The sequence below is a fragment of the Pleurodeles waltl genome, chromosome 8, assembly GCF_031143425.1.
Source record: "Pleurodeles waltl isolate 20211129_DDA chromosome 8, aPleWal1.hap1.20221129, whole genome shotgun sequence".
NCBI lineage: Eukaryota > Metazoa > Chordata > Amphibia > Caudata > Salamandridae > Pleurodeles > Pleurodeles waltl.
In genome coordinates this window covers 90746488-90818576 of record NC_090447.1, presented here as the reverse complement: position 1 = coordinate 90818576, position 72089 = coordinate 90746488, and the positions used below count along the sequence as shown (strand labels likewise).

The window sequence follows — 72089 nt, the reverse complement described above, 5'->3', positions numbered from 1 at the left end:
TTCTGAAAAGTAGACAAAATTCTGAATTCAGCAAGGGGTAATTTGTGTAGCTCCTACAAGGGTTTCCTACAGAAAATAACAACTGAAATAGAAAAATATTGAAATTGAGGTGAAAAAAACATCAATTGTTTTTTCTACGTTTTACTCTGTAACTTTTTCCTGCAATGTCAGATTTTCGAAAGCAATATACCGTTACGTCTACTGGACTCTTCTGGTTGCGGGGATATATAGGGCTTGTAGGTTCATCAAGAACTCTAGGTACCCAGAGCCAATAAATGACCTGCACCCTGCAGTGGGTTTTCATTCTATGCCGGGTATACAGCAATTCATTTGCTGAAATATAAAGAGTAAAAAATAGCTATCAAGAAAACCTTTGAATTTCCAAAATGGGCACAAGATAAGGGCCCATATTTATACTTTTTGACGCTAAACTGCGCTAACGCAGTTTAGCGTCAAAAAGTTTTGCGCCGGCTAACGCCATTCTGAAGCACCATGCGGGCGCCGTATTTATTGAATGGCGTTAGCCGGCGCAAGCAGACCGGCGCTGCCTGGTGTGCGCGAGAAAAACCACGTACACCAGGCAGCGCCGGCGTAGGGGGAAAATGGCGCATGGGCGTCTTAAAATGGGGCAAGTCAGGTTACGTCGAAAAAATCATCGTAACCCGACTTGCGCCATTTATTTTCGACGCCCATCCCCCATCAACATGACTCCTATCATTGTAAAGATAGGAGTCATGCCCCCTTGCAGGGTGGCAGGGGGGGTCCCTGGGGGCAGGGGAGGGCACTCTGGGCTCATTTTGAGCCCACTTGTCCCTTAACGCCATGCCTGACCCAGGCGTTAAAAAGCGGCGCAAATGCGCCGTTTTTGGCCACGCCCACTCCCGGGCGTCATTTTTGCCCGGGAGTATAAATACCACGTAAAGGCCTGGGAGTCATTTTTTAAGACGGGAACGCCTCCCTTGCATATCATTAACGCAAGGAAGGGGTTCACGCTAAAAAATGACGCACACTCCGGGCACTTTGGCGCCCGAAGCGTCTAACGCCATAGTATAAATATGGCGTTAGTTGGCGTTAGTTTAGCGTCGAATTTGCGTCAAAAAAAACGACGCAAATTCGGCGCAAGGTGTTGAGAAGCAGTGGTTATTTGCACATCTCTGAATTCCGGGGTGCCCATACTAGCATGTGAATTACAGGGCATTTCTCAAATAGACGTCTTTTTTACACACTGTCTTACATTTGGAAGGGGAAAATGTAGAGAAAGACAAGGGGCAATAACACTTGTTTTGCTATTCTATGTTCCCCCAAGTCTCCCGATAAAAATTTTACCTCACTTGTGTGGGTAGGCCTAGCGCCCGCGACAGGATATGCCCCAAAACACAACGTGGACGCATCACAGAAAACAGAGCTGTTTTTAGCAAAGTGCCTACCTGTAGATTTTGGCCTCTAGCTCACCTGGCACCTAGGGAAACCTACCAAACCTGTGCATTTGTGAAAACTAGAGACCTAGGGGAATCCAAGATGTGGTGACTTGTGGGGCTCTGACCAGGTTCTGTTACCCAGAATCCTTTGCAAACCTCAAATTTTGGCTAAAAAAACACATTTTCCTCACATTTCGGTGACAGAAAGTTCTGGAATCTGGGGGAAGCCACAAATTTCCTTCCACCCAGCGTTCCCCCAAGTCTCCCGATAAAAATGATACCTCAGTTGTGTGGGTAGGCCTAGGCCCCGCGACAGGAAACGCCCCAAAGCGCAACGTGGACACATCCAAATTTTTGAAAGAAAACAGAGGTGTTTTTTGCAAAGTGCCTACCTGTAGATTTTGGCCTCTAGCTCAGCCGGCACCTAGGGAAACCTACCAAACCTGTGCATTTCTGAAAACTAGAGACCTAGGGGAATCCAAGATGGGGTGTCTTGTGGGGCTCTGACCAGGTTCTGTTACCCAGAATCCTGTGCAAACCTCAAAATTTGGCTAAAAAAACACATGTTCCTCACATTTCTGTGGCAGAAAGTTCTGGAATCTGAGAGGAGCCACAAATTTCCTTCCACCCAGCGTTCCCCCAAGTCTCCCGATAAAAATGATACCTCACTTGTGTGGGTAGACCTAGCGCCCATGACAGGAAACGCCCCAAAGCGCAATGTGGACACATCCAAATTTATGAAAGAAAACAGAGGTGTTTTTTGCAAAGTGCCTACCTGTAGATTTTGGCCTCTAGCTCAGCCGGCACCTAGGGAAACCTACCAAACCTGTGCATTTCTGAAAACTAGAGACCTAGGGGAATCCAAGATGGGGTGACTTGTGTAGCTCGGACCAGGTTCCGTTACCCAGAATCCTTTGCAAACCTCAAAAGTTGGCTAAAAAAAACACATGTTCCTCACATTTCTGTGGCAGAAAGTTCTGGAATCTGAGAGGAGCCACAAATTTCCTTCCACCCAGCGTTCCCCCAAGTCTCCCGATAAAAATGATACCTCACTTGTGTGGGTAGGCCTAGTGGCCGCGACAGGAAACACCCCAAAGCGCAACGTGGACACATCCAAATTTTTTAAAGAAAACAGAGCTGTTTTTTGCAAAGTGCCTACCTGTAGATTTTGGCCTCTAACTCAGCCGGCACCTAGGGAAACCTACCAAACCTGTGCATTTCTGAAAACTAGAGACCCAGGGGAATCCAAGATGGGGTGACTTGTGTGGCTCGGGCCAGGTTCTGTTACCCAGAATCCTTTGCAAACCTCAAAATTTGGCTAAAAAAACACATGTTCCTCACATTTCTGTGGCAGAAAGTTCTGGAATCTGAGAGGAGCCACAAATTTCCTTCCACCCAGCGTTCCCCCAAGTCTCCCGATAAAAATGATACCTCAGTTGTGTGGGTAGGCCTAGCGCCCGCGACAGGAAACGCCCCAAAGCGCAACGTGGACACATCCAAATTTTTGAAAGAAAACAGAGGTGTTTTTTGCAAAGTGCCTACCTGTAGATTTTGGCCTCTAGCTCAGCCGGCACCTAGGGAAACCTACCAAACCTGTGCATTTCTGAAAACTAGAGACCCAGGGGAATCCAAGATGGGGTGACTTGTGTGGCTCGGACCAGGTTCTATTACCCAGAATCCTTTGCAAACCTCAAAATTTGGCTAAAAAAACACATGTTCCTCACATTTCTGTGGCAGAAAGTTCTGGAATCTGAGAGGAGCCACACATTTTCTTCCACCCAGCGTTCCCCCAAGTCTCCCGATAAAAATTATACCTCACTTCTGTGGGTAGGCCTAGCGCCCGCGACAGGAAACGCCCCAAAGCGCAACATGGACACATCCAAATTTTTGAAAGAAAACAGAGGTGTTATTTGCAAAGTGCCTACCTGTAGATTTTGGCCTCTAGCTCAGCCGGCACCTAGAGATACCTACCAAACCTGTGCATTTCTGAAAGCTAGAGACCTAGGGGAATCCACGATGGGGTGACTTGTGTGGCTCGGACCAGGTTCTGTTACCCAGAATCCTTTGCAAACCTCAAAATTTGGCTAAAAAAACACATGTTCCTCACATATCTGTGGCAGAAAGTTCTGGAATCTGAGAGGAGCCACAAATTTCCTTCCACCCAGCGTTCCCCCAAGTCTCCCGATAAAAATGATACCTCACTTGTGTGGGTAGGCCTAGCGGCCGCGACAGGAAACACCCCAAAGCGCAACGTGGACACATCCAAATTTTTGAAAGAAAACAGAGCTGTTTTTTGCAAAGTGCCTACCTGTAGATTTTGGCCTCTAACTCAGCCGGCACCTAGGGAAACCTACCAAACCTGTGCATTTCTGAAAACTAGAGACCTAGGGGAATCCAAGATGGGGTGACTTGTATGGCTCGGACCAGGTTCTGTTACCCAGAATCCTTTGCAAACCTCAAAATTTGGCTAAAAAAACCACATGTTCCTCACATTTCTGTGGCAGAAAGTTCTGGAATCTGAGAGGAGCCACAAATTTCCTTCCACCCAGCGTTCCCCCAAGTCTCCCGATAAAAATGATACCTCACTTGTGTGGGTAGGCCTAGCGGCCGCGACAGGAGACGCCCCAAAACTCAACGTGGACACATCACATTTTTTCATTGAAAACAGTGCCTACCTGTAGATTTTGGCCTCTAGCTCAGCCGGCACCTAGGGAAACCTACCAAACCTGTGCATTTTTGAAAACTAGAGACCTAGGGGAATCCAAGATGGGGTGACTTGCGGGGCTCTGACCAGGTTCTGTTACCCAGAATCCTTTGCAAACCTAAAATTTTGGCTAAAAAAACGCATTTTCCACACATTTCGGTGACAGAAAGTTCTGGAATCTGAGAGGAGCCACAAATTTCCTTCCACCCAGCGTTCCCCCAAGTCTCCCGATAAAAATGATACCTCACTTGTGTGGGTGGTCCAGGTGCCTGCAACAGAATAAGGCCCAAAACTTGTAGAGATAGAGGGGATAGCACAGCGAGTTTATAAGGACATATTCTTTTATACATCTTTAGACTGACTCTGCTTTGGGGACCCACATAAGTGAGGTGTCATTTTACTTGGGAGACTGAGGGGAACACTGGGGAGTAGGAATTTTGTGCTGGAGTGGTGACCCTACGAAGAAAAGTCAGGAAAATATGCTATTTTAAGCAAATTTTGAGGTTTACAGAGGAATCTGGGTAAGAAAATGTTGGGGGATCCACGCAAGCCACACCTCCCTGGACTCCTTGGGGTGTCTAGTTTAAAAAAATGTCTGGGTTTGGTAGGTTTCACTAGATGAAGGCCGCACACAGGACCAAAAACATAGGTGCCCTCTCCCCCCCAAACACAGGTAGTTTTGTAATATATCGTTTTGATGTGTGCACATACGTCCGTGATGTGCCAAACACTAAAATTTTGAAAAGAAACGCACTTAGGTTATGTGAAAAAGACCCCTCACCCACCAACCAAGTTGGTGGCATGCTTCATCATCGGGGTCCCACCTGAGGCACCTAGCGTGTCACAGGTGTGCTGTGACACCTGATTACAGCAGAGCAGGTTTTGTCATTTTTACCACACATACTGGTTGGATTTGGCACGAGGGTGAGTGATGGTTCAGTGGATCAAATTTTACTAACAAGAGCTTTCACAAAAATTAAATGCACTGTTAATAACTGAAAGGCAAAAAACTGAACCAATGACTCACAGCTCGTGAGCTGTAAAGCCGCGACAAGGCACCAACCGCTTTACAGTCCATTCACACAACTTTCATACATGACACACACAAGACCATTCACATCGCCAGCCATGGGCCCAGCACATTACAACACTCACATCGACAGACAGCGCCACTCAAGGGCCCATCACTTACATACGCCCACATGCCTGATACAACAATCACACCAGCTGATGGGAGAGTGTGGACTGGTGTTTGGCTGGCAGTGTGTTGCAGTAGCCAACAGCAAGTCCATATGTACACTCTCAGCCAAGCCCCACTCCACACACAATGGCATCATTTGTTTGTTTTTTTTAAACAGAGGAACCCCTAACTAAGTAGAAAGAATTACAAAACTACAAACACAAAAGCTCTAACTAAGTACATGACAGAAATGCTAACCATGAAACTGAACACATGAAAATACAAAACAGACATGAGTTTACACTCATGGTTGTTCCCAGAAATTCTTCTGGGTGTGGTAATAATTAAAACAACCACCCACACACAGACCAGGCTTTGAAGGACAATCTGGGCAGTACATTTGAGTCTCCCTCCGGATACCTCTTCAAAAACACACTCTACATTTCTTAGCTGGAAAGTCTTTTTTGGGTGTGGGAGGAATGTGCTCAGCAAAGTGGTGATCTTTCAATCTAGCCACATCCTCCATCACTGCTTCTCTAGGAACTCTGGCCTGTTCCACCACAATAAGGCTCTCTATCACTGACTCCTGAAATTTCACAAATGTCATCTTTGACTCTGGAGACCTATCCCTAAACACAACAAAAGCATTGAAGGTTGCTAAGTGGAAGAGGTGAAGTGCTAACTTCTTATACCAAACGTAAGACTTACGAATAGCAGTATAAGGTTCCAACCTCTGGTCAACTCTATCTACACCTCCCATGTGCTTATTATAATCTAAAATGCACACAGGTTTGCGCACTTCAGCAACCTGGCCCCAAACAGTCACGGGGGAAGTACTCTCATCATGGATGGTACTTAGCATGTAGACATCCCTCTTGTCTGAAAATTTCAAAGCTAGCAGCTCCTCGTTCTGCAAGGCACAGCACTGTCCCCTCTCAAGTTTTTTACAGACAAGCTCCCTTGGATAGCCTTTCCGGTTAGAACGGATTGTGCCACAAGCAACTGTGTCCACTCTAAACAATTCCTTGAACAACTGCACACCAGTGTAGAAGTTATCTACATACAAATGGTGACCTTTGTTGAACAGTCGTCTACCAAGATCCCACACAATTTTCTCAGTAACTCCAAAAGTGGGAGGACAACCAGGGGGGTCAATATTGGAATCCCTACCAGTGTACACACGGAAACTATACACATATCCTGTCCTACTTTCAGACAGCATATACAATTTAATTCCATATCGTGCCCTTTTGCTAGGAATGTACTGCCTAAAAACCAAACGACCCTTGAAGAGGACCAAAGACTCGTCCACACTTATCTCTTTGCCTGGAACATAGACCTCCGAAAACCGATCTACAAAATGATCAAGGACAGGCCTAATCTTAAAAAGACGGTCAGAATCTGGGTGATCTCGTGGCAAGGCTAATGCATTGTCAACAAAATGCAGCATCCTAAGAAGAAGCAAATACCGATGACGACTCATGGTCGCAGGAAATATAGCTGTTGCCATCAAGGGACTAGTAGACCAATAAGAAGCCAGTGACGGCTTCCTTATCAACCCCATCAAAAAAGTCAAACCCCAAAACTTTTTTATCTCCTCCAAATTTGTGGGAATCCACTGGGCAGCTCTAGAGTGTGGGCTAAGTCTAGCAGCGTTGTCCCTCAAATGCTGCTCCGCATACAAATTAGTCTGCTCAACAATCTTTTCCAAAAACATATCATCCATGAATAACTCGAAGAAATTGATAGGCAAAAAGTTCTCTGTATTGGCGTTACACCCCGGGAGACCAGTAAAGGCAGGCAACTCTGGCTGCTCCATGTTTGGGGCAACCCAGACATCAGGTCTTATAACGGGAAACCTTTCAGCCCCAGGTTGCTGCACTATTGGCACATCAGTGTCCTCCTCTAAAACAGGCCCTTCATCTGCACTGAGTGTGGCTTCATCATCAGAAGATTCCCCTCCAACAGAAACATCACTGCCAGAATCTCTGACTTCCTCCTCTGCCTCAGATGCAGAGTCTGTCTCATAATCATGATCAGACTGTGACTCAAAAAGCATACCAACCACCTGCTGAGCGGTCATCCTGCGGCTCGCCATGATCTCTCCTGCTAAAATTAACTGGACAATTTCACCACCAACAACCAGCACTGTGTAAGACAAGTAACAAAGTGTAGCTTTGTTAGTAAGAGTTATAAACTCAAAAACTATACCGCTCACTTGCCTGAAAAAGCTTGATTCACCAGCAACTACTCTGCACAGACACAGCAATCACCAATGATATCCCACTAAAAAGAAAGAAAGAAAGTCAAATTAGAAATAAGACAAAACAAATATCATTGTGCACAAACCTAAGGACAATTTCACACACAATCCTGCATTTAGTACACCCCCTACAAACATGTCATTCATGCATGGCAACAATAATCCTTTGGAGTAAATTGTTTTTACTTACCTAAAACATGCAACTGTGCAAACTGCAGGTCAACCACCGCCAAAACCGCAAGGAGCCTCAGCAAATAAAGCAAAAGCTTTGAACTAGAACAAAAAGGAGGAAAACATTTTTTATCACAAATGCAAATACTTCATCAGTTGACAAACACCCCACCATCAAACATTTAGAAATTGGTGCCTAAGTGGATTCTGCCATAGGGGCAGATGGGCCTACTAAAAAAATAGGCCTGTCTGCCCCAAGGAGGCCAGAAAATACCTTTAGTAGTGTGTCCCCATGGAGAGCGACCCTTGCCAAAGGGGACAGCCCTCAAACAAAAAAAACACACACAACACTATCCCTGGTGCCTAAGTGGCTTCTGCCCCCCTTGGGGGCAGATCAGCCTAAAAATAATAGGCTGATCTGTCTCCAAGGGGGGCAGAAATGGCCTGGGTACATGTGCCCCCAAAGTGGGGGGCGACCCTTGCCCAAGGCCCCCCCATCCACTAACACACACACACACACACTATCCCTGGTGATTAAGTGGCTTCTGCCCCCCTTGGGGGCAGGTGGGCCTAAAACAATAGGCCCATCTGCCCCCAGGGGGGGCAGAAATTACCAACAGGTCAATGCCCCCCTTGGGGGGGCGCCCCGTGACCAAGGGGACGCCCCCCCCACAAAAATAAACAAACAAAAAAAATACCTGCCGTTCTAGTGGTTTCTGCCCCCCTTAGGGGCAGATCAGCCTAGAAATAATAGGCTGATCTGTCTCCAAGGGGTGCAGAAATGGCCTCGGTACATGTGCCCCCAAAGTGGGGGGCGACCCTTGCCCAAGGCCCCCCCCATCCACTAACACACACACACACACACTGTCCCTGGTGTCTAAGTGGCTTCTGCCCCCCTTGGGGGCAGGTGGGCCTAAAAAAATAGGCCCATCTGCCCCCAGGGGGGGCAGAAATGGCCAACAGGTCAATGCCCCCCTTGGGGGGGCGCCCCGTGCCCAAGGGGACGCCTCCCCACAAAAATAAACACATAAAAAAAAATCCCTGGCGTTCTAGTGGTTTCTGCCCCCCTTGGGGCAGATCAGCCTAAAAATAATAGGCTGATCTGCCCCCAAGGGGGGCAGAAATGGCCCTAAAAGACATGTCCCCCAAAGGGGAGCGACCCTTGCCCAAGGGGCCGCCCCCCCATCCACTACACACACAATCCCTGGTGCCTAAGTGGCTTCTGCCCCCCTTGGGGGAAGATGGACCTAAACAAAATAGGCCGATCTGCCCCCAAAGGGGGCAGAAAAGGCCAATAGTTCTATGCCCCCTTTGGGGGGGCGCCCCTTGCCCAAGGGCCCCCCGCCCCCACATAAATACACATATAAATAAAAATCCCTGGTGATCTAGTGTTTTCTGCCCCCCTTGGGGGCGGATCTGCCTAAAAAGTAGGCCAATCTGCCCCCAAGGGGGGCAGAAATGTCCGTAAATAATTGCCCCCTAAAGGGGAGCGACCCTTACCCAAGGGGCCGCTCCACGCGTGCCAGAAACAGTAGGGAAATACAAAAAAAAATAATCCCTGTTGTCTAGTGGGCATTCCTGCTGCCCGATTGCAATGCGATCGGGCAACAGGAATGCTCAAAGAGACACCGGGGGAAAGGAAAAGCCTTTCCTTTCCCCCGGTGCCTCTTTGGCCCAAACCCCCCACCCACCGGGAAGAGGAACTCACCTCTTCTCCGCTCACCGCACAGGAAGCAAATGGCTTCCTGTGCAGCGAGATCCCCATAATGAAGTCAGCGCGCAATCGCGCGCTGACGTCATTATGTGGGGGTGGGGGGGTCGGGGTGGAAGGGGAAGGGCTTCCCCTTCCATCCCTGACTTTGGGGGGTGGGGGGAAGCACACAGAGGGAGCGAGAGCGCTCCCTCTGGGCTGTGTGCCGAGGACGTAATGGTTATGTCCTCGGCACAGCAGCACTGTGCCGCAGGACGTAACCATTACGTCTGCGGCACAGAACGGGTTAAAGTTGTCAATCCTAAATATTTAAAACACATCATTAATATACTGTTAATTAAATGCATCTCACTAATATTTAATATCTATAAATTTATACTTATATAAACATATATATGTATGTATGTTTAAATGTATATATACATACATGTGTAATATAAAACAGTAATTCAATATATGTCATATAGTATATATATATTTTTTTAATGTACTACTATAAAAGCACATTTTATATAGACATATAACTATATTGTTTTACATGAAACATAACAAATATTGACAATTCAATCCCAAAACATTATATAAATTACTACACAAATGCAATAAGGAAACAAAATAACAAAAAAGACATTTGCAAAAAATAGTATTAAAATTTATAAACAAATAAAAATATAAACAAATACTATAAAATTAAAAATATAAACAAACATTAATAATACATATATTTAAACAATATTAAGAAATGCATTTGAGTCTGGGAATAATACATACACTAGTCCAACTCCAGTTTATGCAACAGCTGAAAAATTGTGAACTTCAGAGGGGTTAAATATATTAATCAAGCTTCAAACAGTACAACAGTAGGGAAAGTGTTAAACGTCTTCAGAGGGGATACATTTACTATTCCCTCTCCAGTTTGTGCAACAGTAGGCAAAGCATTGGACTTTGGAGAGGAAAGTTACCATTCCCACTCCAGTCTAGGCAACATTAAGTAAACTACGTAACTTTAAACACAATATATATTTGCATAACCATTTTAATATAGTAACAATGTAAAGCTCTTAATATAAATAACACTACTTAACATTATATATATATATTACATATATATATATGTATATAACTATTAAAAATAAAATACAATTAATCAATTTACAAAGAATATAATAATTAATTTTCAATTTAAAAATAATGGTTATTGTTTACTTAACTTACCACCCTATACCCCTACAAACCTTGCAACCCACACCTAAACTATAACTAATACAAATAAGTATAAAACAATGTATGTAGTTAATAATCAATTAAATAACTAATTAACAATTTTTAGATAATTGTTCATTAATAATTATTTAATTAACTTCCCACCCAACAACCATACAAACCCAGCAGCCCACACCTAAAATATAACACATATATATAACTACACAATTTACATAATTATTAATAGATTAGATATTTAATTATCCATTAATAATTATTATTTTTAAAATATTACTCAACTTCCCACTCTATACCACTACAACTAGCAACCCAAAATACAAAGTGAACATCAACATATCCTCTAAAAAAACATGACCTGATTTGGCAATATGGGTTACAGCGATATTTGGGCCCAGGCTCGGCAGCCATCCAGGGAAACCTAACACACCAAGACTCCCACTGACTCAGTCGGAATGGAGCACAGGCCCATGCCCGGGCATTGCTCCTCCGCTCCCCAAAAAAATACTATACTCTAAAAAAAATAAACTGGTGTCTAGTGGGCTTTCTGCCACTGCCTCTAGAATTGGTTTGAACGCCATCATCCACCCCCGAGGGGGGCAGAAAGACCTATGAAATCCGAGGTTGGCAGAGGGGGAGACAGGCCCAGGCTTAGGGAGGCCACTCCCTCTCACACCCAAACCTATCCCTAGTGTCTAGTGGATGTATTCCTGCTTAGGGATTGCTCCTGCAGTGACCCACAGCAGGATCCACTAGGGAGAGTATCAATGGGAAGAGGAGAGTCTCCCTTTTCCAGTGATACTTGTTCCATGCAAACTGGTGGTTAGGGGGCTGAGATATGTCCCTTATCACTGATCCAGTAAAAATTAAATGAGCAGATTGACTAACTTCACTTTCACTTTCAGAGACGCTGATGTAATTTCCTCAAATAAAAGTCTGGGGCTGCCTGGAAAGCTCTTCCTTTACAGCCCTCCCCGGTGTTGGCCAATGGCCGACAGACACACTTGGGGGAGTGTGTGGCTGTCAGACACACTAGGCAGGGAGTGTGTGGCCGAGGCCCGCACTTATAATGTTAAGCATGACCTTAAAAACATTCCAGCTCTGATGACAATACTATTAGTTAACTAGGAGCAAGTCAGCTGCCATATGCATCATATATGTGGCTTAGACTCCTAATAGATGGAGCAACACTATAGTGTATTAAACGTAACACAAGGTTTTTGTATAGAGCAAATCCTGATCTCACATATTTGAAGTTCCTCTCATATGAGATAATGAAGGAAAAAGGAGGCCTGGTATAGAAATTTACCATTTCTTCATGGTCACCCCAGAATTTTCACCTTTTTATGAACACTATTTTTGCTAACTTTATAACTCTGTGCCATTTACTCCTACTAACTAGGAGTAAAGTGACTGTTATCCACTTTAAATATGGTTAAACTGGCCTATTCACAACTGGCTCATTTAACTTGCCTGCAGGTTCATAGTATATGGTGTAGAAAATGCACCGAGTCTGGAAGGTAAATTCCACTTGTGGACCACAGCACCTATTGTGTCATCCACTACAGTGACAGGGTGAACATGGCTACAGACCTATGCCTAGCCTGTGCAGACTGACTGCTGCAGTGTAAAAAATGCAGTATGACATGTTAAAATACCCATGTTTGACCAGTAAAGGCCCCCCCTTTAAATATCAGTAGCCCATAATGCATGGTGCATTGTACTTAAAAATGGGGCAAGCAGAAAATTAATATTACTTTTGTCCCTACAGAGACACACCCCAAAAGGTGATTTTCACAGTGGCTGGCCTAGGTGTCCTATGTAGAGTCAGATTAAAATAAAAATGCTGTGTCTCTGGAATTGGACCAGCTAGAAAATTATTATACCACTACTTTTATTAGTTATTAAAATTACAATTCACTGATGAAATCAGATTTTAATAAATATAAAGGAAAAGTAATGTATACAATGTTGCCTTTACCCTGCCTGAAACTCCTGATGGTTAATTTGCATTAACTCTCCAGCAACTCCCACCATGTAGTTGGCAGGAATTAAGTGTTAACAAGATGTGAGATTCCACCCAGGAGCTGCACAAAAAAGCAGATTGATTGACAGTTCAACCTGCATAGTTGGGATTTTCAGGAGTGTTTCTGGTCAAGGGAATCGGGGCTCGGTCACCTATATTTTACCCACCCGAGGGCAGGTAAAAATACAACCAATCTGTTTATGATACTACAGTGCTTAATATTGTTTTCCAAATAAAGCATGTTCCCACCACACACTTGATCTTGCTGGTGGACCGTTGGGGGGCAGCTGCATTCTGCCACACACCCAAGTCATACTTGTTATGGACTTCTGCAGGCTGGTGCTGCCAAAATTACAGATTCTCAACTACTGTGTAGAGTATTTTCTGAGCTGATGATCTCGCAGCCCTGAGGCCTTTGAGGTCAGCAAAGACATAGCCTCAATGACTGATCTTTACCCCTTGATATAATGGAGGTATAGTTAGCCCTGGGTCTTTCAGACTGATGCCCTGAAGACAGTTAGGACATTCTCGAGAATTGTGGACGCAGCCCAAGTCTTCACCCTGGACCGCACCTCACAGCTCCCACATGAGCCCTCCTTCATTTGCAAAATTAGCAATTCCCTCCCACGCACTTAAGCAAGCGCCTGGGAACTCTATGCTCAAGCAAGCATCATTGTGCTAAAACTACTGTATTTCAGAGTTTAACTCAGCAGATGCATTGGTACATACCCTTGCCCGGTTCTGAAGACGCCCAGAATCATAAGGCTGGAACACCCAGTGGAACTATATGCTCAAGCAAGCATCATTGTGCTAATACTACAGAGTCGAAAGCTTACCTTGGTGGATGTATTAGTACATTCCCTTGCCCAGTCCTGAAGAGGCCCAGAATCATAAAGGCTAAAACGCATCGATCATCAACCCCAGGAGCCTGCCTTACAAGACATGCAAGATAAAGTTATAATTCTACTGAAGAGCACTGCTCTAATTCTCTAGAGACACTTGACAGATAACACACTAAGAGCCAGTCCTCCCTTCCTTTTTTTCCTCCTATACGGTCTACTTGATGATGGTACCCAAATCCTAATTAATGGATTCGACTCCTATTGTACATTCTATATTCAGCAAGGACTGTGCTTTATATATATATATATATATATATATATATATATATGTATATGATAGAATAAAGCTATGTGACTGTGAAATCGCCTCTGACTACACAAAAATCCTTATTTATCTTATTTGACTTTTTCTAATTAAATTCAAGACAAAAGTATATAATTTGTTTACATCTATGACTCGTTCTGCATAACAATGATGCGTTGGTTAATATAGAAAAATATCGATGTGTGCAGAAAAGTTTAAGAAATCTCCTCTATCAATAACAATAAGTTATCTTCGTATAGTCTTTCTCTTCATTTATCTTGCTACAGCTATTCTTCTTTGTATACTGTTGTTGTGTAGCCTAGGCTCTAGTGGGTTATATAGGCTCCACCCTTTGTTTTTGCTGTTAGAGTATTTGCCGAGCTGATAATCTCACAGCCCTGAGGCCTTTATGGTCATCGGCTCAGCCAAGATATAGCCTCAAGGACTGATCTCAACCCCCCTGATGAAATGGAGGTAAAATTAGCCGTGGGCCTTTGAGCCTGAAGCCATGTAGCGCTGGGGCTTCAAGTCAATCAGGGAGAGGGAAGCATTTTCACCACACCCTTTCCAAACTCATCACAGGGTGCAGGTGTCCGGGTGACGACTTGCGAAAGGGTGCGGTAGAGGCTGCAAGCGAGAAGCAGAGAAATGGAGTCTGCGCAGTTTATCATCAGGGCTTTTGAACACACACTGCGCAGACTCGAGGTGTCTGCTTACCACGCTGCACTTTGAGAGAAATGCCACTTTAGGTCTAGTGTTACACTGCCAGAAGACCCCTAGAGCGAAGGGGTGCACTGCAGGTGTCATATGTGTTGCACTGCCCATCTCAACAGAGGAGCCTAGCTTCCCTCCACACTGTGCCTAAGGGCCCCCAACTCTGTGAGAGGACCAGGTTAGTAAAATAAAAAACTAGCAGCTGGGGAAGCAGGAAAGTAACTCACTTGGCCCATTTGAGACTGATGACCCTGACTGTCCTTTCATGATGAACTAATCTTACAACTACTATCCGAATGCAGTGTTGCTATACAAAAACACTCACACACATTCAGGTCATTCATCGTCTATTCAAGCATCTCAGCTTTCCCCTGTGTCTCCTCCCAACACACAAAAGGCCTTGTTTCCCTTGCTGTTCATGTGGAAACAGCAGACAACACAAGGTTTGTGAAGGAGGGACTCTCTGCACAACCAGTCCAGGGTTATCACCGAATCAACCACACACGGGGCCGACAAACAATGCATGATGTCCTTGTAACTGGTGCTTGTATAAAGCGCTCCAGTACCTTCTGGTCAAGTTTGCACTATATAAAAACGGCACAAAAGTACACAGAGAGATAAAAACAAAGCCTTATCATAAAGAAAGACAAATAGATACCCACTTACTGGCTGATCAGTACAAAGTGACACCACAAATCCTGGAACATTTACAGATTATGGTTTTAGTATGACCTATGTGGAAAAAGTTGGAAAGCCTTGACAAGCAGTCTGGTCCTGTGTGGTGAAATTGATGCTCCGGGTATGTTGTCCAATGTTGATAGAGGTATGTGAGAATAATAGTGTACTCCATGCAGCATTTAAGTATGTACCTGAAGGAAGAATAGTCAAGTTGTTTGTGTGTTAGCACCTCTACATTAGGGTGGCGGTGCACTGTGAGGGACTATACTTGTACAACAGCAGGTGGGTTTAGTGGGTCTAAACAAGAAGTGGTGTAGGCACAAACCTGGAAATCCACAAATACCTCAATAAAGGATCTATCAGGGCTGGGCTTTGCTTGGGTACTGCCCAGGGCAAAAATACATTTGACTCCCTTACTATATTAACATTTTCGATCCTACGTGCAGAGAGGTGTTGTCAAACTTGGAGGAAGACCTGTCCAAATTTGTCCCCCAAAAAGTGACCAATTACACGCTCCTTTGGGTTGGCAATTTCAATATTCCTTAGGGCAACCAAACTACTCACATGGTGAGGATCCTCTATGCACAACATCAGACATAAAGTTATACACAAGTTCAACAAAATGTATCAAAATATAAAAATTACATCAATAGTTGCAATGCAAGGGCACGTTCCTCTGTGGCAGACAATAACTGAATATAGTGAGATCAAACAATTGTAGAATTTGTAGCATTTGCTGGTTGTGCAGGTCATACTCATTTTAATTTCAATATTTCAAAATGTTCACTACCCTCTAAGGATGTGTGTGACATCACTGACTTTTTGGGACAAACCAGTCAAATTTTTTACATAATACACATGGCAATGCACCGAACAGTATGTTGTTTAGGCTTAGTCTAAGCTTAGTCTAAGCCTTTTGGATGCAGGTGCTATTCCCCTTGGTGAACACTACAGGTTTATAGGCAAGAGAGCCGAGTCTAACTTAGGTCATATTTTGACATCTTCAAACTGCATCCCTAACTTGGTTAGTCTTGTCATTACTTCTTATTCGGTTAGTGACCATAATCCCTTGGTCCTCACACTACATGTTCCCATTAGTAAACAAATTGCCCCTACCATTGTAGGTAACATTAGCATATCAGGTTCACATGGGCCACGCCTGGAATGGATGGGCATTATACCTTCCCAGGCCATCAAGAAACTGTTTGACAATAACAAACAGGACTTTAAGTCCAGTTTATCCGGGTCAGAAAATTATGGAGCTGTCCTCACATCTTTTGGAAGTATTAGTTCTTCTGTTAATGCCCTACTCTCCTGAGGACCTAGGCATGTAAGCAAGTCAAGTCAGGTTGGTTTGACCAAGCCTGTTGTAGAGCATCAAAACAACTTATGTCTCGCTCTCAGTGCATCTCCCAGAGATCGTCCTTTGATAGCGGTGTATACAAAACAATATAAAGAGGCTCTATTAGCTAGGACAAAGGGGCTTCAGGAGGAGGCTTGGTCTAAGCTGGAAGAAGCTACCGCCCCCAGTAACTGCATTTTGTTTTGGAAGACGATGAACTCTCCTTTTTTGAGAGACAATACAGCCCCTGATCTTGAGTCACATGTACCATTGCAGGCATGGGTCAATCACTTTTCTAGCATCTTTAGTTCTCAATCTATATTAGAAATAGTGGTTAAGGATCTAACTCATCTTGGCAAATCTAATTCCGATTGTACGCCTGTATTGTTTATGCTAAATGAAGTTACAAGGGACATTGCAAAGAGTGCCAACAGGAAAGTGCAGGACCAGATGGTGTACAAATATCTGCCTGACTTATGGGCACCAATTCTGACTCACGTATTGTACAAGGCAGCCAATGACCATATTCCTAAAACCTGGGCAGAAACACTGTTTATCCCTGTCTTTAAAAAGGGTTCAAAAGGTTACCCTAAATACTGCCACCCCATTTGCCTCCAGGACTCCTCTGACAAGAGTTTGGACAGAGTAATCTTGAAAAGTTTAGAAGACTGGGATGAGGCCAACAGCGTGCTTACAGGATCTCAATACGGATTTAGGAGGGGATTGGGGACGGTTGAAAAATGTGTCAACCCGGACCTCCTCATAGAGAAAATACAGGAGGGCCAAAGCTGGCAACCTACATTTATGTTTTGTTGATCTGTCAAGTGCCTTTGACCTGGTCAATCACACAATTTTGTTCCAGACTCTGTAATCCATGGGCACACTTTCAGAAATTGTGGCATTACTATCCCACTTTACCGGAATTTATCAGCGAGAGTGCGCTATGGGTCTAACAAGTAATGTTCCTCACCGCTAAATATTCGGAGAGGTGTTAGGCAGGGGTACGTGTTTGGCATCCTTCCTGTTCTCCCTGAATATAAGGTGGTGTAAATTACAAAGCCACTATATTAATGATACACAGATCATGAGGGTTACATCGTTCTCCTACTTAGACATTCTCTTTACTACCAGCGGTTCTAGGTCTAAGCACATTGAAAATAACAGGCTCAAGATGGCGCAGTCCTGTGCGGATATCTTCAGGTTTGCCTCCAAATTAGGTTATAAACCAATCAGGAAAATGATAACCTACAGAGCCAAATGCACATCATCAGCCTCCTATGGTAGGGGACTGTGGGGCTATGCTGAACACACTAGCCTACAAACTTAAGAAAATATCTTTCTACGCTGATGACTCACTGTTCCACAATCCAAGCCAGCTGAGATAGTACATACAGAGTTTAGTTTGCCAAATTGGGAAGACGTAATTTTTTCGAAACCCGTACAGCTGTCTATCTAGTACAACGAGGAAACTGGGTTCACAAAAACAATCATATTCAATTGTTTAAGTTTGGACTGAGTAATGAGAATTCCATGGTTCTTGTATATTTCCAGTCAGTTGGCCCAGCTTCACAACTTCCTGTCCCTAGATTGTCCAGACAATATATCACGCTACAACAACAGATATTTGATGCTTTTGCTTCTTACCCAAAATCTCCTGTCAGACGTGCTCATGTCCTCCTAAAGCCATTTGTGGTCTCACATCTTTCCGTAACACCATACGAGGTGCTACAGCAATATTTGCTGTCTACAACTAATATCCAATATTGCTTTGTCTTGATTCGTCTATGCTTGGGCATAGCGTGTCTTGGTGGCTTTCCCCAAAATGAAGCAATGGCCAGTGGAGTTGACAAAATGCCAGTGAAATGATAGATTGCGTCAATTAAATTTGCATTTTATTTTATAGTAATTATACTGGCACTAGGAAATCTTATTTAAAGCCTTTAATTATAGCACATAATATTAGGGTGTATCAGGATGTCTTCTTGTTTTTATTTTCTTTAGGGGATCCAAATGTGTGTTTACAGAACGCCTCCGCCTGTCTCATCAAGAACGCCCCACGACACAGCCACACCTACGCAATCCTAAGAGACCTACACTGGCTACCTATCAACAAGAGAATCACCTTCAAGTTCCTGACCCATGCCTACAAGGCCCTACACAACGCCGGACCAGCCTACCTCAACCACAGACTCGCCTGCTACACTTCCGCCAGACTACTCCGCTCTGCCGACCAGGCCCTCGCCAAGGTCCCCCGCATCCGGAAAACCACAGCCGGAGAAAGATCCTTCTACCACATCGCTGCCAAGACCTGGAACACCCTCCCGATCCACCTCAGACAATCTCCCACCCCGTCTCAGTTCAGGAAGGACCTCAAGACCTGGCTCTTCGACTGATCCTCACCCCCCCCCCTTCATCCACCAGCACCTTGAGACCCTCAAGGCTGAATAGCTACGCTCTACAAAACCCTGATTGATTGATTGATTGATTATAAGCTGCATCCTTAATCTGAAGAGCAATCCAAATTAGGAAACTCATCAGCCCTACATGATGACATTTTTAGTCGTGGGTGGCCTATGGAGTTTCACAGACTTACTGTTCACTTTAGGGCACTGTAATCAGAGGTTAAGCCACATGTTTCACTTCAATACAGTAGACACTTTCTACAGGTTAGGGAATTTTGAGGTTTTCCTGGCTATATTCAGGAAAGCTACGTAGCATGTCATCTGCCACACCAGTTCTTAATACACTTTATACTTATTGGGGTCCCATCTGACATGGCCGGAACACAATCAACTGTGTTGTGCACCCACGAGCTGACCCGTTGCACATTCCATCCTGCACCTGCGTCATTTTATATACTATTTTTAAGGATTAGGCATATCATTATTTTATCACCGTTAAGGCAAGCAGCCTTGAGTTGATATAGCTAGCCGTGATGCCCATATATTAGTTCTTAGTCATTGTATGTCTATTAAGGGCTACCAATGCAGATAATGATACATTGGCTGGTATGGCGTTTATGGAAATTCTTCAGTTTGATTGTTCACTTTGCTGATTATTATTGTTGTACCTTTTATGGTGTTTTCGTCTGTTTTATAATTCTCTTTCAACTTTTTGTGTTTTGGTGACTTTGTTATATGCAATTGTATAATACTTTGTTATATGCACATGCTCTTATGGCCTCTTGGTGGAATACAGTTATTTTGATCCACTTCACTCCTTTGCTGCTGCTGGTGAAGAAACTGAGGCAGCAAGAAGGCTCTCATGTTCATAGTGTCAGTGTAGTAGTTCATCCAGTCCCGCTGTTTGCATTTTGGTGGCTATTCTTTGTTTTTCTGTCTTTAATGTTGGACTCACACACAAAAGCAGAAGGTGTAGATCCAGATCAGCACTGAGTATGCCACCAGTGCAAAGTACAGGACAACCTTTCAGTGTCATGTCAGGGTATATCAGGACCAAATTCTGACATGACGCCTACACCCATTTTTTTTTTAAATGTGCATCCACTTTAGCTGTTTAGGAGTACCACAAACACAAACACTTAGTTTACTCCCCACCCCCAAACACACTTCACCGGCAAGGAATTTGTGTGGCACCCAGAGTGGACAGTATCACAGTACCATTTTCGCATACTATTGCCAGCCATCCAAATAAAGATATGTAGACCCCTAGCAGTAGGCAGTGTTGGCCATTAAAATAGCTCAAAGTCGCCATTTCAATGGAAATGTGCTGTGTGTAAATGTCCGTGATGTACGACACTATGATTTAATAATATTTGTGTAACAGTGTGCTTCAAAGAAGCGCACCACCTGCTATAAACTGCAACCTTACCACTCTCCTGACGAAAGGGCGTGCTTCATTTTCTACACGTGTTCTTAGTGTGACAAAGTCTATGACTTCATTGATGTAATCTATTTGGCAGGACCGCCACCCCTCTGAAAATTGTTCCAGTATCACTGACAGGATGGAAGGGGAGCAAGTGACTTTAATGCAGTTTGAACACTGGTCACACAGGGAATTTCTGAGATAATAGATCTCTTGTCCCGAATTGTACATAGGGAACCCCCTTACCTCCTGTTTGATAAATGTGTTCCTTTCTAACAACCTTTATTTACAGAAAAGGAAATCAGCAAGAACTATCCTAGAGCAGGAAAGTACAGAGTGCAGGCAGCCTGTGAGGAGCAGACATGTGTCTGCTATTCATTTTGCCACAAAACATATGAACGTTATGTGCTGAATGAACAGCTAAAATAATTGCTCATATTGTGTACCCGACACTGCATATATGCACGTTTGGGGACGCCCATGTTGCTGGAGTGTGTTTGGTATAGCTTCGTCTGATTACTGAGTTTAGTGTGCTCCTGCCTGCTTTTTTGATGCAGACAGAATTAGTGGCAGATATATTTCAGGTTCGTTGATGATGGGTCTCTGGATGTGCAGGTGTGTAAACTCATCCCAGAAGATGACACAAGCTGTGGCGGGTGTAACTCATCTTTATGGTGCAGTCCAGTTCGGGGATAAATGCTTATTGATGTAAAGTGCAGTAAGTGTTGTTGACGTGGTCTACATGTGTTACGTGCTGGTATGTTTAGAAATGGACTAACCATGATGTTAACCTATTAAATAAGTGTAGTAAATCTTGTTGCTCCGATAAGGAGTTTATAATAATATGTTTATTGATTAAACATAGCCGCGACAAAGAAACGATCCCTCGCCCACCTCCGTCTTCACCATCAGCTCTAACCGTCCTCCCATGGAATGTAGAATTCTCGACACGCGCGTGCCTGTCGAGAATTCTACAACACAACATATCCACCCCCTTTACAAACAATGAATAACACAATAATATATTGAAACCAATAATAGACCATAAAAACAAAAAAAAACAAAAAAATAAATACAAATTGCACATTAAAACCATCGGCAATAACATTCATTGGGGTTACAATAACTTGGAATTTCACAACCACATATATCTTAAAACTATACACAAAGTTTTACTAGATACACAATATGTAGAATAATATAGAATAAACTTCACTCAACGTAATCTCGTAAATATTCTGGAGGTTTACGAAGTCTTGACCCTATTCGTTTAGTTTGAACATTCCCTTTATTCATACCTATAAGTGTTCTCATCTCTGTTTCATGTTGATTCCCGTTTCGCACATTGTCCCTCTCCTGTACATCCACTCTTCCTTTATCCAACAATTCTTCATCACTCATAAACAGATAACCACTATTCCCGTCTGGAACCCATCTCTGAGAGCATATCTTCCTCTTTCCATTTCCATTACCTCTGCAATACAAGGCTACCCTCCTCTTATTCCACCGTTCACCATTTTCTAAAACAACATGAAATTCACGTACATCTTTAACTAAGTAGGGCCCTCTAAATTTCATAAAGCTATTTCCAGTATTCACCACTCTAATTTTCACCAAATCTCCTTTATTAATATCCTTTTCTGAAACTGATTGTGATGTCCCTGCACTCTTTTGGATCAAATCTCCTTCCTCTAACACTGACACCAACCATGATGGGTAAACTCTTGTACATGCTTTCCTGCCTCTCATCACCTCAAAAGGAATTCTACCCGTAACACTGTGCACAGTGGTGCGATATGCCCACACAAGATCATCAACCATGGTACGTACATTTTTGCCATTCCTTATAGCCATGTTGATAACCCCTTTTACCATCCTATTGCACCTCTCAACCATGCCATTAGCCTGAGGATTGTACAATGCAGTACATGAATGATGTATCCCTGCGTGTTTAAGAAATTGCTCCATCTCATGGGAAACTAACTGTGTCCCATTATCCGTAATGAGTTTAGTTGGATAACCTTCTTCATGAAAAATCTCCTGCATTGTGTTAATAGTTGCTCTGGTAGTGATCTCCTTCATAAACTTCACTGTCAACCATTTTGAATGTACATCAATCATTACTAACGCATACTTTAGATCCCATGGAACACCATTCAAAGGTCCAATAAAATCCATACACAGTGTATGCCACATTATGCCAGGATCTGATATGAATCCCGATAAGCCTTGTTTTCCCACTTTCAATCTCTTCTCACTCTCCACACAATCAACACACCTTTCGACCCAATTACTAACATCGTTATCAATCCCTGGCCACCAAAAATGTTCCTTTAACCTTTTCTTCGTTAAAGTCTGCCCTAAATGACCTTCGTGAGCCAACCAAAACAGTTTATACCTCACGCCCACCGGAGGAACAAACTTGTCACCTCTCACCACGATATTCCTAGTTATTATAGACAATTCCTCCAAAATTTTTGCATAGGGTCGAACTTGAGGGTTCAACGTACTCTCTCTTCTTTCTCCACCAACAATTAAATTCATTACATCCTTTATAACCTCATCTTTTCTCATTTCCTCACACCATTCCTCAGGCGATACCACACCATGAGTGCATTCCAGCACGTCTTCAACACTTGCCACAGCACCTTCGTTCTCATAATCCTGCACACATTGTTTATCTACCTCCTGCCAATTCAATGGCAAGCGAGATAGGCAATCTGCCTGAACGTTACGCCATCCCGGAATATATTCTATAGTAAACTGATACTCCTGTAACCTTGCAGCTAATCTGGCCAGGCGTGGAGACACTTTGTTGGCACCCCCAGGTAACAGTACTCTCACCAATGGTTTATGATCAGTGCGTAATGTAATCTTACGTCCCCAAACATAAGTTCTGAAATACTCAATGCCCCACGATGCAGCCAATGTCTCTTTTTCGATGACCGAATAATTCCTTTCCGACTTGGTCAATGACCGTGATGCAAAAGCTACAGTTTCTTCACCTTTGTCAGAGTTCTGCGAAAGTACAGCTCCTAGTCCAATTGCACTCGCATCCACCGTTACAATAGTTTTAGCAACAACATTGAAAGGTACCAACACGTTTGCTGCACACATTTCTTTCTTTATATTTTGAAAAGCCCTTTCTTGATCACCCTCCCATTGGAACTTTTGCCCCTTGCGTAAGAGTTTTCTTATACTCTCTGTTTTGTCAGCAAAATTCTTTATAAATTTGGAGTAGTACTCAATGAGTCCCATGAATGACCTCAACTGTTCTTTATCCTGGGGGGTTGGAACCTTCTCAATGGCATCCAAAAGTTTCCTCATTGGTTTTACTCCCTGTTCAGAGAGGGTATAACCCAAATACTCAATTTCCTCAACTAAGAATTTACATTTTTCTCTTTTTATGGTTAGACCTGCACTCATAACTCTCTCTAATGCCCACTTCAATACTTGGTTATGTTTTTCCAAGGTTTCCCCAAAAATTAGGATGTCATCCTGAAAATACAGCACATTATCAACCCCTTCAAATATATCGCCCATTATTCTCTGAAATACACCTGCCGCTGAAGCCAATCCAAATGGCATCCTATTAAACTGATAAACCCCTTCCATAGTGATAAATGCAGTTAACTCTTTGGATTCATCATGCAATTTAACCTGGTGATATGCACTTCTAAGATCTAGCTTTGAAAAGTATTTCCCCCCTCTCAGAAGTAAAACCAACTCATTAATATTGGGCAATGGATAATTGTCCACCACAATATTCTGGTTAAGTGTCCTGAGATCAACACAGAATCTCAAAGACCCATCAGGCTTACTTGTGATAACCACTGGGGAGATCCAACATGATGTTTCAATGCGTTCTATAATACCTTCTTGTACCATGTCACCAATCATCTTTTTTACCTCATCCCTTGCCCTAATAGGAACCCTCCTCAATTTGTGCTGCACCGGAACAGCATCTTTTCTTAGCATGATCTTGTGTGTATATCCTTTAAGTTCTCCTACCTTATCAGTGAAAACTTCTTTGTATTCCTCCAATATATTACCCAAGTTATCATCTTGCAACAACATGACCGTATTGTCTGTCCTGGGATCCAATTTTATGTGTAAATCATACTGGTGATGCCAACCAAGTATTGGTGGACCATTAGTAGCCACATAAACCTTACCCTCAATTTGTCTCCCTGCAAAACTTATATTGGCTAACATGTAGCCAATTATATCTATTTTCTCACCTTGATACCCACCAGGATTGATATCTTTTGGGAGAAGTCGCACATTGGGCCATTCTTTACTTAATAAGCTCTTGGGCACAATTGTGTATAGCGAACCCGAATCAATCATCAGTCGCACCTTTCTCCCACGTACCATAAAATTTGCAGTCGGTCTGGGAGGTCTATGCACACTTCTTATTTCCTGTCCCGTGTTCTCTATGGATAAAACTCTATCTATTTCCTCGGCCTCCTCCATATGATCTTGATGAATAACCCCCACTCTAGATTTACCAGTATTTTTACACATACGTGCAAAATGCCCCTTTTTACCACACTTCATACAGTCTTTACCCAAGGCAAAACAAGATTTTGAGTCTGCATTGTGAAACTTACTTCCACATCTCGTACACATCTTACTGTAATACTTGTTGACATTGTTATTCTTATTACCACCCTTGAGCATACGCCCCCCTTTTGTATTTGTCAAAACATCATTTCCTTCTGTCATAGCACAAGTTGTATTTGTTTCAGAACTGCCATTAGATACCCTCTCCTTCTTTTCCATTTCCCTCATACAATATTCAGAGTGTTCAACAATTTTTGCTATATCGATAGCATCTTTCAATGACGGATTCTTGGCTGCCCATAACCTCTCCTGCATTTTTTTGCTATGACACTGAACGATTAATTGATCTCGTATTAATTCTTCAGTCATTGCACCAAATTGACATTTGGTGGATAACTCTCTTAACCTTGTGACAAATTCGTCAATACTCTCCTCATATCTTTGTGGTTGAGTATAGAATGTGTGTCTTGCCATGACAATGTTGATTTCTTTCAAAAATCTTTTTTCCAATCTTTTCCGCGCCTCCTTATATACATCCATTTCCGGTTGACCTTCTTCTATTAATGGTTGAGGTAAGTACTTAAATACACGTTGGCCTTCCTGTCCCATAGTACTTAAAAGAATAGCTTTTTTCCTTTCCGGTCTTAAATCCTGGCCATCAAGTGCTACCAAATAATTCTCAAAAATGTCAATCCATTCACCCCAAGGGATGGGTGGATTACCTGGTTGTGCAAGGAATGGGGGAGGTGGCACTATACCTTGCGTATTGGTAGCCATGGTAACACACAATGTTACAGTATTGACCAACTATTGTTAGATATATTTTGTTCTAGGAAAAGTCCTGCCCACTAAGTCTTAATACATAAATGTAGGCAATATCTAACATCGGTGAAAAACAGTTTCAGTCTTGTGTGATGATTCCCACATTAACTTGTCCAATTTCAAAACAAAATCGATTTTATACCCTCAAGATGGCCGCCACGTTATTCCAGCATGTATTCCTACCCCCAAGATGGCCGCCGCGTCATTCAGGTATCTTTCTATAGGCGGTAGGGGTTGTTTTTTCCTTTTTCTTGTATCTCTACTCCCAAGATGGCCGCCGCGTCATTCGAGTTGTTTTCTATAGGCGGTAGGGGTTGTTTTTTTTTTTTTTTTTTTAAAGAGAAAAAACAATATATTTCCTGTTCACTACGCGCTTCCTCCTCCCAATTCACGCGCGTCTCCTTCGTGCCATCCGATGGATATCGCCATCTAAGTCAGGATCGAGGGTCACTCAGAAGATAGTCTATCAACAGGCACTATTAAGGAAATCAGCAGAAAGGTTATCTACGGCACTAGCTAAAAGGAACTTGACGTATAGTTACAAGGCCATTTCACAAGTGATAAATAACAACCAAGTATTGCTACTTGTGTGTGCTTGACATTTCTTGTTAGTATATCTGTGGTATTTTAAGTAATATACAATGGTGTTTTCTATTTAGTGAAAATTAAAAATACAGTTTCTGCTTACTTTCTCCTGTTTATTTTATTGTGTGCCAAAATGAAAATTCACACAACCATTTTTGAAAATGATACACAAAGATAAACTTTGGGTAAGAGAATTAGGACCAGATAAACCCAGAATAAACATTGAACAGTCTGCCAAATACCGGAGTATTAGTAACACATGCAGGTTCACAAGAACATGGTTTGATAAAATGGAGTGCCTTAATGCTAGCACTCCTAACAATGCCTTGTTCTACTTGCCCTGCTTTCTCTTTTGGGTGAAGTTAGCTGGACAAGAACAAGAGTTACTGATCAAAAACATCTGGCAGATAAAACAAGAAAATATGATTCCAGTGAATACCACTTGGCAAATGTACTAAGTTATCTTTGTTTGGAAAATCAGATATTGCACTGAAATTAAATGAAATCTAATGCGTAGGAGTAATCAAATATAATGAGGAGGTAGATAAGAAATTGATTGACTGTGTGAACTTATGTAGCCTTTGAATTGGCATTGCAAGGCCACAATGAAGAAGAAGAGTCACTAAATCCAGGTGTCTTCAGAGGGCTGGTTGATTTTGCGTCCTGTATAGATAGCACAGTGGAAGCACACTTGAAAAGTGCAAGTGGGTTTAAAGGCGCTTCTGAGACAATCCAGAATTAGTTGCTTGACTGAATGCTGGGGGTAACAAGAGCAATTAGTGTGCACCAATTAAGAAGCACTACTGATTATCTGGCTATCCAAGCTGATGATACAACTGATGTCTCTGCCAACATGCAGTCAGTACTAGTTTTCCGATACTTTTATGCCAATGCTAAGGTAGTGGAAAATGTTATTGGTTTCTGTATCTTATAGATACGTCTGCAGACCCAATTGCAACAGCTGTTCTTAATGAACCTCTGAACTGTGATGGTGCCATTGTCATGCATGGTCCCTCTGGTGAGGTTCCAAAAAAACTCAGAAATGTGTACCCAAATGCACACTTTGTACACTGCTGTGCCCACCAAATAAATCGACTCATAGAACAATCTACATCTAAAATATCCAGAGTCCGAATTTACTTCAGAGTTGTGTGGCATTTCTGATATTTTTACCTGTTACCCAAAACGGATGGAAGTTCTTGGACAGACTGTGACCAGAAGACTACCAAAAGGGTCTGCATCTTGCTGGAACTTAAACATTCGAGCTATCAATATAATTCGAGAACACAGAGGTGAGCTTGTAGAATGCAAGTAATCTATTGGAGAAAACCGTACATTTGATTCCACTTCTCTATGTGAAGCAAAGGGTTTTACCAGAACTCTGGAAGACACTGAGTTTATTTTTTTATTTTTTTATTCCACAGCACAATGTCCATGTCAATATTTTGTACAATCAGTTGTAAAAGTGAGATATTGATACTGTATTTATAAAAATAAAACCTCTCCAGACTTAGGCGATAAGCATCAAAAAGGTATGAGACTCCATTGAGAATTTGGACTCTAAATTACAACATGGTTCTCAATTTACAAATGCAAACTGTAGATAAGTACCTTGATACAGGAGGCAAAAGAAGTATGTGACATTACTGTGGTGCATGCCAGTTGCAACATTACTGCATAGTGAGCTGTTTCAAAGACAGGGCAAATGTTTTCTTACCGCAGCACTCAATGAAATGGTGCAAGCATATCCATATATGGTGCAAGTCAAGACTTCGCACTGAACTTGCAATTCTGTATGGAAGACACAACTTTCACCAGGCTGCAGGTGAGGCCATGGCTTTATATATATTTTTATGTCATAACAACTCACAGAAAGCTTTTTATGAAACTATCAAGTTATTGAGATTTGTCATTACAACACTCCTGACAACATTGGAAGCTGAAAGAAGTTTTTCCACACTTAAGAAGATAAAAACCTTTTTAAGAAACATAATGACCCAAGCTTGACTATGTGCATTGGCAAGGCTGCTTATGGAAAAAAGAGCTAATAAGTCTGATTCTAGAATTCAACAAAAGAACTATTGAAAGTTTTGCTCACACTAAAGAGCAGCATGAAAACTTTCTGTAGAAATTGAAGCCATGATAATGCACAGTGTTGTGAATCATTGTTCCCAGCAGACATAGGGGGTCATTCTGACCTCGGTGGTAAAAGGCGCTTACCGCCGGTCAGAAGACCACCATAACACCGCCGCGGCCGCGGTAAACCGCCACGGTCATTCTGACCCGCAACTTGCAAAACGCCAAAAACCCGACATCCACAAAAGTCGGCCACACCAAAGGTCAGCGAAAAAATGGCGATGAACAAACCTCCACCGTCACGCCAACAGAAATACGCCCACAGTATCACGACACACGAATCCACGCAGCGGTCTTTCAAACGCGGTATTCCATTGGCGGTACACACCGCCGCGGTCAAAATACACACACACATAGAAAACTCAGCCACATTGGTCATTTTGAAACACACACACCTGATACACATACTAACACCACTCCCACACACCCAACACAATATAAAACACACACCCACATCACCCACAAACCCCTACGACCCGAAATTATTGACGAAGGCTAGAGAGAGAGCACAGAATAGACAATCCCACAACACAGAGGCACACAACACCATCACCCACATAGAATCTACGCACCAAACACCACACACCACCACACGCACCACACTCATCACCACAAACGCCACCTCACACCTCATCCACACCACCCCATGGCACCCCAAAGACACCCCAGGTTCACTGACGCAGAACTCAGGGTCATGGTGGAGGAAATAGTCCGTGTAGAGCCCCAGCTCTTCGGGGCACAGGTGCAGCACACCACAATTGCCAGGAAGATGGAGCTATGGCAAAGGATAGTGGACAGGGTCAACGCGGTGGGACAGCATCCATGCAATCGGGATGACATAAGGAAGCGCTGGAACGACCTACGGGGGAAGGTGCGTTCCATGGTATCAAGGCACAACATTGCGGTGCAGAAGACTGGCGGCGGACCCCCACCTACTCCCCCAGAATTTACAGCATGGGAGGAGGAAGTCTTGCACATCCTGCATCCTGAGTGCCTCGCAGGAGTAGGCGGAGGAATGGACGCTGGTAAGTCAAATCTTCACTACTGCTTCCCACCCCCACCCCACCTGCATGCCAGCACATACCCCCACCCCCATCACACCAACTCCTTGCAAATGGCTCACCATCACAACCCACCCATCCCAACACCAAGCCCTGCATGCGACCACAAAGCATGGACACCCATCACCAAAGCATGCCCACTGCACACAAACATCACCCCCACAAGCCACCCTCACAAAAGCCTCCACAAGGGAATGCCTGCACTTGGGTACACGGACACCCACCCATCACACGAAATGCCACACACAGAAGCAATAACCATACCTTTATACCCCTGCAGGACCCGAACGCCACCACACCGCCACGGAGGGTACAGAGATGTCCATCCCACCCCCAGAAGAGGCCCCCAGCGATGACAGCAGCTCTGTCTCCCTGGACCCAGATGACCAGCCCGGCCCATCGGGGACCTCTGGACAGTCGGTTCCCCACAGACAGCCACAGGCTACACCAGACCCAACCCCCTCTGGGAACACCAGCACAGCTCCCACCCAGCGGGCCCATGCCTCTGTCTCCAGGACACGTCAATCAGCGGTGTGTCCACCACTACAGGGCCCCCAGGTTGACCCACCACCCCAACAACAACAGGGACCTGGGGGCAGTGGTAGTGGGCACACCGTCCAGGGGACAGAGGCCCAGGAACACAGGGGAACTGGGAGGGCTGCTGTGCGACAGGGGGGGGACAGGCCCAGGGAACCGACTCTCCAAGAGGCCCTCTCCTCCATCATGGGAGCTTACCACCACTCCCAGGAGACGATGGCGACGGTACTGGCCAGGTTCCAGGAGATCCAGGCACTGCAGGAGGAACGGTACATGGGGTTCAGAGAGGAACTGAGGAACATCGGTTCCGCAATGGGGACCATCGTCGTGGCCCTTAACCAGATAGTCACCACATTGCGGGACCATGTGGCACCCCAAAGGGCCCCTGTCACTAGCCCAGGCCAGGAACAGCCTACCACCTCCGCCGGCGCTAGTGGACAGGAGGCCCCCACACAACGACAGGCCACCAGAACCCCACCTCCTGCAGAAGAAGAACTACCCCGCAAGCGGAACCTGAGATCTCACAAGAAGACAGAGTAGGATTGCAAGACCCCCGCCAGCATAAGATACCCCCTGATGTCATCCCACTGTCCCACATTGTTACCCTGTCCAACCTTTAACTGCCCCTGCTCCATCCTTCCACAGGCATATGGACAATGCACCTGTGAGACTGAGAACTGGACTCTGCCATGGACATTACTCCACCCCCACCCATCACCGTTTTACAATCATGTACCTATATGTAGCACTTAAAATAAATCACTTATTGCACTTAAAATAACAGGCGTCTGCTTGTATTCTTAACAAATGTATTACACATAACGGTGCAATAATGTCCAGTTACTTTGTGATGACAACATACCAATTTCAATAAGCTTTAGTCCATGGGCAAACAAAGCAGAAGTCACGCAGTGGGTCATACAGCTCTGAAAAGGGAAGGGAAAGTCACAAATCAGTTAACAGGAACTGGGGGGAAACATAGACAGTAGAGACGCATGAGGCCTTAAGTAAATGTAAAATGGCGTGGGTGATTCTTACCTGTGTGCTACTGAAAATATTGTTGTATGACTGTATCCCTGTTGTCCGTGTCGTCCCCGTCGTCTTCCTCCTCTTCACTCTCCACAGGCTCCACAGCTGCTACAACACCACCATCTGGACCATCCTCCTGCAGAAAAGGCACCTGGCGTCGCAAAGCAAGATTGTGAAGCATACAGCAGGCCACGATGATACGGCACACCTTCTTTGGTGAGTACATTAGGGATCCCCCTGTCATATGCAGGCACCTAAACCTGGCCTTCAGGACCCCGAAGGTCCTTTCTATGATCCTCCTAGTTCGCCCATGGGCCTCATTGTAGCGTTCCTCTGCCCTGGTCCGGGGATTCCTCACTGGGGTCAGTAGCCACGACAGGTTGGGGTAACCAGAGTCACCAATTAGCCACACACGGTGTCTCTGTAGCTGTTCCATCACATAAGGGATGCTGCTATTTCGCATGACATACGCGTCATGCACTGACCCAGGGAACTTGGCATGTACATGGGAGATGTACTGGTCAGCCAAACAGACCACCTGGACATTCATCGAATGATAACTTTTTCTGTTTCTGTACACCTGCTCACTTTCTTTGGGGGGAACCAAAGCCACATGGGTCCCATCAATGGCACCAATGATGTTGGGGATATGTCCAAGGGCATAGAAATCACCCTTCACTGTAGCCAAATCGCCCACCTCAGGGAAAATAATGTAGCTCCGCATGTATTTCATCAGGGCAGACAACACTCTGGACAAAACCTTAGAAAACATAGGCTGAGACATCCCAGATGATATGGCCACTGTTGTCTGAAAAGACCCACTTGCCAAAAAATGGAGTACTGACAGAACCTGCACCAGAGGGGGAATCCCTGTGGGTTGGCGTATGGGGGACATCAGGTCTGGCTCCAGCTGGGCACATAGTTCATGTATAGTTGCTCTGTCAAGCCTGTATGTAAGTATGATATGTCGTTCTTCCATTGTCGACAGGTCCACCAGCGGTCGGTACACGGGAGGATTCATCCTTCTCCTCGCAAGTCCCAGCGGACGGTGCCTAGGAAGGACAACATGGAGCACAGAGTCAAGCAACCCACAGGTTCGTTCACACAGCTTGCACATTACACGAATCGCTATGCATTGAAAGGCTTGTATGAGTGGCAATGCAAGGCCTAGGCCTGTGTGACGCAGTAGAAATTATGCCATGTGGGCCCTTGAAATGGCGGCTGCCTGACCTGTGAAGTGTGACAGTGGGATGTGAGGTCAATGCGCTGGCGTGGCACACCGTGGCGATAGGCAGTCGAAGACCGCGGTGCTAAGCCGCATTGGTTAATATTGCAGCCTATGGGTTTCAGTAGCCAATGAGGATGGGCGCCTGCGGGCGCGGTACGCACCGCGGCGGTACACACCGCCGCGGGCGTGACCGCCATTTTCTATCTGATTAATCACTCGAGACCTGATCATCCACAAGAGAGGACCGATACTGCAAGTGCTGCTGTGACCTCGGTCTGGGAGATACAATGGCTGCTGCGACTGGGGAAAGGGCCCCTGCCTTCACCTCTGAAGAATTGGAGAAACTTGTTGATGGGGTCCTCCCCCAGTATGCGCTACTCTACGGTCCTCCAGACCAACAGGTTAGTACACAGGGTGCACGTTGAATGGGCTATGCCTGTGTTGAGTGGGGTGTATGTAAGATGGTGGGGAGGGGAGCGAATGAGGAGTGCAACGCACGAAAGATGAGAGCATGTGCCACATGGCAAGGTTGGGGAGGGGGGGGCCACTCACATTGAGTGGCAGAAAAGTGATGAGATTTCCTTTACCACCCTGTACATGTAACATAGATCATGTAACATAGATCAGCGCCCATCAGAAGATCCACATTTGGCGTGCCATCGCCAAGGACGTCCGGGCCCTGGGGGTCCACAACAGACGGGGCACCCACTGCCGAAAGAGGTGGGAGGACATCCGCCGCGGGACCAGAAAGACCGCCGAGTCTCTGCTGGGGATGGCCTCCCAACGTAGGAGGGGTGCCAGCCGCCAATTGACCCCCCTGATGTCCCGGATCCTGGCGGTGGCCTACCCCGATTTGGATGGGCATGTGAGGACATCACAGCAGACACAAGGGGGTGAGTATCAGCACAATCTGCTATCTTTGCACGCAGTGAAGGTGTCTGGGTGGGGGAGGAGGAGGGCTGTGGCTATCTCTAGGCCAGGGCGCATTCTGTAGGCTAGGCCCCTCCGTTAGGCATGGCCCTGTGCCCCCGCCCGCCACCTCTGTAGGGTGCCAAGTACAGCTATCCATGGTCCGGCCTCACCCATGTGTGCATTTGTCGTCCATAGACCTGTAGGCCTAGTCACAATAACTGAGTAGTGTACCCCGATTGCGCGGCCTAGTGCAGGGGGCTTCTGTGTCTGTCCTCTCCGACAACGGTGTTGCCAATGCATGCACTCAACCTGTCTTCATTTCTCCCCCCCCCCCATTTCCTTTGTCTTCCTGTTCATGTGTGCATTAGCATCATCAGGCGGAGGAGAAGTGGCATCGGCGCACGAGGGAGCTGCATCTCACATGGCCCCGGAGGGCCATGCAACAGACTCCGAGTACACCAGTGAGACGGAGGGCGAGTAGAGCTCCACAACGGGGACCCGTGGAGACGTCAGCGACACCGACACGTCCTCGGAAGGGAGCTCCCTTGCGGTGGCGGCAACATCCGTGCCCACCGCCACAACAGGTACAGCCGCCACCCAGCGCACCAGCCCCGCCCTCCCAGCAGCCCCTCAGCCTTCGCTCCGTGCCCGCTCGCCCAGGAAGGCGGGCATCTCCTTCGCCCCAGGCACCTCAGGCCCTGCCCCAGTTACCCCTGCTGCCCTCAGTGAGGAGGTCATTGACCTCCTCAGGACCATCATTGTTGGGCAGTCTACCCTTTTGAATGCCATCCAGGGTGTAGAAAGGGAGGTGCATCGGAGCAATGCATACCTGGAGGGCATTCATTCGGGTCAGGCTGCCCATCAGCGATCGTTCAACGCTCTGGCCTCAGCACTGACGGCAGCCATTGTCCCTGTCTCCAGCCTCCCTCCTCCAACTCCCTCCACCCAGTCTCCTGTTCCTCTGCCTATCCCATCCACACCATCAGACCAGCCTGCACACACCTCTACACCCAAGGGAAGCTCATCCAGACATAAGCACCACAGATCCCACAAGCATTCACCCAAGCAACATCCAGATGCAGACATGTCAACAGTCACTACCACCTCTGTGTCCCCCACCTCCTCATCTCCCTCCTCCCTCCCTGTGACGTCTCCACTCACACCTGCATGCACACCACCATCAGCCAGTACTTCCATCACCAGCACACCCTCCATTACAGTCCGCACACGTGCAGTCACCACCCCCAACGCCATTTACACGTCCCCTGTGTCCTCTCCCAGTGTGTCTGTCACCCCCTCTTCCAAACCACACAAACGCAGGCAGCCACCCACCCAACAGCCATCCACCTCACGACAGCCTCCGTCACAAGCACCTGCACCCAAAGACAGCACACTTGACTCTCCTACAACCACATCCTCTTCCTCCACTCCCATACCCACTACACCTACCCGTCCCTGTCCTTCCAAAGTGCTTTTCCTTTCCAACCTTGACCTCGTTCCAACCACTGACCCACCCCCTCCATCTGGTAAGAGTCAAAAAAGCACCTCAGCCACCACCAGCCCTGCATCTACTAGGACCATAGTGCAGGGCTATTGGAGTCCACCAGCTCCTAGGGCAGGAACATCGGCCAGCAGCAAGGGGACAGCCAGCCCACCCCCTGGGAAGAGGACAAAAAAAACTAAGAGCCGGCGCGACAAGCCTGAGACGGCTGCCACCAAGGACAGTAGCCTTGCCCCGTCACCTGCCACATCATCACAGGGAGGCAAGGGCCACAGAGCTTCAGCGAAGGAGGGCAATGGCAGCAGGGCGGAGAAGTCAGGCAGCAGGCGAGCTGCCCAGGAGGGCCCCACCAGCCCCATTCCGGTTGTGACGGACAACACCCACGGGCCCAGGACTCCATCACAGGAGGGCCCCGCGACCGCAAGGTCGGATGGCGACTGAGCGGGAAGTCTTGGCCAGGTCTGGCTCCCTAGAAACACAGGACAAGCACCGCTGAACAGGGCCCCGCCGTGAGAAGCACCGCTGAACAGGGGCCCGCCGTGACAAGAACCGCTGAACAGGGGCCCGCCGTGAGAAGCACCGCTGAACAGGGGCCCGCCGTGAGAAGCACCGCTGAACAGGGCCCCGCCGTGAGAAGCACCGCTGAACAGGGCCCCGCCGTGAGAAGCACCGCTGAACAGGGCCCCGCCGTGAGAAGCACCGCTGAACAGGGGCCCGCCGTGAGAAGCACCGCTGAACAGGGGCCCGCCGTGACAAGAACCGCTCCGCTGTGCCCTTCCTGTCAAGCACCGCTCCGCTGGGCCCTTCCTGTCAAGCACCGCTCCGCTGGCCACCGCCGTCTCAAGCACCGCTCCGCTGGGCCCTTCCTGTCAAGCACCGCTCCGCTGGCCACCGCTGTCTCAAGCACCGCTCCGCTGGGCCCTTCCTGTCAAGCACCGCTCCGCTTGGCCCTTCCTGTCAAGCACTGCTCCGCTGGGCCCTTCCTCTCAAGCACCGCTCCGCTGGGCCCTTCCTGTCAAGCACCGCTCCGCTGGGCCCTTCCTGTCAAGCACCGCTCCGCTGGGCCCTTCATCTCAAGCACCGCTCCGCTGGGCCCTTCCTGTCAAGCACCGCTCCGCTGGGCCCTTCCTCTCATGCACCGCTCCGCTGGGCCCTTCATCTCAAGCACCGCTCCGCTGGGCCCTTCATCTCAAGCACCGCTCCGTTGGGCCTTTCCTGTCAAGCACCGCTCCGCTGGGCCCTTCCTGTCAAGCACCGCTCCGCTGGGCAACGCCGTCTCAAGCACCGCTGGCCCATTGACAGTGCCGGTTCTGTGTCGAGCAGGGCTTCACGAAGCACTCTGGGCACCATGCCTCCTCCATTAACAGTGGAGTCGGTAATCCATCTGATGGACTGTGGCTTGCCACCTCCCAGGATGGAACAGTGGGCAAGCCACCCACTGTAGAGACTTGAGAGACTGTGGCTTTGCACTCCCCAGGATGGCACAGTGGGCAAGCCACCCACTGTAGAGACTTGTGAGACTGTGGCTTTGCACTCCCCAGGATGGGACAGTGGGCATGGAGGCCCCTCGTGGATCTGGCGTCGTGGACTCATGTGGCTGAGGTGCCCCCCCCTTCCCTTCCCCCTGAGGTGCCTGTAGTTTTATCATCTGATGCCCCAGCAGTGTTCTCTCCAATGGTATCTGGTCTCCTGTGTGGGCTTTGCCCATGTGTTTGTGCACATTGGCCCACGGACTATGGAACTTTGACAGAATGGGCAGGACTTATTGCCTATGTATATATTTTTAACTATGTTCATTCCTTATTTTGTATCTTTCATATTGCATATTTCCCATAACTTCAATGGAGCTATATTATACATATATTTTAAAGATCATTTTAATTGTGTCTTTGCATTATTCCGGTGGGTTTGGGGGGTGTCACTCTGACTTGTTGCTCTGCATTGGGGTGTAGGTATTTGGGGTGGGGGGGTGGGTGTATGGCGTATGTGTGTGCCCGTAAGCTTTCCTCCTCCCCCCTCCCCTGTGTCGTAGGTGCAGTACTCACCGTTGTCGTCTGCGCCGGCGTTCGTACTCCTGGTAGATGAGCAGGTAGACAATAGCTGGTAGGATGTTTAATTTGGGTTCCATGCTGTCCTCCTTCCTCGTGGAGTGTGTAGAGGTGAGCGTTTTCCCGTTCGTAGTCTGTTTCCGCCGTGTTTTTATCGGCGGGGCTCCCGCCCCGGAAAAGGTGGCGGATTGGTGAGTTGTGATAGGGTGGGCGGTACATTGTCTGACGCCTGCCTGTTGGCGGTGACCGCCGCGCTGTTTGTCTGTCCCGCCGTGGCGGTCGGAGTGTTAAAGTGGCGGCCTGTGTTGGCGGTTCCCGCCAGGGTCAGAATTCCATTTTTTTGACCGCCTGCCTGTTGGCGGGTTGGCCGCCGCTTTATCACCGACCACCAGGGTTGGAATGACCCCGATAGTTTTGAGGTTTGTTACCATATCTATGAGCTGATATTGAGAGAATTGGTTTATAATCTTTTTAACTGCACAATGATGGACTTTATTACTGATTGGACATGGCTTAAAATCTTTACACACTGGAGAGGAGATTGTATTATTTGAGTCCATTATTTATCTTTAGACCTAGGCATGATGTGTTACCTCAAACTTGATTGCTCAACACCAAACTAAGAAAGTTTAACATTTTATAAACAGTTGGCAACACGTCATGTTGATTAAGTGCATTTATTTATATGTAGGCACATGTAGAATTATCTACTAGTAAGATTTTGTGATGGCTTGATGGGTGTCTGATAATATAAATATGTAAACCCATACAACCTTAAGACACTGTTATTTCTTCTTCATGTCAAGACATATTCAATTTCATTATTCATTTATGTCTGTTTTCTAAAGTCCTGGTTAATATAAGGCCTCAGCAGAGATGTATAAAAATGATTTAAAAATAAAGCAAAAGAAATTACTTTTTTGAACTATTACACATTCCCTGCAGAAAGGTGTTGGTCATCTCATTCTGAAAAAAATGAATTTTGAAAGCATTTAACCATACTTGTTTGTTTAAATGTAAACATATATTAAGTATTCTAAATGACTGACTTTGGAGTAATGTTTACTTTTTGTTTTTCAACTGTAAACCTGCCCTGCTCAAACTTTGGGTGACTTTCTATAAAATTAAATTATTTTTAATGGAAATAATTTCTATTTGTAGCCAATTATATATTATGAAGATTCCTTTCACCTACTAAGTATTCAGCTTTGACCAAAGGTTTAAAAAAAAGAAACAGAAATGAACTGCAGGTAGGAATAGCATTTTAAGTGTTGCATGAATATACTTGTTCACTGTATGTTTCTCTGTGTTTTTAGTTCATGCAAGTTGCCTTTGTGCATGACACTGAGTGTGGATATGTAAAATCTAACCAATATATTTTTCTGTGGAAAAAGTAAGCCTTGACTGTGCTGGAAAATGTCATTGGTTTTAAAAAATGATTTTCACTGGAAATGGCGACTGGCCTCTCAAAAAATGCTGTGCCCCCCTAATGCAACCCCCAACGTCCATCCACTCCCCTACATCCCGGCCAAGCCCCGCCCCACCACTCTCAAACCTCACTAGCTGCCACTGCAGGGATTACTCCTCTGAGTTCAGAAGAATACTCAGGGTGAGGGCTGTGGGCATTCGCTTGGCACCCCAGTCTAATATTCGGTCCGACAGGTCTGTCTGAAGCACATGTAAAACTTTTGCACTCTGAAAAGAATCAAACAGGACAAGAGGACAAGATAACAATTATTGTGCATTTCAGGCCTGCTTTGTTCCAATAGACTTCTCTCTACTGGTTTTCTAGGGGGCCCAGGGCCTGCTACCAACTGGAGTTTAGTGTTAGGTGCGATAGGACACTGGTGATTTCCCTATGACACTCCCACACATACCCCTGCCCTCAGAGCCCAGGTTTAATGTGGCCAAAAACCTTCACCATCTTGAAAATTCCCTGGCGCATGCCATATTTGCAGAAAGTAAAACATGCATTACTGAAAAACTGGTTAGGGTTGCCCCTTTACCCCATTGGTTAGGGAGTGCCCTGGAGTCAACCCTATCCACTAGCTTGTGCCAAGCAAAAACGTGACACCCCAAGGTACCATCCTCAGAACACTTTCTAGACCTGCAGAAGAACACAGGAGTAGTGCCCCTGCTGTATGTGACCTGGGAGGAGCCCTGAAGGACTGGACCTGCTCTCCTTGGTACCCATGAGAAGGAAATTGACTACAAGTGTCAGTTAGCATGCCTCCTGTGTGGCTACAGGGACTTAACAAGCTACAAGAGGCCTTTCCTTTTCCTTAAATTGCCCAGTTGACCAGTGGCAAATGGACTTGCACTTGACTTTGTTGTTGTCCCCTACCTGACAGGTCATGAGGGCCTTAGAAGCGTACAATTGTGGCTGTTGGGGCACCAGAATAAGGTTTAAGAAACATTTGAAAACCTTTGCTCCAGACCTGCATAGCTTGGCTTCAAGGAGACCTGCAGTGAAAAGCATCTGAGCAGCAGTTCCAGAGCAACGGACTGAATTTCAGGTTAGCTGTGCTCAAGGTTCCCAGCAACTCTGAAAAAAGACCAAGCCCATTCTATGTTGGTACCTAGAAGAAAACGCTTGTCTTCAAAAAAGTGACAAAGTCCCCATCTGAAGTGGGACTTAAAAACATTTTCAAACTTTTTCACTTTCAGGCTTTTCACCGGGACCAATCCACTTGTTGTATCTGACTCTGTTTTGTTGGCCTTTATTATGCTTAGGTCCAGGGCTACCACTATCTTAGACTACAATTGACACTTTGTGCTTTTTGGAGCGATTTCTACTTATAACTTTAAAAACTGGTCTCTCCGGTACCCCTTACTGGATTTCTGTTGTTTTGGTGTCATTTTGTTTAGTAATTATTACTCTATTTTTCTAATTCAGTATGGGATTTATTTTGTTTGGAATTTTGACTTTATTATTGCTTTGGTGTCTTAAGTTAAGACTGTGTGCGATGTGCAAAAGCTAACAGTTAATTTAGTGACTTTGAGGGCTCACCCTGACAGGAGTTGTGATTATTCCTTTTGGTAAGCAGTCACCCACCCTACATAATAATCCAATTTCTTCCTGACAGGATCATACAATTTAATCAAGAGGGGAAGGCAGGATTCATCTTAGGTTTTCTGGTTTCACTTTGTGCAATCCAGCCACTAAATGGGTGTTTGTTTCTCTCTCCTTTTTACATCAAATGTTAATGAAACCGGTCTGTGGTTGTATTCCCGCCTGGAAAAGACCTGGCCTGGCAGTTTGGGCTGGACATTTCCTATTTGAGCAGGACCAAGATTGATTTGCATCAGGCTTGTCTCTATCTAGAATGACACAGTGGGTGAAAAATTATAGTATGGAATGTGTCCCAGAGCGATTGCCAGTTGCTGAGATTAATTCAGGCATTCCTTCCATCACCTTGTTGTTTTTACTGTAGACACCCAAAGTGCGATGCATATGCTCAGACGTGTCCCGTTGCCACTGTGCCATAGGACTCAAGATATACCTCACGGATGAGACCAAAGTAGGTCGAAATCCATCTGGGGTTGCTTGTGTTCCCATCTGGATGGAACCTGGCCTGGCATTTTAGGCTGTACTGTGCCTACTGGAGCAGGACCAAGACAGATGTGCATAAGATGAGTCTTTGTGTAGAATGGCACAGTGGGCAAAAAAACAATGGTCTGGAATGTATCCTGGTAGTTAAAAACTCCTATGTTTGTTTTTCACTCCTGTGAGGCCAATCTCTCCCACAGAATAATGTTGGCTTACCTTATTACATTTAATACGTGCTACCACTATCTTTTGATAGGGAGCAGGTAGTAAATTCATGTTTGGTGTCTGAGGAATTCTCATTTAAAATCTGCTTCAATGGTAAAGTTGGATTTTAAGTTACAATTTTGAAATTGCCACTTTTAGAAAATTGGCATCTTCCTGCCCTATTTGGTGCCTGCAGCCTGTTCCTAGGTCACATGACTGGCTGTGAGTGGCAGATGACCTTTGTACATTCCTCCCTGACAGCCTCACAATAGAGTAATCAAATGTACCTGGATGGGCCTTTTCAGGTAGGATGGGGGGGGTGGAGCTGGGCACAGCCCTACTTGCAAGTCAATAGGGTATACTCTGCCTTCACACAAATAACTTAACAATAGTCTTTTGTGCCTGTAGCCAGTCTGGAGCCAGGAAAGGCAGGCATAGAAGCAGGGAATTCCAAGCAACGTCTCCTACTTCAAGAAGGCAACAGGTATAAAAAGGAGGCCCTCAGTCCCACTCTTCAGTTCACTTTCTGGACCCGCAGGACTCTCAGAGGACTGCCTGCTGTTATGGCCTGCTGTGTACGTCAAGACTGCTTTCCTGCATGAAGAAGGGCTGCTCTGCTGCCTGAAGTCTCCTTTGCACCCCAGAGGTCTGCCCTGCTGCATGAGCCCTGCACTTCACCTTGAACCCAGGACTTCGAGAGTGACTCCAAGGCCAAAACTCCAACCATTGTGAACCCACACCTGGGCCCTGTCTGAGTGAGTCCTGGCCCTCCAAGTGGTGCCCCTCCAGACCTGGACCCTTAGAAGTGGTGCGCTAAAAGTGCCCAGATAGCCCAAATCCAAAACTTGAAACTTATAAAAATTCTGGCAAAAAGTGCTTGGAGAACCGAGAGGAGATCGGAACCTACATGCTCCTGGATCTGCCAAAGATGCATCGCTGGTTAGCCTGACTTCGAGGCAGCTCACCGCTACGCTCTTGTCTGCAACAGCAAATCCTAGTTAGCAGCTCCTTGCAGAACACCTCATCAACAAGAATTAAGTGGGAAAATGCTTCCCCAACCTCAGTGCAAACAAGCATGGGCAAACCCAACAAATCTCACTATCCTATAGTGCATGCCCAGACCGACAACACTAAAAGCAGATGTGCCTTCACAGAGATCATACAGACAGGCAACACATACAGTCATACACAAAACAAACTGGCCAACAGACACACAGACAGCATGCATACATGTACCGCACCTGCAGCGCACACAGGTGCCCATGCACACATGCATGTGCTGCAGGCTTATCAGCAGGTTACAGAAACAGTGAAATATACCAATCCTGCAGGCTCAGGCCTAGGATACAATAATACATATTGATAATAATGTAATTAATTATATCTCATTAGCCTCCACATAGTTCATGAATTAATTGCCTTAGGATTAATTAAGTGGCCTCATGCTGAAAAGATGATTTCAGCGAAAGAGCAACAATTATTCCTCTCTAAACCAGCCTGAATTATCAGCTAAACACCACAATTATAAATTGTCAACTCTTCAAATGCCTGAATAGAACAATGAGCATCTGTTAGGTCACCTGTTACCTTTTGGAAACTGTCAGCTGTTGCACTACATTCACAAGCCCTAGTTTTAATAGCTTTGTATTTGTTTGGACAAGAATCACTTTGTCAGAATTGGAAACTGAGCAACAGATCATGGGTTATGTGGCAAGTGAAGCAATATTCATGTGGAAAATCTGCAGCCACAGCATGTTTTTTTCAAATGACTTTAATATTATCAGAACTGCTGCCTGAGCATGAATACCGGTGTAATTTGCCTGCTACTGCTTCAATAGTTTCTTTGAAAATTAAGAGGCATCACTGCTGTAGATGAACTCGTGCAGGAATGCACTCATACCTGTTACTTAAGTTTTGTTTCTTATATAAATAAATGTACAACATGCAATCTCTTGTATTCAGTATCAACCCCACTTCTGCAATAGACTGATAAATTGATAGGCTAGAAAGGTGGCAAACTCCTTACGCAGATACTGAGCTGCACAGATGCTGAAACCATCACCATCATTCAATACTCTTTAATTTATTTAATTATTTTTATTTTATTTAATAAGGATTTAAGAAACACTTAAAGAAGGTTTGTATTATTAGTTTATTATTTGAGGTTTCAAAGTTATTATTCCATCAATTCACCAACATTTTTTGATAATTGTACGACAACCCAAAAATATGTTTAAAATCGTTGCCGTACATTAGAAATGGTTTGTTCTTTGATGTAGGGGTGTCAGCGTATTACAAAGCTTTACACTTCATTTGCAGGGCACGACCACATTCATGGTGCCATTCAAAATGTATTTTCCCATGTATTTTAACCTACTAGGTAACCAAGGTCCCCATGCATCTTAACCTACTATGTAACCAAGGTCCTCATGAATCTTAACCTACTAGGGAACCAAGGTCCCCATGCATTTTAACCTACTAGGGAACCAAGGTCCCCATGCATCTTAACCTACTAGGGAACCTAGGTCCCCATGCATCTTAACCTACTAGGGAACCTAGGTCCCCATGCATCTTAACCTAATAGGTAATCAAGATCCCCATGAATCTTAACCTACTAGGTAACCAAGGTCCCCATGCATCTTAACCTACTAGGTAATCAAGAACCCCATGAATCTTAACCTACTAGGTAACCAAGAACCCCATGCATCTTAACCTACTAGGTAACCAAGGTCCCCATGCATCTTAACCTACTATGTAACCAAGGTCCTCATGCATCTTAACCTACTATGTAACCAAGGTCCTCATGAATCTTAACCTACTAGGGAACCAAGGTCCCCATGCATTTTAACCTACTAGGGAACCAAGGTCCCCATGCATCTTAACCTACTAGGGAACCTAGGTCCCCATGCATCTTAACCTACTAGGGAACCTAGGTCCCCATGCATCTTAACCTAATAGGTAATCAAGATCCCCATGAATCTTAACCTACTAGGTAACCAAGGTCCCCATGCATCTTAACCTACTAGGTAATCAAGAACCCCATGAATCTTAACCTACTAGGTAACCAAGAACCCCATGCATCTTAACCTACTAGGTAACCAAGGTCCCCATGCATCTTAACCTACTATGTAACCAAGGTCCTCATGCATCTTAACCTACTATGTAACCAAGGTCCTCATGAATCTTAACCTACTAGGGAACCAAGGTCCCCATGCATTTTAACCTACTAGGGAACCAAGGTCCCCATGCATCTTAACCTACTAGGGAACCTAGGTCCCCATGCATCTTAACCTACTAGGGAACCTAGGTCCCCATGCATCTTAACCTAATAGGTAATCAAGATCCCCATGAATCTTAACCTACTAGGTAACCAAGGTCCCCATGCATCTTAACCTACTAGGTAATCAAGAACCCCATGAATCTTAACCTACTAGGTAACCAAGAACCCCATGCATCTTAACCTACTAGGTAACCAAGGTCCCCATGCATCTTAACCTACTAGGTAATCAAGGTCCCCATGCATCTTAACCTACTAGGTATCCAAGGTCCCCATGCATCTTAACCTACTAAGTATCCAAGGTCCTCATGCATCTTAACCTACTAGGTAACCAAGGTCCCCATGCATCTTAACCTACTAGGTAACCAAGGTCCCCATAAATCCAAAATGACAAAATGTTGTTTTCAGTATCCATTATAGCACTTACAAACATCAATTGTTACTAAACATAATTAATAAACTCTTGATGATTTGTACATAAGTACAGCCAATGTTCAAATCTGTAACATATAAATTCAGTCTCGATACTGCGCTAGGACCGATAGACATGTGCTTCAAATATAACTCTGCAACTTCCAACACAAAAGTTGTTGGTTGCTGCCATATAAGAAGGGTGTTTTCTTTCTCAATGAAACAGTGACTGAGGGCAGGGATGTTTCTTGGGAGATTTAGGTGTCATGGGTTTTTCTCCTAATCTCCATGCACTCAGTCACTCACACTTTTTGTCTGTCACAGAACCAAGGCTGACGGCTCACAGAACAGTAAAATCCTGTCTTTAGAATATCCAAAAATACAGTACAAAATGTCATTTGAGATTATTTGAATTTGGCCATTTTGAAAATCCCACCTAGAATGTAGTATGTGGAAGCTTGAGCATCACAGTTCTATTCTCCTCACTGCATCAGTGTGTACTGATAAGAACTTTTAGATATTTTTCCATGTTGGGTTCTCACTTCTTTCTTTCACTTCACACACCCTTATGAAAAAGCAGTTGTCCTTGTCTTGTTTCTCTCAGTATATATATTTTTAGTACTCCAAAAGGTCCAATTTTTTTCACTAAGTGCCATGAAGTAGACTTGATCTCTACAGAAAAAACACAAGTAAAATAAAAATACTATAAAAAAGTCTTGTGTTGCTCAGCACAACCTGAGACAGTGCTCTGTATGTCATCAAGTCTTGCATCCCTGGTTGAAATCGGTCCACAATACTGTTCTTGTGTAAGTCTCTGTGTGGCAGGGATCTTCAAACTGGGAGGGGTGGGCCCCCTGTGGGGGCTCAAGTGATCCGGGAGGTGGGGTGGCCCGGGCTGTGGCTAAAAGAAGCATTATGCTAATAGTAGGGCTTTGTTTTAAGCTGAAAAAATGAGCAGCAGTACCCTGCTCTGTAATGGGCCATCACTGACATGTTTTGTCATTCATATCCAAGCTGGGAGTATGTGTCAAAAGGAAAGGGACTCCAAATAATCTTCAAAACCCCACCCCCAACAATCACACTGTGGATACTTTACACCTGACCAGAATAGTATGTTTGGCATGATGTATTTGATTGCATTATTTAAACATTGCCAATTTAATAGAATAATTGTGAAAATGTGGAGGTGGGGGCAATGTTTTTTTCACTTGGGGGGCACGGCAGTAAAATGTTTGAAGACCACTGCTTTGTTGCCTTATATTTCATCCTTACTACAATGGAGAATGGATTGTCTACAAACTATCATTCATAAGGGCTACCTCTGTCCCTGTGTTTGTAGACGTCCCCTTTGTTAACACCGCCTCCAGTCTCCTGCCTCACTCTTCTTCAGTGTGACTTCTCCTGAATTACAAAGCTATTTTCCTAAAGAAGTGCAACTTTTTTGGCGGATTAGCTGCTCCCTTTTCGTGGATGGTCCCCTGATACACACAATTGCTTCTTCTAACTGATAATGAAGGCTAATGATACCCTTTAAGTAGGGAAGATCAAAAGAACTGTCTCTGAATTCGCACCGAAGGCCAAAAGGTACATTTACTGTTCTTTTTTCCAGGTACTGGTCAAATCATACCCTTTGTGCCTCTTGCAAACTTGCAAGCCACCATACAGGCACTTGATTTAGAAAACATTGACAGAAGGCAGCACTTTGCTTACTGGTCTCCCACAACTCTTATTTTCAATTAATTCTGTTTCTCTCGCTCAACAAATTGCTAGTCAAAGGACTTCTGAGTATATCTCGCCTACCGTGAAAGAACTGCATTGGCTCGCACTCTCCACTTCAAAGTTACTCATCTATAAAGCACTCCACTTGAGTAAACCCCTCTTCCTACCTTCTAAGCTCAGGATGTCCAGTGACACTCACACTTCCAGAAGCATCCCTCTGGAAAAGCTAGGCATTCAAAAGTTTCACAAAAAACATGTTTTTCAACAAACTTTCTGTGCCTTAGTCAAAGACTCTGGACAACTTCCCTTTGCACTTCAGACTTGCTTATGCATTGTTGCAATTCAGCAAAGGTCTCAAAAGCCACCTTTTCACAATCTTCCTACCATATTAGACTGTACCTTTTCAATCACCTTCTTTGCCCTACTGTGCTGCTGTGTGTCTGATTCCCTCTCTATCCATAAACGCCTGTTCCTAGAGTCATATTGTGAACAAAGGTGAAAGTCTATGTGTCCTTGCAAGCTGGCTGCTTACCCTGTTGCTATGTACAGCACTCTACTACTAACCTGGGCTAGGTTTGCATTATAAATACACCCCAATAAAATGAATAAAATATATTATTTTTAAAAGGAAGACTACTATATGGCTCAAATGTTGATCCACTAGGCACAGATGTCTTTATGAAAGTTTGTACCTATCAACAGCATTCAGCCAACTTCCCTTCTGAGGGTGAGACTGAACCATCCTCAAGCAATGACGGTATCCCTCTTAAGTTGTCAAAATTTGAACCTACAATGAAACACCAAAGAAATGTCCTCACATGGCCAATATTACCAGCTGTTGAGACCTAAAATGGTAAGCAAAACAGGTTGGGTAAATGACAAAAATGAAAGCTAAATTCTAATCGGAAGGAGCAGATCCTTGGAAAATGCTGAGAGAAATGGGCACTCTGGTACAATTCATAGGAGACATTTCAGTGGAAGGAATACCTGGGGTAGAGAGCTAAGTTCAACATTGCGGCATGCTGTGGATAAGATTTTCTATGCTAAACATTTGGAATGCTATTTCTTCATAGGCATCATAGCCTCCACACTCAAAGAGGCACCCAAAGGAACGAGATCCATCAAAAGCTACTAGGTCTGAGTATGCACTCGGCCCCTTGTTAATAATCAAGGGATGATTCCAGCCACCTTGGGTTAATGGGGACTTGTTTAGGTAGATGCCCAGGTCAATCCTCCTCTTCTTATTAGTTGGGTGGGAGTAGATAAGCCAGGATAGGGTGTTTTTCTGAATTAAGGGCTTCTGTGTGCAGGAGGCCACACTTCCCTTAATGATATTTTCCATTTCCAGATACTCCTCAGGAGGCAAAAAACTTACAATGCTGCCCTGGCAGCCATGTGGTGGCTCACAGAGAGCCTTGGCCAGGCAGACTGTCCCAAAGTCCCTTCCAGAGTCCAGACTGATCGCCTCGGCCCTGCAGCGCTGCGTGGTCCTCGCACTGCAGTATAACATACATGCACCATCAGTACAAGCAAGCTCGGCCACCTCGCATTCCCCAGTTGACAGTTTCTGGATCACTCCTCCCTTGTGCCATGTCCTCCCGCTGTCATCGCTGTAGAAGATCAGGGAATGTGGTTTTGTACAGAAAGGAAGGGGTATGCAGAAGCATTTGCGATGTTTGAAATAGGCATAGGCTGGGATGATCAGACGCCCACACTGTAACTGGATCCCATGTCCCGGTCCCACTGCAAAGGTTGCCCAGTCCACAATATCTGGTCCGATGACGTTTGTGGTCAGATCAGTCAACTGGCTCCATGTAGCACCAGAGTCCTTGCTAGTGACAAAGCACAATTTAGCTGCATTCTTTCCAGAGAGGATCTGGTAACTCTCTGTGCAGTGCAGACGCACACAATTGAAAAAGAGGAACACCATCTGGTTATCCCGGTCGTACACTGGGCAAGGGTTCATGGTCCGATATCCTGGCAACACCGCTGTCTTTATAGGCACCATACACTGCCACTAGAACAAGAAAGAAAAAAAATATACTTATGTCTTTACGTTTGAACTACTTTAATAAATTAATTAAAGTTGTTTCTTTTAAACATGAGAAGGTATTAAAATACTGAACAACACACAGCAAAGATCATGTCAAAAAAGTATAAATTGATGTACCAGGTACAATTTATAAATCCGAAAAAGTGCTAAGAAACAAAGATCAGCTGCACACAAGAGAGCAGACATTTTTAAATGAATGTGAGGCCACTGACTTTAACTGACAAAAATATAAGGTCCATACCCTGACATCAGGCACCCTTAGATGCCTGATGACACCATAGCACTTGAAGTTTGCCCAAAACTTAACTCCACAACCTTGTATTATTTGCTACTGAGGGCCAACAGAAGAGCAAGGTGTGTGTGCTACTGCCTTCAGGACCCCAGAGGCCAGAGGTAGCACTGCAGTGCCAGGGGTACCACAGGGCAAGCACGGAAAAGCCACTGCTACTACTGGCTACACTTAATCTTGTGAACTGCATCAGACTTTGGACTACACAGTCCGTCATACCTTCTCAACTCCTGCTTCATACACTGAGAAGCCCTATCTTGAATAATAATTTTGTAATTTTACACCGGAGACTACCCACTCTAATCTCACATCGTGACGTGGTCTTGATCTCAGGCTCAAACTGATACATCTCACGAGTGGCTCCATTTATCTTCCATGCAGGAATTTAAATGTTTAAGCCCCGTTACCTCTCCTTCATGTCATTGTTTGAGGTCAATACAATACCCCGATCCTTCGTTATTCACTCTTGCAAAGGGGGTGCCGGAACTGGGCAGAAGAACTGCCTCAACTTATACAGAGACAAAACTGAGATTCTTGTCTTCAGTAAACAGGCATGTATTTGGACTCAGGACTGATGTCTAACAGATCTTGGTTGCCATCCTCTTCCAGTCTCCAATTAGAGGAACTTAGATATAATCTTTCACACCTCTCTTAGCTTTTCACACATATGTGTAAGGTGGTGGCCACGTGCTTTTGCATTCTACACACACTTTGTAAGATTCTGCCCTTGCTCCCTGCCACCGACAGAAAAGTAATCATATAAGCCTTGATCACATCCAGAATCAATTACTGCAAGTCTCTCTTTCTACAGACTCTGGCAAACATCCTACTGCAAAGTCATCCAAAATGCAGCGGCCAATTTAATCCCTGAACTACCCAAACCGCTCCTCAAAACTCTCCACTGGCTTCCTGTTCACAAGAGCCTCACATATAAACCTCTTTGTTCAACTCACAAGGCCTTTTATGACAACGACCCCCATATATCCTACAAAAAATCTATAGAGATCACCAGCATCTCACTTAAGATCTGTCTCTCAAGCTCTCACAATCATAACAAAAAGCAATCTGGGCAGACTGGATGGCAAACCCGTTTCTAATCTAGCTGCAAACAACCGGGTGTCCCTTACTTCTAAGTTTAAGGCCACGTCTAATCATAACTGGTTTCGTAAGCTACTTAAAACCTGCCTCCTATCCTGCTTCCAGTAGACTAAATATAGAGCCAGGATACCTTTTTGGTAGCTGCTGCGCTCTATAAATAACTCACATTCATTCAGTTCATTCAATGGGCTCAATATAAAAAACCTTTAAATAAAGTTTTTCCCTTCTACACCCCACACGGCCCCCTCCCCACACCCACGAAAACAACTGCTCTTGAAGTCCAAAGGTATACATTTGAGAACATTTCTAGAACTGGAATCTTGCAAGAGGTTTTTAAATTTACATATCTATAGATTTGTGAATGGTCCAGCCTAAAGTCCCCTTATTCTGCTCCTAATTGTAAATTCACTAAACAGGAATACTGGATTTTGAACCACTGCAAGGTTTCCCCATGATCGTAAGATCTTAATTTTGAAAATCAGGTAAGTGGACTATGATAGTAAATGACTTCTATGTGCATTAACCATAAGTTAAGTGCGCAAACTTATGGGACTATGGCCCAATATTCCACTTTTCAGAGGATTACCTGTATGAGTCACAGTATCCAAATTAATATGTGATGTCTCTCAAACAAAGCCCAAGTTAACCATTATTGTGGTATCACCAATAGAAAAAACAAACGGCCCAGTATTCAAAAGGTAAGGGTTAGTCAATTTTTATTTCTACTTTCATTAATTTTACTTTATTTAGAAGTTTGTCTATACCGCAGAGAAGTGCCAAAAGTCACAAAGCACTTTGGAAAAATACAGAAATGATTGAAGTAATCCTTCGACCATTTTTGGTGGTGTTGGCTCACATTCCAGCTTGGGAGGTGTGAAAGAAATGGTTCACTATGCGGGTAACAGTGACTAAGAGCTATTGCTTAGATGATTTAGAACAGTGGCTCCCAACCTGTGGTCCGGGGACCCCTGGGGGTCCGCAAAGCCTCCTCAGGGGGTCCAAGACTGCTTAGAAAATTAAAAAATATTAACAGATTAGGTCCCCATCTTTCAGTATTGACTCAGAGGGAGGTCCCCGGATTACAATAATGATTTAGTGGGGGTCCCCCGGGTTCCAGTAGTGATAAAGTGGGGGTCCACAGAAGTCAAAAGGTTGGGAATCACTGATCTAGAAAGCACAAGACTCTAAATAAATAAGGTTAAGGCTATATATTGTGCCTCTATCAACAGGAGGGTTTAGGACTAGATCAGACTATCCCACTGATGGTGAGATCTACGTTCTGTCTAGGAGAAGATGGTGCTCCAAAACACATGGGTTTCAGTTTCATTTGACTAATTCAGAGGATATTGTCCTGAGGTCTTTCAGGGTATGGAGTTACATAGTTTGGGAACATTACCAGAAAAGGATTGTTCTATCCTTTTGGATTTCTTCATTTTTTTTTTTTTTTGGATCTTGAGGAGGAGTGAGAGCTCCTCAGTCTCCTCCTAGGCTACATCTCCGAGGCCCCCCACAGAGCTCTTAGGTGTCCCCGGCACATACACGAGCAGCTCGTCCAGAACATGTATGTTTCTTTTGCTTTCTGAGACTGATTGTCTTGACTTAATAATGTAATAGACTAAAAATGTTTGAATGCAGAGAAAAAACATGGACTGAACAGGTTACTCATGCATCGACCAGGTAAAAATAGGAGTGCTGCTCCAGCAGTCTGTCCCCTCTAGGCTTCGAGTTTAAAATAAAACGAGACCTTGGCCAGTATGTGTCTCCCTCCATGGACCATAGCAGAAACACCTTCAGCTATCTGTCCCCTTTGAGGTTTTAAGTAAAGAAATAGGTCTTGCACCCCACTTTCTTTCCATGGACCTTGAGGTCCAATGGTCCACTGGTGTGAAGGCATTTGGTGGCTATATATACGAGGCACAATGCCTGTCCGATTAGGGGCTTCTCCCATGAATATTTTATTTTTACAAAGGTAATTTGGAAATGTGCCAAAGAAGCCTTCTCCTCCCCCTCTCATTATAGTGCAATGATCTACGCATGCGCCCCCCTGAGGGTCATGCCACAGATCCCCACGGGAGCCTGCCCTCCACTTTGAAGACTTCTGATCTACACCCAGATGGCTTGGTTTTGGTGATGATAATAATTCATTCAGCCTTTATGCTATTGTGATTTTGGTTACTTCCCATGCTTGGCAAGGGTATTCAATGTGTTTATCTTTTTGTAGAATAGGTTGAGGAACTGCTGGCATTTTTCCCATGCATGCATTTATAATTAGTTTAGCATTGTGACGTTCTTTATTATTTAAATAGTTTCTTTAGTTAAAAAAAAACCAAATAGACATGCTTGTGGATCTCAAAGGAACTGAATGAAGAAAGAAAAACTCTCAGAAACAATGAACAAGAGGAAAAAGAGGGCAACTTGCCAATGACTCTGTTACACCCCACTCAAGAAGTTAAAATTACAAACAACTTGTCTTTGAAGCACAAACCCTGTTTAACAAGAGTACATGGACCGGTTCTCTTGCTTTCATTCCTTGGGACACAATTCTCTAGTTTTCTAAAGGCTTGAGACTTGGGTCATTAGTGACATGACCAGTCTATAGTAATTTCTTTATTATGTGAGCTTGTTTTACATTGTTATTGTTTTGCTACCCAGTATTCTGAAGAGATACAGTAGCCAAGAATAATACAGAAATTAAAGCACACTGCTAATTCTATTCATTAAACAAAGCTTGAGAAAGCTCGAAGGATCAATCTCAAACGCCTTGAGTGTTTGTCCAAGCACTGGCATAGCCTAGTCAGTAAGATTCAGGGGTGTGAATCTCAAATTTCCCTACTAAAAAAGCAGTGGGCCACAGGGTGAATGTGTGCGGTGACCAAGGTTTGGTATGGACTGCAGGATGGAGCCTGCTGTCTGAGAGCAGGGCCGGTACTGATTTGTGTTAAGAGAGTCTCTGGGTCTGATTTAGAGTTTGGCAGACAGGCATTCTGTTGCAACAGCGACAAGTCCCCTGTCCTCCAAACCCAAGGTTCACCCATCCGATTTTGAATAGGGCTGACAGCAAGTATTACTCTGATAGAGTTAAATTTACTCTGTCAGTGTTAAAACTTTCAACAGCCCGATGAAGTAGGTGCCTTTGGAAGTAAGCCATACGACTGTCCACCCTATTTAGAGTGGAAGGTAAGATTATTTTTTTTATTGTTACTGACCATCACCACCAAGTATCTCCTTGCGGTGAGGAATAGTAAAAACAGAAAACTAACTCCCACATCACTGTATAACTGGTAAAGGGATCATTTGTTTATTTAAACATTTTCATCAACCAATTCCCGTTGTGGAAAATTTTTATAACCAGCCATCATGTTTGACAGAGCAGTTTGTTAAACTCTTCCTATATTGACAGGAACCCTCTCATGTTGGCAGTTCCAACATGTTAAGAGATGTCCGGTGGGCTGGCAGACATTTCTAAATTTGGCAGGCAGAGCAAAGGCATTAAAGTCTTCTATCACCCTGTCTGCTTTTACTCCGTCTGTTAAATCCTAAATCAGGCCCTTTGTCTGGTACCCCAGTGGATGCAAAACAATGGTTCTGACTGCTACCACAAGGGAGTGCCAGTGGTTAGACTATTTGCAAGCATGCGTCCAATCACCTTTTGGGTGTGTGTTTGCCAGTAGAGTGCCTAGAAACCTGAGACTGGTTCACCTTTCCAAGCCTACTACTGCCAATATTTGTGAATTCTAAAAAGTAGCAAATTTGCACCCATTCAAGGAGTACTTCTATGGATGCACATTTGTTACATTTTTGATACACCAATCCCTAAGGGCTATATTTAAATCAGGGGTCTCCAACCTTGTCTGTAGTGAGAGCTACTTCTGGTCAGTTGAAATCATTGTGAACTACTGATGCCAAGGCACTCGTGCAGTGTTACCAGACACCCTCATGCCCAGCTCACATACAGCCAGAAACTATGGTTTGAACAAAATACTTTTTGACTAGGGACGCTATGACTGGGATGCTATGTGTGCCAGTGAGACTGCGGTCTTATGTGCGTATGAATTGGATATGTGTGTGTGGGTGAACGAGAGCCTGAGTCAAATGTACTTGTGGCTCAGGACATACTATTCCCCATGAATGGAACCATTACATGTATAACTCAAACATATAACCATTTTTTTTGTTTAAATGATAGAAATTTCAAGTGCATAATAATGTTCTGCCAAAATATTTATTATATGGAACATTTTTCTGCCTTTTAAATTCCTCCCACTCAAAGAAAAGTTCTGTGTTTTTCAGTTATAGATATGCCACTGTCTACCCGACCCTGGGCGCAAGATGCCTGCTGTGTAAATTATACTTTGACATGGGAGAAATTTAAACTGAAAAGCTAACATTATGTTTATATGGATTCCATAAAACTCATCATTTACATTTTCTTCCATTTCAAAGTGTCACATTTACAAACATCAGGCACCTTGCACCTAGTGGCCTGTAGACACTGCGCCATATTTGTAACAGAAAAATACAGCATTTATTTAAATAGGAAGAATTTAGAGTGAAGAAACATGCTTCACAAAATATTAAGACCTAATTGACTCAATGTTTCGTGTAAATACTTTTCTTCACTTTAAATTCCTCCCATTTAAAAGCATTCAGAAAAACCGGCAAGGACGTTTAGTTAAGATTTAAATACCTCAGTGCTTCAGTTCTTCACCTCTGTGCCCTGGGTCATAAATCAGATTCCAGCACTGCTCATTAGCAGCCCAGCTATCTTCAGCCTCATGATAATATTGTAAAATAAACACAAAATGTGACCCAGTGCTTATTTAAAAATGAACTCAAGTGTGTGAGCTACTCAGAAGTTGTCTTAGAGCTACTGGTAGCTCGCGATCCACTGGTTGGAGACACCTCATTTACAAAAAAGTGGTGCAACACAGTGCAGAAAGCATAGTTGCCGTGATGCATTGTGTCACCTGAAGAGAGTAGAACTGTGCCATTTGTTCAAAGAAATGGTGGAGTTCCACTCTCCCCATTCATGGGCTGCCCAGCGTCAATGCAGGCACCCTTGTGCCATAGTGGAAGGGTGTCTGCCTTAGAGCCAGGATAGATTTTGTGTGGAAGGGATACTTTCCTGCACAAAAACTGTTCTTGGAGGCTTTTCTCTGTATGTGGGCTGCAGAATGCAGCAGACGTGCAAAGAGGTATTAACGAGGAGAAATGAAGATGTTTTTCCTCTTTACCCCAGCCTCAGGCAGGCGGACCATTATGTCAAAGATCCTGTCTACAACTCTTTGTAAATATAGGTTTGCATCACAATCTATGCGTTGATGCACAGGAACATCCATGCATCACCCATGGAATGACCACCTGATGCAAAGTAATGCAGGGCAGCACAGTGCGCTGCGTTGTGTTACTTTTTCTTGCAAAGCTACATAAAGTGACAGTTGTGTGGCTTCGTAATAACAAAAAGTATTTTGCATCTGGGCTTCATCAAAAAGTGATGCAACCCAGACGCAAAATCTTTGTAAATCTGGGCCCATGTAAATATAGGTTTGTGTCGCAATATGGAGCGCCCATGAACCACCCATGGAACTTGATGCACACTAAGGCAAGGCAGAGCAAATTGCTGCCTTGGTTTACTTTTTCTTACACAGCTACCACACAGCTACCAAACCAACAAACCAACATTTGCCTGGCTTTGTAAATATCAAAAAGCATTTTGTGTTGGTCTGTGTTAAAAAAGTCACAAAACCACGATGCAAAATCTTTGTAAATTTGGGCCTAAATATAATTTAAGTTTCTGATCCAAAAAATCATCAGGTTAAAACTCTGGATGACAAGAAAAACCAACACATGCATAGCACACTGGACTCAGGGCCCCCAGACACAATTACCAGGACAAAAAAGTATTTTGGTCCTGGTACAACACCCCACGCCCCCATCCAAGATACGTCTAAGAGTAAGGTTTCAGTCTGCTCTGGCATGCTGCTGCAGAGCTCTTGGTTTCCTTCAAAGTTTAAGTACTTTTTAACTGCCATGACCATGTGGGCTTTTCCATCTGGGGCAATGTGGACAGTTACATCACGATAATGTCTGCCAAGTTATGGATGTTCCAGTACTGGGATCATTGCATAAGGTGAATTATTAACTTGCCCCAGTTTCTGCACCTTCAGGAACGGCCATAGTTCCCCAAAAAAAACACCGGCAGGGTGAACAGCAACAGTGTGGCAAGGGTGTCACTGCCCTTAGTGCAAGTAAGGAAAACCTGCCCTGAGCAGTCCTGGTCAGTATGAGAAGGCAGCCATGACATGCAGATAGTCAATCACACAGCTGGACCAGGGTGTCACAGCACCCGCCAAGCTATTGGTAGCCATATATCTCAAACGTTCTCATCCTGCCTGCCCTGTCCTCTTTCCGCCCTCTCCATCCTTCCCTCTTCCACCTCCTTTGTCATCTCCACCTCCCTTCTTCCTATCCCTCTGGCTCCCTTCCCTTACTGTCTCTCTTTCTCACGCATCTGTATCCTGAAGACCTCTTTTCTCCTTCTACTTTCCCTCTCCCAAATTGTACTGTATCCACTTTCTTGTATTTTGTTTTTCTCTCCTCTCCACACGCAACCCTTTAATCTACTCTATCTCTATCACCTTCCCCCCTTTCTCTATATCTTGTCTTTGCTTTTTTCTCTATCTTCAATCTCCTTCCTCCTGTTCTTTTGCAGACTTACTTCTTTCTTTCTTTCCCCCTTCACTTCCTCTCCCCTATCCTCTTTTGTTCCCCTGTATCTCATTTTCTTTTTTGTCACTTTTTCCTCTTTCTGTCTTTCAACCTTTCCTTTTCTTCGACTCATTTCCTCACACTCTTCTCTAATTCACCTCTAATCACTAGCTTCTCCTCCCTAACCCCTCCAATCCCCATCAAGGGCCGGACATGCCTTTTATTCCACTGTGCATTTCTGGGTGGGATGGAGGCCGGTTTTGAAAGCCCAGGGCTGGCATGGTGGTAGTTGGATCAATTCTCTGACCTATCTGAGCAGCACCTTAGGCATACTGAGCATAATAATATTAGTAGTGTCCTGGAATTTTCAGCCAGCTCTAAAATATAACTGGCCATAAGCTGCAAAATGTTTAGATCCTTTTGGAAATATAATGAATGCACTCAGGCACATGATGGCTCCAATATATGAAATAACGGCATACGTCACTGCTGGTGGTATTTTATTATTCGTGCAGAAATTCTGATGGGTTATTAAGTAACAGAGGAACAATGATGAACACTTTATCCCAGGCAGGCTATTTTAAAGGTTATTAATGTATTTCTCTCAGGGTATGATAGGACTTTAAACAGGACTATTTTGCAGTGGGCACACCTTGTCAGACAGTAGCACAAACCTGCTGGGCATCCAGTTGTTTTGAACCAGGCACATAAATCTTTATAGGCATACACACTGTTTGTAGCTACAGTGCCACTTTCCATATTTCTTCTTAGGGAGAGTAATCCACTACATCCTCTTTGGAAACATGATCTGTGCTAATTAGGGCAGGTATGATTTGTTCTGCCAGAACTACGCTCAATTCCCAGTCCGACCCTGCCAGGTTGCCACAATAAATGGGTCTCTCCACTTTCAGTCTGCCAGAGGGTCCGCCCCACCCATACCGCGCAAGCAACAGTACATGAGGAATCCACATCGCCAACCTCAAAATATTACCTCAACTGAGTCCTTTGCCATATGTCCTCGCCTCATGACCAAGTATTTGGCATCAACATCTTTGGTAGTGGCTCGCTTCTCGGCAAATGCCAAGATGGTGCGTGTGGGCTGGATGTAAAGCAGCGCTGGAATCCTGTAGGCGACCCCACTCGGCTCCCGATGGAAGAGGATGGTCTTCTCAGGTAGGGCACTGGTATCCATGATGTAAGACAATTCTAAAAGTCACAAAAGAAACTGCAAAGCGTGATTATCTGAATCAGGAGCCTTCTATTCTACTTTTCACAAGACTTTACCCAAGAAAAGACTAAAAATAAAGAAGAGAAATCTGTAGCCCTTGGGATGGAGGAATAGAACTATATGACTTTTGTTTGGATCTCCTCTGCTCTGTATAATGATATAACATTGTATTATTAATCTTAATGTGTCTAACCTCCTTGGTACAAAATATGATTGCTCACGTTTTAAATTTATGAAACGCTCTCTTATTTTCAAAAATTGAACTGGTTTGTTGCCGAGAAAAACTCAATGAATAAACATATTCTAAAAATGATGGCATCAGCAAGGGAGGGAACAGAGAGTAGACCATAAAGTGTTACAAACTGTAGAACAAGAAAGTTGAATAAGTGACCAGATTTAAAAAGTAGGAGAGCAAGATGAACCCCCATACAAAGGAGATATAAAGTCAGTGAGACCACTTTGGTACTGGCTGCAGTGGTAGGCAGGTGCAGCAAGTGTGTTCCCAACATCACTACCACTAATTCAGTAGAGTGGCCAGTCAGCAGTAGGTCTCTGCCACCAGCATCAGCCGGATACTAATGTCTCTTCTACTTACTGGAATACCTAAATTTTAATTTGATCCTCACATCTCTGCTTCCATCACCTCCAAATTTTTCGATTGTTTTGATTCATTATTTTTAAGCCATACCACCATTGTAATCCTAAATTTTGAAATACAATTGATTGAAAAAAGATGTAATCTTTTGTAACATAACATACTTTATCCATGTCAAACGTTTTACATTCTTTTTTTTGCCAGTTCTTAATTTAATGTACCATAAGAGATTTCAGCTACCTTCTATTTTCCACCTTCATCAAAATACATTATTAATTACTGCATAATTTCAGGATTCTGCATCATTTCAGGAGTCATTTTAAAACAATGTGTGTCTTTTTTATTCTTCCCACCTCCAGAAAAGTTTTGCACGTTGTTCCCTATAACTAACTTCTGGTATATTTCTCTTCATTCACACTACTTCCTCTATGGATGTCTTTACAGCTGCCTCATAGCAGGAAGTGGTATACATGAAAAGATACGTCGTGGTTTAAGGAGTCTGCATTTTAGAGCAAAATCACCCAGTGCGCCGTAATTTTTAAAATATCCTAAGCAAGGTGAAAAAAGAAACTAGATGAAACTTTGTTACCCCAGTTGATATATGATGCTATAAGAGGAAAAAGTAAAATACCGAGGCACGAGAGATCCTTTGTAAGGAAATATATTCAGACACAAGGATGGGAGATGCTGCTATAAAGCTATATCTAGCTAGAGAATGGAAGTACAGTATGACGTGAATACACAAACACCTTTTTTAAGATCTAATAGGTGTATTAATTTAGGAACTGACAAAGAATATAAAAGGTTTGAAATTGACGAAACATGCTTTTGATTCATATGTAATGACAAAGATGAAATGTTTTTCAATCAATTGTATTTCTGAATGTACAATTGGCATCGTGGTATGGTATGAAAATATCTAACTAAAAAACTGTAACATCTGTGAGTTGATGAAAACAGAGAATGATAGGACAACAGTAAAATTAGTAGAAGAGGCATCAGTAGAAATGAATGTCAAGAAGTGAGCCTAGATACTCTTCTTTAAATGGCAACCTGGAAAAACGTATATATTTCTCTCAGAGGAACATTTTAATACACTTGCAAGGGCCCTGGTTTTGTTCAGGTGCTGGTTCACAGTTAATTTTTGTTCACAACGCTCACATTCACGACTTACAACTTTAACCTCACGCCATTTCATTCTGAGAAGTGACATCGCCACCACAGGAGTCATGTGACGGGGACCCCTTTGCAGGCGCTTCTGTTAACTTTGCGTGTCTTTGAGTAAGTTGGCACCATGCTGCAGTGTGAAGCGTTTCCTGTTAGTAACAGAAAAGCTGCGGTTCACAGTCTTGACAGTGAAATAGTTGTGCTCTTGCCAATTCTCTTACATCAGTTCTAAGTCTTCCTGTGTGTGTCAAACCCTATTTCATCAGCTAGCCCATCACAGCACATAACTAAATTAATTAGAAAGAGAAAAGGGTTATTAAGTTAAAGTTCTGCACAGCACTGCATTCTATTAACTTCTTCCATCATTAGCTCAGCCGGCTGCTACCCCAAACAAATCGCCTTCCTTTCTTCTGATACAAACTCAGTGTCCTTTCTCTGTTTTGCTGCAGCAGGCGGTGTTCCCCACTTTCCTAAACTGCCGAGCGGGTGAACTTATGGCCATTCAACCCCCAAGCCCTAGAAGGCTTAGCTCTACCTGTTGCCTCCTCTATTTGAGATCAGGCCAGGTTTGCTGGTGAGAATTCAGCCACCATCTGTGTCCCTTTCAGCCAATAGGAAATCTGCCTCTCCCACTGTGGTCTGTCACTTCTGCCTGCCCTCGCCCCCTCCTCTGGGAAGAGACAGAGAAGTGCTCTGCTGCCTGCTTCAATGTATAGAGCATCACAGGCACAGCTCCTTGTGTTTTTCTCTTGTGCTCAGTTTTCATTGTAAGCAGTTTGGAGAAGAAGCATACAATGGTTCAGTTGAAAAGTTAAACAGTAGAGGCCAAAGCCCCCCCCACCACCAATTCCACATTTAATGTTGTGTTATGTTATACGTATTTGTACAGCGCACAACCCACCCAGAAGGGTATCCAGTATAAGATAGTAAATCCTTCTCAAATGTCACCGTTAACTAGGACCTTAGCTGTCCTCTGTATCACCTGCACGAAGATGAAACCTAAACCTTGCTGTATCTGGCATGAAGGATTCAGATCTTTGGTGGTCCTGCAGCTGAGACTTTGTCAGGTGTGTTGTAATAAAGGTTAAGAAGGAGAAGATGAAACAAAGGGCCTTCTCCTGAGACACACTCAGGGTTGAGAATTCCTTTCTTCTTCACTTCCAGAAGGAACTGACAACACATCTCATCCGAGAGTGGCCAATCTCACCCATATAATGTATCCTCTACATTGACCAACCGCTGCATTTGTAAGGTTTTTTTGTTTTTTTGCATTGCAGGTAAGGTTACATACTTAAGTACTATTGGTAATTCCACTAATATTCTCCCATCGTGCCCAGCGTGAGAGTGTAGGGGAAATAGTAAATATATACTTGCCTTCCAATGTAGTGACAGGTCGATTTGTGGATGTGATATTATTGTAGGTCAGAAACTGAGATAGAAAGCTACTATTGTGACAAGACCATGTCCACTCACCTAAATTCCAGGTTCCGCAGGAGCGAAGAGAATAAAACCCTCACCCCTAAACACTATTCTGACATGAACAGGGAACGAGCGAATAGCCTCTGGGGGAAAGGAATAGGGAACAGGGATTTGGGAAGGGAAGAGAAACAAAACACTGGTTCACGAAGGAGCGTCACTGTTGTTCTAAGAAAGTTGCCTCAGGGCTTGGTGCAGGAATTCTAAGATCAAAGACAAATCAAAAACAAAAGAACTACAAATATCACAGAGTCTTTCAGCAAAGTCACAATAATTCATAGCGCTCGATTGCTCAACTATTCAAGCACGGTTTTGTAACACACAACAACATTGTTATAAAATCAGGCTTATGAATTTGTCTTTTGTTATTCGTTTTCACACAATAGACTCGCTCCTAAACAATCAGAATAAATGTTTAAGTTCACATAGATATCAAGCTAAATACTTCTCAAGCTGTCCTTGGAAAATAGTCTTGTATCACAGGTTTCTCAGCATCGACGAATGTCTTTCATAATGCACCAAAATGTCACTAACGTCAAGAAGGCTGAAAACTGGGAGACAAGAGGGGAATTACTGACGAACCGACTTCTCCTGGAATGTTTCGATTAGTTGAGGAAGATGGAATACTGCTCGTAAATTCCCCAGCCGCTGCGAAAGTAATCTGCTCCAGAGAGGTAAGCTCCGATGAAGCCTTGCACTGAAAAGATGACTCCAGAAAGAATCACGGAACTCCAGCTGAACCGGGAACACCTGCGAGTGAAGGAAGACTCAAAGCCAAGCACAGGAAATACCTTGACAGTTCTATTTATAGACTGGTGTGCTGGTGGTGAGTCATCAGACACATGCTGGTGATAAGTCATCAATCATGAGGGGTGTGGATGCTGTGCTGATGATAATTCATCAGACACATGATGGTGATGAGTCAAACATTTCTGATGATTCATATGAAGGAATTCGATGTTTCCATAAACCGCTTGGCACACAGTTCACAAATGGTACAACACTTGCTTTTATCAATGTTAGAAATGGGGTCTTTGGTTGACACCCAGGTTACCCTCTGTTCAAGCAAGGACCCTCACTCTAATCAGGGTAAAAGAGAATCACCCTCAGCTAACCCCTGCTTACCCCCTTGGCAGCTTGGCCGAGCAGTAGGCTTAACTTCAGAGTGCTAGGTGTAAAGTATTTGTACCAACACACACAGTAACTTAATGAAAACACTACAAAATGACACAACACCGGTTTAGAAAAATAGGAAATATTTATCTAAACAAAACAAGACCAAAATGACAAAAATCCACGATACACAAGTCATCAATAAAAATGCAAAAAGAGTCTTTAAGTAGTTTTAAACACACACTAACGATGTTAGCGTTAAAAAGTACCTTGGGTGCGTCAAAAATAACCCTGCACGGGCGAGTGTGCGTCAAAAAGGGCTTGCGATGCGTCAATTCCACTCATGAGCGGGACCTTGCGTTGTTTCTCCTTTCGGCGGGTCGGGCGCGTTGTTTCTTATCTCCGCAGGAGAGCGATGTGGCAATCCGGTTGTTTTTACACGCCCGGGGGTACTTGAGGTGGAAATCCAGCCGCACGATGATCTGAAAACCACGCAGCGCGGATTGCGATCTCCCAGCCTCCGTCAGCGATGCTGCGTGTCGTTTCTCCTGCTCCGTGCATCAATTCTTCGGTCGCTTTTCTGGCAAGAGTAGATTTTCGGCTGCGGAGCCGGCGGCGCATCGTTTCTTCAGCCGCAGATCGGAGTTGCGTCGATCTTTTCCCCGCACGGCGCTCTGTGCGTGGATTTCCTTTTCTTTAGGCTGCCAGCTTCTCCTTTCAGGGTTCCAGGAACTGGATGGGCACCACAGGCCAGAGTAGGAGTCTCTCAGAGACTCCAGGTGCTGGCAGAGAGAAGTCTTTTCTGTCCCTGAGACTTCAAACAACAGGAGGCAAGCTCTAAATCAAGCCCTTGGAGATTTCTTCTCAAGATGGAAGGCACACAAAGTCCAGTCTTTGCCCTCTTACTCTGGCAGAAGCAGCAACTGCAGGATAGCTCCACAAAGCACAGTCACAGGCAGGGCAGCTCTTCTTCCTCAGCTATTCAGCTCTTCTCCAGGCAGAGGTTCCTCTTGTTTCCAGAAGGGTTTCTAAAGTCTGTGGTTTTGGGTGCCCTTCTTATACCCAATTTCTCCTTTAAAGTAGGCCTACTTCACAGTAAAGTATCTTTTGAATGTGAAATCCTGCCTTGCCCAGGCTAGGCCCAAGACACTCAACAGGGGTTGGAGACTGCATTGTGTGAGGGCAAGAACAGCCCTTTCAGGTGTGAGTGACCACTTCTCCCCTCTCTCCTAGCACAGATGGCTCATCAGGATATGCAGGCTACACCCCAGCTCCCTTTGTGTCACTGTCTAATGTGAGGTGCAACCAGCCCAACTGTCAAACTAACCCAGACAGGGAATCCACAAACAGGCAGAGTTACAGAAATGGTATAAGCAAGAAAATGCTCACTTTCTAAAAATTGCATTTTCAAACACACAATCTTAAAATCAACTTTACTAAAAGATGTATTTTTAAATTGTGAGCTTAGAGACCCCAAATTCCACATGTCCATCCGCTCCCAAAGGGAATCTACACTTTCATCAGATTTAAAGGTAGCCCCCATGTTAACCTATGAGAAAGACAGGCCTTGCAAAAGTGAAAAATGAATTTAGAAATATTTCACTGGCAGGACATATAAACCACATTACTATATGTCCTACCTTAACCATACACTGCACCCTACCCTTGGGGCTACCTAGGGCCTACCTTACTAGTGTCTGACATGTAAGAAAAGGGAAGGTTTAGGCCTGGCAAGTGGGTACACTTGCCAAGTCGAATTTACTGTTAAAACTGCACACACAGACACTGCAGTGGCAGGTCTGAGACATGATTACAGAGCTACTTATGTGGATGGCACAACCAGTGTCGCAGGCCCACTAGTAGCATTTGATTTACAGGTCCTGGACACCTCTAGTGCACTTTACTAGGGACTTACTAGTAAATCAAATATGCCAATCATGGATAAACCAATCAACCATACAATTTACACAGACAGTATATACGCTTCAGCACTGGTTAGCAGTGGTAAAGTGCTCAGAGTTCAAAAGCCAAAAGCGACAGGTCAGAAAAAATAGGAGGCAGGAGGCAAAAAGACTGGGGATGACCCTGTATAAGCAAAAAAAAGTCCAACAATCAATATAAACAAACATGCAATGTAATATTCGGTCTTCAAAAGGAAGATCATTTTCCTCACAAGTTACAGGGAAGTGCTGTAAACACATTCATGACATGTTTCATCTTTTTTCATACATGCTAATTTATTTTTTGAGGGAGCAGCAAGAAGCATGCATGTATGAGTGTGATTCCTAGTATATTGCATCTGGAGGGGGAGATTTTAGCAATTACAAATGTCTTAATTTTACGTGCACTTGTAATAGGTAACAAGCACGGGAAAAGCCAAAAGATCTAACCTTGGCTCCCAGCATTTGGTTCCGTCAATACTTGTTTTGTTTGTGTTATGGGTTTTGTAAAACTCTATTCTCAGGGAGCTGCTGTACCCTCACCAGCATAAAAAATAAAACCACTAGCTAAAAGCAAAACTATTTTTTGGTCTATTAAAGCTCACATTGTCATAGTAGTTCCTGGCACTAAAGGAAACTATTTTGTGTGTGGACATGCTCCTTGTGAAAGAGCAGAATGCTGTCACTCCCAGTGAATGTATCCAATGGCTGACCTACTGCCTCATGCTGTATGATATAGAGGATGAAAGAAACATGGGAATGACACAACCCACCAATGGATGAAGAGGTACAGCAGTATGTCCCTATCAGATATATAACTGTAGAACTTGGCTAAAAACAGACCTAAAAATGTTTAAAGTTTTTAATGACAACAACAACCCCGACTGTCATATCAGAGGGGCAGCCCTTGCAATGAATCCTAGAATCTGGCTGGATGGTTGTGGCCACCACTAAACATGATTAGTCTCTAAGCCAGCATTCACAATTACAGAGCTAGCTCTCTCTCTCTCTGGGAGATCGGGTCTGTCATCTCAAAGAACTATATAAGTGAAGAGCGTACTCTTGAGAACACAGCTTATCTTAGCGCTCATTCAGACTCAAGGTATTTCTTCTACGGTATGCCTCAATACAGCTATGCAAACATTACACTCACTAAAGCGCCCAAGCAGTTTCATCCAAGAACTGGAATTGGCAGAGTGTCCAAGTTCCTACTTAAGAGATCAGTAACGCAAATACCTCCCGGATGCCAGCATGGCAATGGTTTCCTTGGAAGAATGCCATGTGCCAGCCCTCATTCAGCAGCAAAAACCTACAGATGAGTTTGCCTTTGGCACGCTACCAGTGCACCTGCTGCCATTACATGGCAAGTAGGAAAGAGAAAGCATGACGCTGTAGAGGAAGAAATGGTCAATCAGCAAAGGAACTATCTCCGCAGATGTCCAAAGGAAAGGAAAGAGATGAATGTGAGAGTGAATAATGGATCAAAAATATAAAAATGTATAAGATTTGAATAAAATTAACTAATGAAAAAAAAAGCAAATTTGGGGTTTCAAAACAGGTGAGCCCCTATTGGAAACTAAAATGAAGAGCAAACTTTCTGCAGCTGTGAAATCAACATAAAATAACTAAAGCCATGCACCGTCCAAATACAATGCCCATAAATGACAAAAGCAAACAATTAAAAATAAAATTAAATAAGTATGTTTGTGATCAGAACATTCAGCAGTGAGTGGGGCACAGACCTCATAAAAAAATATTTCGTTTCATATTCAGGAACCAACAAATATCTGACCAACAATTTGTTATTTTGCAGAATGCTAAAATGCTACATTTCCATACACCGGAAGATCTATGTTTATTCAACACATTACCGGTAACATGATGGCAGCATATTGCAGTGCAGTCATGGGAAATGGTATGTCTGCTGGGGTATTTCTAGCCTAAGGAAAATTTTATATAGCAATTAAGTTACACTCTGGACACATGAGCTCAAATGCCATCTTGTTTGGGGTGAAATGAAAACTTTACAGATTATGGACAAAAAGCACCAGGGTTCTAACGTCAGCTTTCCAGAGTAACAGAATTGTGTACCCCTGGCAAATCATTTCATTCTCTCATACTGTGTAGGAAGCTGGCATGGTGTGTGGTGTGGTGGGTACCTATGGTACTTACACCTTATACCAGGTCCAGGTGTCCCCTCTTAGTGAAGTGTAGGCAGTGTCTAGAAGCCAGGCTCTCTAGAGGTAGCTGTGGATGAGCAGCCAAGGCTTATCTAGGAGACATGCAAAGCTCATGCAATACTACGGCCACACAGTACTTACACAGAAGAAAGAAAACACTTGGTTGTACAAAAATAAAGGTACTTTATTTTTGGCATACGGTATCAGAAAATACTAAAGAGGCAGCCCTCCAATAGGAGGTAAGTAAATACATTATATATACACTAATAAACAGTCAGAGGCATATAAAGATTAGAAAACAGTGTAAAATGGCAATAAGCAATAGTGACTCAAGGGGGATCCCAAACCATATACTAAGAAAGTGGAATGCAAACACAGGGCCCCCACCTAGGTAAGTAAATTGTGTAGAGGGGAGCTGGGAGTACTAGGAAACCACACAGGTAAGTAATACAGTACGCCCCAGCGACCAGGAATGCAGGAGAAAAACACTGGATTTCCCCAAAACCACCCCAAAGGATGAAAAGAAGAAAACAAAGACACCCACAACAGTCTGCAACAAACCAGCAGTGGATTACCGAAGAAGGAGACCTGTGGAGAGAGGGGACCAAGTCCAGAAGTGTCTGTGGAGTCCAGGAGGAGTAGGAGATACTACCCACACAGAGGTACTTATTGGAGTTGGTCGACGAAGAAGGAAGACAGGTCAGCACTGCAGCCCAGAAGCCGGAGAAGAATTCCTGATGAGTGCAAAAGGTGTCCCACGCTGTAAGCTGGATTGCAGATGGGTGTCGGTGAAGGATTTCCACCAAGAAGCCTTGGCAAAGGCAAACTCGCAGTTGGAGGAAAAGAGGTGCTGCCGGGAACCAGCAAGGTCCTGGAGGACTCTACCCAGGAGAGGGAGTTACAGGGGACCCTCCACATCGCAGAAGGCCCACAGGAGCAGAGGCAGCACTCACAGGTGTCCCCCAGGACAGGGACACAGAAGTCACTGAAGCAGCCCATGCAGCACTTCAGAAGATGCTCCCACATCGTAGGAGGACCACGCCGAGGAGTTGCAGGAGGGAGTACTGGGGGCTAGAGCTACACGTCACCTAAAGTTCACCTTGGAGGTGAAGTAAACAAGCCTTGGCAGCTACAAGGACGAGGTGCACGGGGTACTGTTTTGCATGGAGTGGAAAGGACTTACCACCACCAAAGCGCGACAGCTGGTAAAGAGGACCAAAGGGACCACTCCGGACCACCACCCGTGATGTAGGATCCACACCACTAAGGATGAGGGAAGACCCACACAGCCAGTCGTCGTTGCAGCCAGGTAGTTGTGGGTGCAGGGGAGTTGCAGTCTTCTGAGGATGCACGGCCGGGGAAATGTTGCAAAGCTGGCAGGAGCCAAAGAAACAAAGTTACAGAAAAGTCTTCTTCCAAGTTAGCAGCGATGTTTGTTCCTGGAGGGTCCAGACGCAGTTCCTGTAGTCAAGAAGCTGAAGTGGAGGTTGCAGAGGAATCCTGCTGGAGTCTTGCAAGCCAAATCTGAGGACCCACCCCAGAGGAAGACCCTATGTAGCCAAAAGAGGGGGCTTGGTCACTTAACCAGGTAACTACCTATCAGAGGGTGCCTCTGACGTCACCTGCCTGGCCTGGCCACTCAGATGCTCCCAGAGTTCCCTGCCAACCTTGTAATCAAGATGGCAGAACCCAGGGACCCTCTGGAGGAGCTCTGGGAACCACCGCTGGGGTGGTAATGGACAGGGGAGTGGTCACTCCCCTTTCCATTGTTCAGTTTCGCACCAGAGCAGGGACTGGGGGTCTCTGAACCGGTGTGGACTGGCTTATGCACGGAGGGCACCAATTGTGCCCTTCAAAGCAAAACCAGTGGCTGGGGATGCTATCCCTCCCAAGCCAGACACACCTATTTCCAAAGGGAGAGGGTGTTAACCCCCTCTTCCAAAGGAAATCCTTTGTCCTACCTTCCTGGGCTTGATCAGATCAAGCAGCAGGAGGGCAGAAACCTGTCTGAGGGGTGGCAGCAGCTGGGCTGCCCGGAAAACCCTGTAAGACTGGTGGTAGCAATGCTGGGGGACCTCTAAGGAGCCCCCACAGTGCATGGAATCATACTTCCAATACTTGTAACAGTATTAGGGTATAATTCTGACATGTTTGATACCAAACATGCCCAGGTTCCGAGTTACCATTATGTAGCTGGACATAGGTAGTGACCTACGTCCAGTACACTTGTAAAATGGTGTCCCCGCCCTCACAAAGTCCAGTAAAATGGAGCTGGAGTTCGTGGGGGCACCTCTGCTAGTGCAGGGGTGCCGTCACACACCGGTACCTGCACCCTGCCCTCTGGGCTGAAAGAGCCTACTATAGGGGTGACTTACAGTGACCTGATGCAGTGACCTGTAGTGAAACCGGGTGAGTGCACCCAGTTCACACAGACTGCAATGGCAGGCCTGCTGAACCCTTTGCATGGGCTCCCTTGGGGTGGCAGAATAATTGCTGCAGCCCATTGGGATCCCCTGGAACCCCAAAGCCCTGTGTACCTAGGTACCATATACTAGGGACTTACATGGGGTACCAGTATGCGAATTGTGGGAAGAAAGGTTAGTAGTAACCAAATTTAGAGGAGAGAGCATAATCACTGGGGTCCTGGTTAGCAGGATCCCGGTGAACACAGTCTAACATACTGACAACAGAAAGAAAATGGGGGTAACCATGCCAAGAAAGAGGGCACTTTCCTACATACTGTAATTGTATTGTAACAACATTTATATAGCGCTTACTATCCCTGATGAGGCATTTATCCACTTTACTCTGGCCAGCACGCTGCAACCCAAGGTTAGTGGTTAGTCTAGTGGTATTGGTTATTGATGGTTATTAAATTATGTATTAATACACATATATAGGCAAAGTTGAATACTGTCAAAACCTCTTCAAGGGTGCAAGGCCAAAGAAGGGTTTCTAGGCCCAACAAAGGTGATAGAAGTGGTTTTCCACTGCTGGCATAGACCTACTATAGTACTCAATCAATCATACATTTATAGAGTGCAGCAAATCACCCGTGAGGGTCTTGAGGCGATGGAGGTGTATGCTGCTGCGTGGAGGTCTGATCATTTGAACATCATAGTCTTTAGTTCTCTTCTGAATTGCTGGAGTGACGGTGCAGTTCTAAGGTGCAGGGGGAGGTTGTTCTGAGGACTTGCACTGAAATCTGAGCATGCAGTATAGCCTTTGTGCTGCTCACTCTCATGGTAGCGGGGCAAACAGTCCAAGGCTTCTAAGGGAAGTAGTGTGAGAAGCAGAGACTCAGCACTCAACAATCACCCAATGGAGCATCATAACTGTGCAATCCAGTGCTTATCTTTACAAAAAAGACGTTATCATCTACTGCATAATAATACACAAAAGGCTATTAAGAAGTACAGGGCTTCCAATAAGGACCTACAGGTAAAAGGCATTAATGTAACGAGGACGGCAAAACCACAGGTGGTGTCTTATGGTGAAAGTGCAAGCAAATGTTGAGTCTATTACCTATATGTCAATTATTTAGTCATTTAATCTCAGTTACGTTAGCGATCAATATCCAGTCTAGCCGGTCATATCAGTTTAGGCATAAATCGGTTCAGGTGTACCATCTCTCGTGGCAGCCAGACCCCCCCAGTGTGAGGTCCATGCATGGGGTACTGCTCCTAGTGAGCTCAAAGCAAATACCACACCCCACCCACTCAGCCCTGCCAAGTTTCCCAGGTCCATGCATGATGTGCTGCTCCAGTCTGGGTTTTTTCTTTGAATTCTGAGACTTGTAGTCTTGTTTAGTGCATTATAAGACAGGACTAAAAGTCCTATAATTCGAAGAAAAAAACCTGAACTGGAGCAGCACAACACGCATGGGCCTGGGAAACTTGGCAGCTATGCCCACCATCAGTGGTTCCTCCATGGGAGCAGAGGAGTGTCGCCCCCACACTGCTGTGCAGAAAGTGTAAAAATTAAAATGGTAATAAAATGATTTTATTACCATTTTATTTTTGCCAACAGAGTGCAATGGCAGGGCTGGGCCAGTGCGTCACTGCTGCCAATGACTGGCAGCAGTGGCCACTTCAGTTTGAAGTGCGCATGTATGTTTGAACAGCTACCTTGCTACGGCCAAACTGACATGCGCAATTCAAACCTCTCCAACCCAGCTGTTGGACAGCAGGCACAGGCATACAGTGCGTTTTGGAGCGTGGAGCCGGCACTCTCCAGCCAATCAAGACACTTTTTTCATGTTGCTTAACAGCATGAAAACAGCGCCTTGATTGTTGAGGGAGTTGGCTCTAGGCTTTGCGCTCGGAGGACATACTACAGAAGAACGGAGACGTGCTGCTGAACATCGAGTAAGGTAAGTGTTTTATTTTTATTCATATTGGTGTGCATGTTATGTATTTCTGTTATGTGTGTAGTTTTTTTGTGTTTGTGTTTTGCGCCCCTCTGCTTTAATTTGCTACCACCGATGCCCGCCTCGAGGACGAAGAGTATACCCTAGAGTTCTCGGTGAGGTTCTCTGCTCCAGGCAGGCAGAGGTCACAGGCAGTGTGAGCACCAGTCGCCAGTGCTCGGGGTACAGCACATGGCAACCATGGGCTGCAGTCAGGGTCATCTTTGTTGAGGCAGCACAACAGTCTGTGGCAAGGCAAGGAAGGACCCACTCCAACATTCAGGCCAACACCTAAAAGGCCCTTTGAGGTAGCAGTTGAGGTACTGAAATGGTTACTGTCTCTAGGATTAGTTTGACAGCTTGGAGCATTTTTCTGTTTCACACGCTGTGCGCCACTCCTCATCTAGTGGCTGGGTCCGGAACTCTTTTGCAAGCCCCCCACCCCCAGGCTGACGGAATGGTTTTCTCTGGATGCAGATGTGGCAATGTGTTTACAATGAACTACAGATCAACAGCCGAAGAAACAACGAAGGCTCTACAGTTTACACACCAGATGAAAGCCAGATTCAACTTGAGCAAAAAAAAATAACATTTTAAAAAAGAAACTGGAACCAAATTAGCTTTCTTCCATAGCACTTCAGTAGATGTGCGTATGTACCCTACTCGAGCACTTGGATGAGGAAGAAAAAGAAACCTCCTGTGAACGGTGAACTGGACTGTGCACCGTGGTGTCTCTGTGCCAAGGCTCTCCTATGAGTCACAACTGGAGAATGGGAAAGGGGCCATCTGCCACTACAGAGTCCTGTGTAAACACCCAGGCGCGCGAGCGCGTGTTTGCCCGGCGTTGGCAGTCAGCCCTCCCGCGCGCCTGACCCCTCACCTGCGTGCGGCTGGTGGCGGAGGGCGCGCGCGGGTCCGCAGGGTGGTGAGCTGTGCTCTGCCCCTCTGCTGCTGCCGCTACTTCCGCATCGCTCTGCCCAGCTGTCAGCCTGTGACGGAGGAGAGGCAGGGGCGCAGCCAATGGCTGCACCCGAGACGGAGAGCGGAGCCTCTCACTTCCCGGAGGCTGTGTAAGACGCGCCCCAGTTGGAGCACCACTCCCAGGTGTTATTTCCCCATCCCTGTCTTACCTTAGAAAGAGGAAAGTCTCAGCTGCGTAGCGCAGGCTGCCGAGGGTTCGGGATCATGTTATAAGACTTATTTTATTAAAAAAGCAGAAGGTGCAAGTAGCTGCGAATTTCAGTAAATGACCTTACAGCGCCACCTACAGTTCTCGAGCTTCTAAAATGAAATTAATTCCAAACCATGATCATTATGTTTTTAGGTCGAGTATAGCAGCGCGCAAGCGCTGCTTTTTCCGACGTGTTGGTATGTATCTGGACTTTTAACCACGCCTATCGCACCCCCATCACTGTCACTCATTCATGGGCTTGCCTTTCAAAAATCCTTTGTTATCATTGGTAAATGCTTTACGTTTGCCCCTCCTTAGGGCGATATTTGTTAGCCCCCTTGGCCATCGACCCTGTTACCATGTTACTTTTGTTGATACCTTTGGCTGCGAGCAAACGTCTTTCTCCTTTTCTCTCTCTTCGCGCTCACGGTGGCGCTTTGAATCGGCTCGCGTATCTCGTCTGTTTTATTTTTCATTTTCAGTTTGTGTGGCAAGAAAAGTCCAGTTAGGAATTTACACCACTAATAGCTCTAACGGGAGCAAACGCAAGACCCATTGCATTGCAAATGCTTGTTATTAAGAAGGATTTGCCAGCTCAAATATTTTGGAACATTTTCTGAAATTGAGGTGTATTCTTTGTATACAAGCTGTTACCGTGAATAAAGCTGCCAATTGCAT

General features: G+C 44.8%; 1 protein-coding gene across 1 annotated transcript; it reads right to left on the bottom strand.

Moving 5' to 3' along the window:
- Positions 1 to 42711: 42711 nt before the first annotated feature.
- NEU3 (neuraminidase 3) lies at positions 42712 to 71217 on the bottom strand. The gene is made up of 3 exons (XM_069203815.1): positions 71121 to 71217; positions 57125 to 57339; positions 42712 to 48002 (listed from the first exon to the last, which is right to left on the bottom strand). Exons 2-3 carry the CDS (start codon positions 57323 to 57325, stop codon positions 46992 to 46994), a joined length of 1212 nt encoding a protein of 403 aa, XP_069059916.1. The 5' UTR covers positions 57326 to 57339; positions 71121 to 71217; the 3' UTR covers positions 42712 to 46991.
- Positions 71218 to 72089: the final 872 nt, after the last annotated feature.

What these genes read in the sequence shown, in the direction of transcription:
- NEU3 (XM_069203815.1), bottom strand. Translation starts at nt 57,325, where the DNA reads ATGGATACCAGTGCCCTACCTGAGAAGACCATCCTCTTCCATCGGGAG. An exon ending in TGGCAAAGGACTCAGTTGAG is followed by an intron (nt 48,003 to 57,124) that starts GTAATATTTTGA and finishes TTCTTGTTCTAG; the next exon opens with TGGCAGTGTATGGTGCCTAT.